Source organism: Elgaria multicarinata, chromosome 6, assembly GCF_023053635.1.
Source record: "Elgaria multicarinata webbii isolate HBS135686 ecotype San Diego chromosome 6, rElgMul1.1.pri, whole genome shotgun sequence".
NCBI classification, from domain to species: Eukaryota; Metazoa; Chordata; class Lepidosauria; order Squamata; family Anguidae; genus Elgaria; species Elgaria multicarinata.
In genome coordinates this window covers 16,638,313-16,704,408 of record NC_086176.1, presented here as the reverse complement: position 1 = coordinate 16,704,408, position 66,096 = coordinate 16,638,313, and the positions used below count along the sequence as shown (strand labels likewise).

The window sequence follows — 66,096 nt, the reverse complement described above, 5'->3', positions numbered from 1 at the left end:
CTAGGTACAGGTGAACCAGGACATAGCGCAATTCAACATGGTTGGTTGCTGATCTCAAATGGCTCTGAATTTTTCACAAGATAGTGACATTATTCTAAGCATGTGTATAGTACAGTCTTGAAGTGCAAATGGGGCAGGGGGAAGGATATTATGTGCTTTCTTGGTTTATCTCAGTTCCATGATGTATTGATCTTCCAATTATGGGGTTGGATTCAAATTTAGCCATGTGCAACTGGGTTGGTGGAAGAAGACTCGCCACCCTCTTTCCCACAGCATCCCCTTGAACTGCATGAAAATGCTCCCAAAAGGGCCAGTTTGCACACCATGGCAGCCCATCGTGAGTTGATTTACCCACAAGAAGCTGTGGCATGTGTTGGCCACCATTACGAATATGTAAACCACAGCCAGGGTTGCTGGGGCTTGCTTTGTCATCTGAATCTCAGTTGTTGTTTGAGGGTTAAATAACTCTGGCATAACCCTAAAACAGACCATGGGTTATGCAAGAGTTGTTTAGCCCTTAAAGAATCTCTGCCATCCAGGTTCAGATGACATGACAAGCTACAGCAATTCCCTGCCAAAACTTCCATATTCATATTGGTGGATGGCATGCCACAATACCCCAAGCGTTAATTAACCCGCGCTCTCTCTCCCTCCCTCCCTCCACCTTCCTGGAGAACCACCCCACCCTCCTCTTTTGTCCACAAGCTGCCTTTCGACAACCCCCCAAGAAGGGATGTTCAGCAACATAGCATGAGGACAGCAATACACAGAGATGGAAGGGCGGTTTAATCCCACGTGGAGAAAAAATACCGCACTTTCCCCGCTCTGGAAAAACACGGAAAATGGAGGGGAAGAGGAGGGATGACTGCAGAACAGGGATGACGTCATGTGACGATCACAGGGCAAAATGGTAAACAAGGCAGTATGAAAGTGCGATAAAATGCTGGTGTGATGGAGCTCTACGACTTGCACCCTAAAGCGCAATCTAGCCAGAATGAAGCACTTTCACATCCCACTGATTTCAATAGAAGAATTAAGGACACGCTTATTTCTCTCCCATTGAAATCAATGCTACTGAAAAGTGTTTTACTTTGGGTGGGTTTTGCTCATTAGTTAGAGTTAATTAAAGCAAGAATGTTTACAATTCCTAAACTCCATCCAAAACCCATCCAAGGTGCTAGGCAATGAAAATATAATATGGCATACACATGGATTTAACATTATGCAGGCAACAAAGATCAATAGAATTGTTTATAGATATTTTACGCATCATTTACACAAGCTACAAATATTGGGTTCAATATTGTATTGGGATTTGAGACATCTATATTAGATCCCATTGACCTGTAACACACTATTGTCAGTTACAAATGTTAATAACATATCCCATTGCAGGAATTAATTTAAAGAAGTAAAGCGAGACCAAGGTACTAATGTTCGCTTCTGTGATCCATTAGCTCCAAAAGAAGCATGGTTCCACCATAAACCAGATAATTAAAGTTATGTGCCATGTTAGAAATATTCATTAACTCTACCCTTTTAACATTCTTGTGCAGTTGCTTCTTGTTCATAACTCCTGCCTGCAGCTGCTCATGCTAATAATATTCACTAATTATACTGTGTTATGATATTCTCTCTGGGCTTTGGTAAGCTGCATGTGTATCTTTAGCATCTGCTATTCCCTTACTCTTCAAGATCCAATTTAGGAAATAATTTTCAAACAACTTTTAAAATGTCTGTATTATACAGTTCTTGAAACAGTTTTTAGACTATGGGGGTGGATAATGAGATAATCATTTAAATAGGATAATCATTTAAATCCATGTGGTGTTGGTTCTTAGTAGAGTTGTCACAGGAATCTGCTTTCCAAAACGTTTATAGCACAGATTGTTATACGAATTAGCCACACTATGCAATTTCTATACATCTTGTGGTTGTATAGAACCATACATGTTATGGTTTTATCCTGGTTGTGCTTTTTATACTGTGTTTTGTATTTGTGTTTTTAGACTATTGGTTGTTTTATTATGGTTTTAATTTTTGTGAACCGCCCAGAGAGCTTCAGCTGTTGGACGGTATAAAAATGTAATAAATAAATAAATAAATATCTTAGAAGATATAAATTCCGGCAACAACTTGTAGCACCTGTTTTATTTTATTGTAGGATTCCTGTGCTATTATTCCACTGGGACTCAAGCATGAATGTATCTGCCTGCCCAAGACCTGAGATCTGTCAGAGGAGCCCTTCTCCATTTATTTATTTATTACATTCATATACCGCCCCATAGCCGAAGCTCTCTGGGCAGTTTACAAAAGTTAAAAACAGTGAACGTTAAAAAGTATACAAAATTTAAAACCATCAAAAGCGCAAAAACAACAATATCCATTTAAAAACAACAGTTCTGGGGTCCGTTAAAAACAAGCAAACTCAGCATATGTTGTTAAATGCTGTTAAATGCCTGGGAGAAGAGAAAAGTCTTGACCTGGCGCTGAAAAGATAACAATGTTGGCGCCAGGCGAGCTTCGTCAGGGAGATCATTCCATAATGATCCCATGAATATATATATATTATATATATCTCCATGCCCCACCAATGTGAGATATACACTATGGTGGGACATGGGAGAGGGCTTTCTCTGTTGTGGCCCCCCGGCTGTGGAATGCTCTCCTTTCGGAGGCTCGACTGGCGCCAGCGCTGGCTTCATTTCGGCGCCAGGTTAACACATGACTTTTTAATAAAGCCATTGATGGCTAAATCTACCAGCCTGCACGCTGTCTTGTTTTAGTTGGCTTTTACTGTTTTAAAATTTTAACATAAATTCCTCCAGGAATTTATCCAAGCCCCTTTTAAAGCCATCCAAATTGGTGGCCATCACTACATCTTGTGCTAGTGAGTTCCATAATTTAACTATGTGCTGTGTGAAGTACTTTCTTTTATTTGTCCAAACAGCCCACCAATCAGCTTCATAGGATGACCACCAGTTTTAGTATTTTGAGAGAGGGAGAAAAATGTCTCCCTGTCCACATTCTCCATACCATGCATAATTTTGTACACCTCTATCATGTCTCCCCTTAGCCTCCTTTTTTCCAAGCTAAACAAGCCCAGTTGTTGTAACCTTCCATCATAGGGGAGATGCTCCAGCCCCTTCATCATTTTATTTGTCCTTTTCTGCCCTTTTCCCAGCTCTATAATATCCTTTTTTAGGTGTGGTGACCAGAACTGTACACAGTATTTGAAGTGTGGTCGCACCATAGATTTGTATAAAGGCAGTATGAAACTGGCAGTTTTATTGTCAATTCCTTTTCTTATAATGCCTAACATGGCGTTTGCTTTCTTTACAGTGGCCATGATCTCGGTTGAGATTTTCATCGAGCTGTCCGCCACAAGGGAAGGCTTCCTGGAACAATGACGTTTTCAGGAGGCGCTGAAAGGAATACAAAGTTGGCGCCTGCCTGACCTCTAGAGCAGTGGCTCTCAACCTTCCTAATGCTGCGACCCTTTAATACAGTTCCTCATGTTGTGGTGACCCCCAACCATAAAATTATTTTCGTTCTTCTCTACACGATCCATTGTCATGGGATGGTTTGCTAATGAAAATAATACATAACAATAGCTTTAATAATACAAAAGATGATACATGACATAGTTCAGTCAATACAGTTTCCTAAGACCATCGGAAATATGTGTTTTCCAATGGTCTTAGGCGACCCCTGTGAAAGGGTCATTCGACCCCCAAAGGGGTTCCGACCCACAGGTTGAGAACCATTGCTCTAGAGGCAGGGAATTCCATAGGAGGGGGGCCACCACGCTGAAGGCTTTTCCCCTGGTGGACTCCAATTGGAGGATGGGTCTATGTGGAACCACCAGGAGCATGCCCACGGATGACCTCAGTGACTGGGCAGTTTGACAGGGGATAAGACGCTCTCTCAGGTATCTTGGTCCCAAGTTGTTTAGGGCTTCAGTGTAATGTGAAGCAGCCTTTAAAAACAACAACCCTGCAAGGGAATAGTAAAATGGAGGATAAAATTTACAAGGATGTTGACTCAATGGGCCTCATGTTCGTTCTGTACTTCTGCAAGGAAGTAATTGAGGAATGAAAACACTGGCAGAGAAGCAAAGGTAGGGAGCTTGTTAACTCCCGGTGTGATGGAGCTTTCAGTCGTGATTCACATGATGCGCTAAGCCATAATGTTTAGCTTAAAATGCTTAGCCACTGTGGCTGAGCATGTCATCTGAACGGGGTCAACGAATCTTGCAGAAAACAGAAGAGCGAATTGACTTTTTTCCACCCTCACAAGAACAAGGGACTTGAAGGGCAGGAGGAGCACCGAGGCAATGTCTACACTACTGTTTTATAACCATTTTGAAGTGCACTGACAACTGTTGGGGTCCATGTCACATTCCATGTACCATTTTCAAACCACATCGAGCGTTAGTTACTGCTTGGTATAAATCTGACCAAGGTGCAGGATGAGGGGCTGTTTGGACAGATAAAAGGAAGGACTTCTTCACACAGCACATAGTTAAATTATGGAACTCACTACCACAAGATGTAGTGACGGCCACCAATCTGGATGGCTTTAAAAGGGGGTTGGATAAATTCCTGGAGGGGAAGGCTGTCAATGGCTACTAGCCCTGATGGTTGTGTGCTACCTCCAGTATTCGAGGCAGTAAACTTGTGTACACCAGTGGCTGGGGAACATGGGTGGGAGGGTGCTGTTGCACCATGTCCTGGTTGTCCAACGTGTGAACAGAGTGCTGGACTAGATGGACCCTCGGTCTAATCCAGCAGGGCACTTCTTATGCTCTTTGTCCCTCAGGCCAATTCACCTGCCAGGACCAACTTTGTGGAAAATGAATAGGGCCACCTTCTACACAACCTCTCCGTCTACATCCTGCACACGCGCACTTCGCTGTGTCTGACGCCATTCCGGCCTTACTGAGGCAGCAGTAGCCGTCCTTTTCCTTTCATAGAGATAGAAAAGTGAAGAGTGATACACTTACTTTCAGTGCACGTCTACACAGAAGTCATCCTTACTGAGTAAAATTGGACTTACTCACAAGTAGGGGATTGCAGCCATAATTACTTTTCCCTATGCACAGTCCCAATTTCCAATGAAAACTGAAAACACCCGTTGGCCATACAGTTAAAGAGGAAATCCAGTTCAATTTTAGACCCGATAGGGGGGTGACTCTACATTTTCTATCTCTACTCCGCCCGCCGCCTTCGCGGCGCAGACGCACTTGCGTCTTGAACAAGCCCCGCCCTGACGTCATGGCGCTTGCGTTATAAACTCGGCGCTCCCAGACTGCCCTAGTTCTGAGCGGCCTTTTACGTCACGTCCGGTTTGGCGCCCCGAGGAGAGGCAAGATGATTCCGCCGGTGGAGGTGTCCCCGCTCATTAAGGTAACGGAGGGGCTGCGCCGGTCGCTTCGGGTCCCTTGGGCCGGAGGGCTGTTTGGTGGGCTCTGCGGTTGGCGCCTGAGGAGCTCGAGTGTTTTTGTTTTGGTGTTCCCCCCCCCCTTTTGCCGGAAGGTGACCGTCAAGGAGGTCAAGGAGAATGGCTGGGGCCACGGAGCTCTGTGGGTGCCGGTGGTCTCTCAGCTGCCGGTCCTGCAACGCTGCGTTGTTGGGTTTTCACTAGCGAAGAATTTATTTATTTATATTGCATTTTTATAAAAAAAAAACCATAGCTGAAGGTCTCTAAGCGGTTCACAAAAATTAAAACCATTCAAAGTATAAAACAAGCAGTATCAAACCATAATATAAAATACAATATAAAAGCACCACCAGGAAGATCTCTCATCTTGCCATACAAATCGACTTTTCTTTTCTTTTCTTTTCTTTTTTTAGTAACCCTACTTGTTATGCTTTAATGTCTCACTAAGGGCGCAATCCGATGCACTTTTAGATAGAAACAAGTCCTACAGCTCCCAGCATCCCCTAGGGAAATGAGTCCTACAGCTTCCAGGGTGAGGGATGCTGGGAGCTGTAGGTCTGACTTTTGCCTAAACATGCACAGGATTGCATCCTTTATTTGCTCATTAAAATGTTTGGATCTTGCCTTTTGACCAAATGTCTCCCAAGATGGTGAACAAAACAAACTGAAAGCAGTCCTGTAAAAACATGCTCAAATCGTTTGAAGTGTACTACACACACTAAAGTAGTGGCATTAATCATAACAACAAAAGTCAGAGGGATCTTACCTGGAAGAGAATTGCCTTGATCTGTTGTCTGAAAGCTAGTATTATAAGTATATTATCTATAATGGGAATCCATTCTAGGTGAGTAGACTTGTTTAAATACTTAAGTACATATTGATCTTGTCCAAGTGATGCTGAGAAGTATTTGGAAACACTTTTTTGATGTGTGGTCAGAATTTTAAAATGGGTGTAAGTTGGTTATACCAACACTCTTAGACTTGGTTATTCACGTACATTGGATAATCCAGCAAAATCCCACTATTTTCATTTTGGACTAGATACAAATGTATGTAATTTGTGCTTTTAGCTTTAAATCTTATCAGCCCATTAAAGTGGGCTGGATTTTGAAGTGGGCTGCTTCACTGGTGTGCTGTGACACACCCACCATGACATTTACCCCTTGTGAGCTTAAGCAAGCAAGACTGCTTGGAAAATGGGATGAGAAAGAGCCATAGCTGCAGACATAAGAAACTTGCTCCAAGCTTTGTAGTCCATAAAGTCTGGGAACTGCAAAGCAAAAGGTTGTGTATTTATGCACTTACGTTATGTTCTATCATTCAAATTTCTGAAATTCATTTTACAGTTCACCAGGTACTCAGCACTGTTACTTGGAATGATCTATGGGAAAAAAAGATATGGTAAGTAGCTCAGGAAAAACAATTGGGTATGGTTTTAATTGAGCTTTTGTCAATTTTCAATTGCTTACACATTGTAATTATGAATAAGATAAGCAGTTCTCCTGAATTAGAAAAAACTTTGTGAATCAGAGTGGATTCTTATATGCAAAAGCCTTTCTCCTTGGTTGCCCTGTAACAAATATTCGCATATGTCTGTCTTCTTAAAAATCTGATGTGAGTTACCTCGGATCATTTTGTGGTGGAAAGAGTGCATTGGGTCACACACATTTTGTTGCACATAGATATTGGCCCATATTACAATCTTTTGTTGGTGAGTCAATGTCAGGAATTCCTACCTTCTGAGGTGATGCATTCTTGGTTATGAATACTTATGAGCACGTTTAAAGTAATTTAAAATCTATTGTAGAAAATACTCCTGGTGAGTATACGTGGATGTACCTGTGTTTATCTCTACAAAGCTTAGTAACAAGCGAAACAAAAGATTTGTATAAGGTGGAGGAAACTATAATACTCCAAAGCATGTACCATCAGGAATTCAAGCTGTAAGTTTACCATTTGTACTTAAGTATGTATGTAAACATAACCTTACATACTTTTTAACATAGTTTTACATACTTTTTTAATTAAAGTGTCAGTTGCTTTGTTGTGATTTATGCAGATAAATGAATATAGCCACTAGTAACTGATCATTCTTTTTGCAAAGTTACTTGATCGCTGGCATAACTACTAGTATTCAAAAACAGAATAAGGCCACAGATCTTGTTCTCCAGAGACCTCACTATCTCTCTGTATACCTTGAAACACTCTATATTTTTAATGAATCAGAGGCAAAGAATTGTGAAACAATAACTAGTACAAGATTCTGTTCACCAAATAGATTATAATGCAAATTGACAGTGATACTGAAAAAAAATGTTCATTTAATGATAGACTACTTAAAACCTGTTGCCGAAGAGGAAAAGAGAATAGAAGCAGAGGAGAAAAAGAAGCGTGAGGAAATGGAACGAATTGCAAAAGCAATTGCAGAAGGTATTTTTTCCTAAATCTTTTCATACTTTTAATTTTCAAATCAAAGTTAAGTACTATCTATCTTAAAGCACAGTGCCTCTAATCTGCCAGGTGATATTATGAGAATGGTAACAGGTAGCATTTTTAAAAAGTCTAGTCATTTTTAAAAAGAGGAGCTATGTTGTGCCTTGTTGGGAACATAACGGCAGAAACTGCTTAATGGATCGCATTTCATTGTTTAGAATTCCCTGATGAATCTTTGCCTTCAAGTGTCTCATTTTGAAGAGGAAGGCTTCTTGTGCAGCAGAACCAATTAAAAAACATTCTTCTGGTGATTTTCTCAAAATCAGGATTTTGGCAGCTCTCACCCTTAGACCAGATAGTCACGGATTCACGGATACTGTCAGCTTTCTTTATTTTGGTTGCTGTATAGTTATGCTAAGAACTAAGTAGCAATAGATATTTCCTTCACAGAATAAATTGATAGACCAGATAGACTCTTGATGAGAGGGGGGCATTTGGAATAACAGGGAGTTCATTTTCTCACTAGCTGTGATATGCCAGGAAGAAATTTATATTTTATAGGTAGGCCCAAAGAAGCTATTTTTAATAGTTAAATGATAACGGGCAAAAACCACATGCAGTTTTGGGCAGTTCACTTCCAGTATTATGGTTATAGAGATGCCATGAAGAAATGTATTAACTAGCATGCTTAACAAACGCCAATTGACTGCTATACATGGCTTTTAAAAAGTGATTTCATTGAGCAGACAACTGTAAAAACTTTGTTGAATAAGCCCTGAGGAAGGACATTTTTTGTCCGAAACGCATAGGCACCTTCATTAAACCCTTTTTTATACAAATAATATTTTGCAAGATTATTCTTGTTTCCGCCCCTGCCTTCGGCTTGTTTTTTCACTCCCTCACTGGGTTTCCCTTCTCTTCCTGCACCTTTTAAAGACAACCATTTATATTTTCTAGTACCATGTAGTGTGACGTCCGTAAGCTTAAAATGAGCCAGTTAAGATTCTGAGGCCGTTTTACTTGTAGAATTAATATGCCTCTATTGAGTAATTCCTAAACTGTTCTGTAAGAAGTAATTAATCAAAGACTCCTGTGAGCCCATAGAAAAGTCAGCATGATTTACTGATCTGGCCTTGCCTCCTTCCAGTCACTGTGCTGAAGGCCTCAGCAATATTTGATTGAACAAATCATTTGGGATTAGAGATGTAAGGCCCGGGGGGGAGGGGGGAACAGTTTTGTTTTGTTTTTAAAAAGGAAAACAACACATTTTCTCCCTATTTCCCCCCCCCCGAGGACAGTTTTTTTTCTGAAATTGGAAAAATTGAACAGCTTTGAATTATGAAATATTTAAGACAAGTATTTATATATTGTTACCCAACCATTAATTCCCCCCAAAATGATTTCTAAAAACCATGTAATAACCCTTTTATAGGCAGGCTAGAGATGTAAAATGTCTGGAAATAATAAAGCCATGGGGGGGGGAATGTTTAAAATCCTCTTTGTAAGATTCCCAGCATAGTTACTTCTTTCTTTCTAAAGTATATTTTACTGATTGATAGACACGTGAATACAGTCACCATTGTGCATTCTTGACAGTAAATGTGCATTTTTGACAGTTTGGGTTTTGTTCTATAGCATCCTGTATTTCAGACGTTGTAGCAGTCTTTCTATTCTAATCTATTCAGACCATCATTACACATTTACTAACTGAGTTTACTTTTGAAATACAATGATAATTTTATGAGCAAACTAAGTTAGATGTAAAATAACTTTAGGAACAGAAAGGCTGCTTTATGTTCCTCATACAGCCTTTCTAACCTGGTGCCCTCCAAATGTTTTGGACTACAGTGCCCAGCATTCCTGATCTTTAGCCATGCTGCCTGAGGCTGATGGGAGCTAGAGGGCACCAGGTTGGAGAAGGCTTCCTTAAAGCCACAAAGTGACATTAGATCTGTAGATACTGCTAAAAATATAAGCATTGCTTATTTTTTCGGTTTCCCCCCAAATTTCCATTTTTTTCTCTGGAAAAAAACAAGGAGGAAAAATGCTTTTTTTGCCATGGCCTCAAGATTTATGGAAATTTTACACCTGTTTGGGATGTAGCAAAATTGCCCACTGTCCGGATCTCAGCTTGTCTTAGTAGGCTTGTCAATATCAATGACTGATACAGGAAAAACAGGGTATGAGCTCCTATGAGAATGGGTAGTTCTTGGGCTCTAAGTCTTTTCAGGCATAAGACTGAATGTGGCTCAAGTTTTATTTCTGAAAACCTCATTTCGCTATCAGAGGTTTTGGAAATGTGGTATCTCACATATTTGGGGGAGAATTAAATAGCTGTGTTCTTGATCGTTGGGTAGCTAAACCATCATCAGTTAATGACCAGGTTTGCATGACTGTGAAGGGAAAGTAAGCCATGGTAGCTTATTATTTTCCCTTCTGCACGTGCCAGTCTTGGGCTGACTAATCAGCATAATTCCCCTTTCTGGGTGTGGGTTATCGAGACATCTGAACCCAATGAGGGTTGGTGACTGGGTTGGTTTAAAAACCACCCTGAAACCCATTACTTCTACTAAGGTTGCTGGGTGCCTTGTAAGCCACCCTAGCCAGCCAGCCTTGCCGGATTTGGACGTCATAACAGCCAACGCTTCGTGGGGATAATTATGTTAATTAGGTGGCTTGTGACCAGTATGCACAGGGAAAGAAAGTAAGCCATCACGGTTTATTTTCCCTCTGTGTGAATTTGCCTGGAGTGAGTTGTAGAAACTGTGCGAAAATTTGTTCTTTTAAATATACTTGAAGGCCAAAATAAAAAGTGTATATGAGGAGCTGGTCAAATTCATGTTAGTAGCTGCAAGACTAGCATTAACAAAGTTCTGGAAAAGTACAGCAGCCTCAACCCTGAAAACGGCCCTCCAAAATGAGTTACATTGCTTTAGCTGAATAAGTTAACTCATCAGTAATAATGTTTAGAGGGCAGTCAAAATGAGATACTTTTTCAGTATGGCACTTTAATTTTTTGTACAGAGAAAGACAATTAACAGTGATTTTGTATCACGTATTTCCCTGCAAAGTACTGAACAGTACAATGTTTATTACGTCTTTGCCAATCCAGATTGTACCTTATATAAATCCTGTAAACAATAAAATAGCAATTGTAAGTTAAATTTGGTTAAATAAAACCTTTTAAAAATTGCAGAAACGCTGCCAACAATACATTTGGCATAGCTTACTTAAGTATACTTGGTAGAAAGGCTTGTGTAATTAGGGTGATCTTAATTGTTTTATTCTTTCCTTTTCAGCCAGCGAAGATACAATACTGAAATAAACCGGCGTGATCCTCCTCTTTACCTTTAATACCCACTGTTTGAAATGTTGAAGTAGATAATCTTCAATGTCAAACACAAACTTATTTACATCAATAAACAGTTCAAAACATTTTTCAGATTTCTTAATGTATGAAGTGCAAAATAAAAAGTAAACAGCATGAAATCAACTCATTCGTATTTATCTAGCAGTAAGTGTGCAGATGTTACTCGTCAAGCAACAATAGTTGTAAAAATGGAATCAGGATCGAATTCTAAGCAGCTGGTGCAAGAGAATACTTTTTCCCCTTGTGTTGCTGATGGAATCTGGTCTTTCTCACAAAATTGGGCCATAGCAAGTCAGCTGCTTAGTAGGGGATACAATCAGTTGAGAGGCAGGCATAGAAAAACACATTAAACCTAATCATTTGTTTTATCCTCAACTAAAGAATTCTAACCTAAATCTGCATGCAAAAGTATTTTATATCACATTTTGATGGTTGACTTTGATTCTTTTGGAAAGGTTTAAGTGACACACAGTAACTTCTAACCAAGAAATAGTAAATAAAACCAAAATTGGCGGCTGCTTGGAAGTGTAATTGTTATGCTTGCTATGTTACTTGGAATTTCTAAAATTGCATTTGAAGATAACACTAAGTTCAGGTGTTCTCTCTGCTCACAGTTTCATATAGTCAATGATAACACAGACAAATTGCAATTGTCGTCATTTATCTGTATGCTAGCAGGTCCGCAACTCAGTTGTGTGTGTAAAGGGCTTTACCAGGAGTGTTCTGAAGTACATACGGCAGGGGTGATACTATGGTGTCATCTTCGGTCCTGAAAGGGCTTTTTTTTTTTTTTTTTTTTACAGTTTGGGCATTCTGCTTTATTTTTGAACCACTCCGGCACACGCTGGAAGTAGAATCTATACCAACAACTGTCCCAAGTACAGGCATGTTGATCATTTAGAGTCTAGAGCTGGATTCTCTGATGCTGCCTGTTTCAACAAGGAATGAAAGGAACTTTCCAGATGTCACAGTCAGGAGTACGGTTGATTCACCCCACCCTATTCAAATGCTCAGCTCGGGAGCTGCTCAAAGTGTCCTACCATGACCCCTTACCTTCCCCTGATGTTCACTTGAGGGGAAGAGGGAAGAAGAGGACGCAGGGAACTGAGCTGCCACCCTCATCCTCACAGGGCCTCAATTTGCCATTTTTTAGTAACAGTATCTGTCACTCGCATGTCCAAAGCAGATGGATCTTGAGGTCTGATCCATCAAGGCACACTTAGCAATAAAACCAGGAATAAAACATCCTGAGACTTCATGTCTTTATTTGATTTTATGTTTACCCCATGTATATAAACAGTTGTTGCTCACCTGTGACTTTAGGTGATACATTTCTGGCTCACTCGCAGCTTTTCTTCCTCCACTTTCTCTTGTCAACAGTTTTGCCAGTTCCTGGTGATTTATTTATACAGCCTTTCACTCACTGCTATAGGCTGGGTTCACACAAGCCAGTTGTTGTATTGTTCAATCCTGGTTGCTCTAATAAGCCAGGGAGCAAAATAACCCAGGAGGCAAAATCCAATGGGACACTTGCTCCCCAGCTGGTTCTATTGCATCCTGTCAATTTCTGTTTGTAAGTGGCACCTGCCACTTGCAAAATGAACTCCGAGCACTTCCAAGGGCAACTGAAATGTGCAAAAAATGCTTATTTCAAGAAACAAGCGTTTCTGCTCATTTCTGTGCTTCCTTTGGGAACTGCTAAATCTCAGTTGTGCAAGCAGTGGGACTTGCTTGTGCAACCGAATTTGCAGGGTGCAAAATTGCTGGGGTGGAAGCACCCCTGTTGGATTCTGCCCATGCCACAAACAACCCATGGTTAAACCACAGGTATGTGTGAAGCAAACTCAAGTTCTTGGGGGGGGGGGGGGAATTGAGCTCTACATGTTTTGGAGATGTCTCCTTTAGGAGCTGTATACAGCTATTCAATTTCTTGATTCCAAGACAAGCAATTCCTTTTTTTTCTGAGGTACTTGTATACAGTGCTTTCAAAGCATATAGCTCTCATGGAATGGCTATAAGACTATATATACAGCTCTTGAAGAAAAAGACATCTCTGAAACACGTAGAGCACAATTATTTTTCTTTTTTTGACCTTCCCTTTTGTTTTCAGTTCACAGTGCTTTTTCCCTCTCCATCCCTATCATTATAAGCTCCATCAGATGAACGTTTTGTTGTACACTCTTTACTGGGCCTCGGATTTTCGTGGGTTGTTCTCCTGTGCGCCTCCTCCCCCTTCTAGCCTTATTCATGTGACAAAAAAACAACACCCCAGAGTGTCATCACATAGGGGGAAATCACATTTCCTTACCGTCACTTCTCCACCCATGTTTGTCCCTCATTACTTCCTCTTTCGAAAGCGGAAGTAAACAATGAGCACATGGCCCATTTGGATTGTGCTGCTTCTGCACCCGGCAGGAGATAGCAAGTACCGTCTTAAAAAATAAGTTGGACTTACTGAGGTGCTTTTTTGTCGTGTGAAGAAGACTAGAAGGGGCGGGAGGAAGACGACGTCATGAGAGGAACCCACAAAAATCCGTGAGTGCCCAGCAGCGAGTGTGCAATAAAACACTTGTCTGATGGAGCTCCCAGTAAGTCCGACTTATTTTTTGAGACGGAACTTTCTATCTCCTGCTGTGTGCAGGAGAAGCAGCGTGATCAAACCAGACCACTGAATGGGCCACGTGCATATTGTTTACTTCCTCTTTCCTCTCTCTTGAGAATGAGGAAGTAATCGGGACAAAGCGCAGGTAGAGAAGCGATGGTAAGGAAACGCGATTCCTCCCCCCCCCCCCCCCCGGTGAGATGACGACCTATATGTGAACCAAATACTAGTTGCTCTGCATGCCAGTACTACCAAGACATTTGGGACACACAGAGGAAATGAGTGCAAGAGAAGGAAAAAAACTTCACAGTTTAGAACACAAACTGGTTTGTTCAATTATCTGCCCTCAAACCCTAGGTAGGGTAATAAACCTTGGGTTAAATAAACCGTGGGTTAGCATTACATGAGAATCATCATTGTGTAGAAAGATGACCCTTATAGGTGTCTGCAAGCTGCAAAGGTGCTTGGCGATGGCAACTAGTCTCCTGCCCTCGATGTGGTGATTGTGATGCAACCTGTGAGGATTCTACTATGATGCCCTCATTGTTCTCTCAGGGATGGGTCAAGCTCAGCAGTTAACAGCCAGTGAGGCAGAAGATGAGGAAGGAGCTCATAGGAGCAGCTTGATTTTCCTCCAGTAGATGGAAAGATGGGGAAAGCAAAATAGGAAATAACAAAAGATAAATAAGACAACGAGTACAACATTTGGTAAGATAAAACGCACTGATGTTTAAGTCAAGATTTCAAAACTTCAGCAGTCCAGGTGAGGTCTTTAGTTTTCCCTTTTATTTATTTGATTATCTGGTATTAGGAACACTGAAAGATAAGAATGGTCAAAGCTTGATCAGGACTGCTGCTTATACGTCCACAGGATGGTGGATAAATGATTTGAAGGATACAGGGATAATCAAAGAAGTTGTGCTCCTTTTAAAGTACGCAGAATAATGGTAAGTCTGCCAGGTGAGAAATGTTTTTCACTTCCAGACCTGGAAGTTTCATATTCTGAAGGAGACAAACCAAACCAGAAGCCGAGGTGAGTATTTCAGAATTGCCAAAGCCTAACTTTTCCCATCTGAATATTCTTTGGTTGAGACTTGATTACAGAAGGGAAATTATACTTCTCCGGTCGATAATATCTTCAGCCTGCAAACACACACTGGTACAGGAAAGGAAACTATAGACGAATTACAGCAATAAATTGACCTTCATTTCAGGAACTGGATTAAAAAACTATGTATGTTTTTAGTTTCTGATACGCTGAAGAAAAAAGAAAAAAAACATATCCCAAAAAATCGGATACAAGTCCTTAAGAGGTACATACTTTTTTTTTCTTGCTGGCTGGCCTGCTCAGCCCAATCTCTGGAAACAGCTATGATGCATAAACATGTATTTGATCATTTGGTGCCATCTTTGCAGATTTGAAAGGGATTTTCTGAGTTTAAAAAAAAACTATAATCCAGCAATTTGCTAAAAAGCAACTGATAAGAATGGTCAAAACTTCAACAATGCTGCAGCTCATATGTCCAGTCAAATGATGAAGGCTAAATGATTTGAAGGATACAGGGATAATTAAAGAAGTTGTGCGCCTTTGAAAATACACAGAACAATGGCCAGGCTGCCAGGTGAGAGGTAAGGAACATTTTCCAGTTCTAGAACAAAAAGATGAGCATTTCAGAATTCTCCGATGCGCACGCCTATCACTTTCTTTGTCTGTTTCGCTAATCTTTGTTGAGTCTTGATTACAAGGATGAAACAATTTTTTTAGAAAAGAGAATACCTTCAGCATGCAAACACAATTCCTCAGGAAATGGAAGACAACTATACACTCCTTATTGACTTGAAAAGGAAAGGAAGTCATGGTTTTCAATGGGATGAAGAAAAATAAATTAATAACAATGGGTTTGATGTAATGTAAGGAGCATAACAACCTATTGCTTCACAGGTGAGTATCACCAACATGGTGGTGAGCCATTAAGAGGTAGGTTCCATATTGGAAAGAGAGCAGATTCTCAGCTATTTTTCCTTGCAGGCTGGCCTGTTCCAAGCATTGATAATATAGCTGATCGTGTAACTTTTATCAGACAATTTCTGTGATTTCCTCACAGATTTGATATGGAATTATCCAAGTTAAATGTGTATATATTCATGGTTTTCAACAGAATTAAAGAAACAAAGACATATCAAGATGTCTGGTCTGAGGTATGTAGTCCTCCATTTCCAATGTAGTTCTCCATTACGAAAAGAAGAAAGTATAAATAAAATATTACAGATGAACACCAGCATCTTGGAAGCTGGTCTTTATTGCTAAAGAAAGTGGATAGTGGTAACTTTTTCTGGTTGTTAGGCTTTTCAAATCAATCACTGAAAACACTGGTGAAGTTTAAACCATTATTTATTAATTTATGTGATCTTTTAAAGTTTGAAACGAATTTTCCAAGTGAAACGGAGCTATATTATCACTTTGAGTGGTTGCACTTTATCTAATAAACATCTGAGCAGGACATATATTTTACAATCTTAAATACAATCTGTAAAATCAGATCCAGCTTTTCTATGAAGCCAGGTGTTAGATGTCTCTTTCAGAATGTCAACCGCACAGGTACTTCCATTATATAGATTATACAGAGGAAAAGGAACTGAGGACAGCAGAAAGTAAATAATTAACTCCATTAAATCAAATTAATTGCTGCAGAGTCTAAATCTGTGCATTCTGATCAATTACAGCACCAGGTGTGTGAGACGGAAAGAAATAAAAAAACTTTCATTGATAAAAGTTAATACCGTGTGTAAAAATAATACAAAAGAATAAAATGACAACCCATTTTCCCAACAATATTTCAAAAATGCAGCTTGCCAGGTGAGCTTTCCAGACTTCTCATTTATTTGATATTAGGGACCCTGAAAAATAAGAATAGTCAACGCCTTATATGTGACACCTGTAAAACCATGGAAGCTAAATGCTTTGAAGAACATATGGAATAGTGAAATAAGTTGTGCTCCTTGGAAAGGCTGCCAGGTGAGAGGTATGAAACACCTTTCAGTTCTAGAACATGTCATTGTGTATTCCGAAGGAGACTGGAACAAAGGAATCCAGCAGATGAGGTCAGTATTTTAGAATCTCAATTTGCCAAAGTCTGTCCTTTGCTTTTCCTGACTCCCTAAACAATCTTTGTCAAGGCTTGGTTAGAAGGGTGAAAAGAAAATACGTCCAGCCTGCAATCGCACACCGGTACAAGGAACTGCAGGCAAACTGACAGCAGTACACCATTGCCTTGGCTGGAAAAGGATAAAGAAATTTAGTAGTTTTCAAATGGAAGAAGAAAGCAAGGTACAGACCATAACTGGTTGCATTCCTTCAGGAACATGGATATACAAAACATCAGAGGATCATCAACTTTCAGGTAGGCCCCTAAAATGTCTCTATTGCCGAAACAGCAGGTGAGTCATTTTTCCTGACTAACTGGTCTTTTTAAACTATGAAAACATTAATGATGTTTTTTTAATTATTTTTTCATGTCTGTGTCTTTTTTGCAGACGGAAAGGGCATTTTCAAAATTAAAAGGTGCATTATACCCACTCTCTGAATTTGTTACCACTTTCATTACTCTGCATCTAATGAATGCCTCAGAGGGAAATATATTTTAAAATCTTTCATACAATCCATGTAATGAATCCAGCTTTGTTAAAAAAAAAATGAAGCCAGCGAACTGGTAGATGCATCTTCAGGAATGTAAACAGCAAGGTAAGTTCATTACACAGCTCATCCAGAGAGAGTGGAACTGCAGAGAACTGAGAGGTTGGTAATGACTCTCTCTCCAATTAGTTATTGCTGCAGAGACTAAATTTGTGGGTTCTGATCATAATAGTGCAATGTGTGAGGCAGAAGAAGGAAAGATTCAAGCAATCACTGAGACACATTCGGTGAACTTTCTGGCAAAAGCAGTGGACTGATTTACAGTTAGTTTATTTATTTAAAAGATTTATAGACTACTGTTTAGGGAAATACTCCCAACACATGATTAAAACCATAAAGCATAATAAAGCAATGATAAAACTATAAAATGAATATTGAAACGTTAACAATTTAAAACAGCTGGCTACACCCCCTCATTTTTACCCAATAAAGTAGCTCAATTATAGGCCAAGGTGAAAAGGTAAGTCTTCAGGGCCCACTTGAAGACTTATAGATGTGACTTGGTGGAAGTCAATAGGAACAGACTTTGCCAAGCATGGGGTGTGGTGGGGTGTTCTACAGAAAAGGCCTGATCCTTCGTACCTGAAAATCAAACTGTTGTTACAGGTGGACACCCAAGCAGGGCCTTTGATATTGATCTAAGACTGCAGGTTGACTTGGAATGGGTGAATCAAAACATACTGGTATGGAGTGCTTCAAAACATTTTTAATTCAACCAAAAAATACAACTATTTTGCATAGTTCTGCCGGAATGACCCTGAAATTATTCACGTTCCTTCCTTTTCATCAACAGACTAAAGGTTGTTGAAGGATAAAATTGCTGGATCCTTTGGAATCTATGCTCAGGCCTGCTCACCAGGGAATCAGTTCAGTCCAGAGCTGCATGAAGATGAAGAAAGAATATCCTCATTGTCCTGTGTTCCATCCAGGATGGCTTCCTATGGACGACAGCCACAGAACTTGCAAGATATCATTGAGACACTGGGGAAGGAGGAAGCACATGCAGTTTTCTTGTTCATGGCCTTCCCCTAATGCCCAGGGTAGAGCTGACCGCCATATTTGGGGTCGGGAAGGAATTTTCCTTCAGGGCACATTGTCCGGAACTCCTGGAGGTTTTTCGCCTTCCTCTGGGCATTGAGCAGGGGTCACCTGCTAGGTTAATTGACTTGGTCATGTAAATAAAAATATCTTTTCAAAGAACCGAATAAAAATAATCAAGATAAACTCATATGTTTAAAAAAGAGTTATGGAAAATAAATACATTGATAGAAAATCAGTTTTTGCTTCCTTTGGCTTTTTCAGTAAGTTCAATGATCTGCTTTGGCCTGGATTCTGTGACAACACAGCTTTCTGTGCAGCCAATTAGCTGGAATTTATTCAGCTGAAAACCCTTACAGGCTGTTTTATATAAGGCCAGTAGTATCAGCACATGGCCGTCCCTCCATGGAGGCTCACAATCTATGAAAAGGGGTAGGGGGTGAGATGGCAAGAGCTAAAAACTTCAGGCCCAGCAACGTTCTTAACAATGACCAGCTTGAATAGAAACAGTTCAGGAGAGGAGGAGCCAAACGGAACTGGTATTCTAAAGGAAGCCAAGGACTGGGTTCTGCTTTCTGTTTCTCCCTGTGCTGTAACCTGTGGGAATGGCTGCTGCCAGATGACAGTTGAGGGGGGTCTCTCAACAGAGGGGACTGAATGGCCCTGCAATCCCATCTCTCTTCCTGCTGCAGTCAGGTGGAGTGGCCAATATGTTAGGGTGACCATATGGAAAGGAGGACAGGGCTCTCAGATCTTTAACAGTTGCATAGAAAAGGGGATTTCAGCAGGAGTCATTTGTATCCAGCCTCGTGTGGTGCAGAGTGGTAAAGCAGCAGTTTTCTGCAGCTGAAACTCTCCCCACGGCCTGAGTTCGATCCCAGCGGAAGCTGGTTTCAGGCAGCTGGCTCGGGTCGACTCAGCCTTCCATCCTCCTGAGGTCGGTAAAATGAGTACCCAACTAGCTGGGGGAAAGGTAATAACGGCTGGGGAAGGCAATGGCAAACCACCCCGCTATAAGGCCTGCCAAGAAAACGTCAGCAAAAGCTGGTGTCCCTCCAAGAGTCAGTAATGACTCAGTGCTTGCACGAGAGGTTCCTTTCCTTTCCATTTGTATCCATGCAGCACTTGGTGAAATTCCCTCATCATCACAACAGTTGAAGCTGCAGGAGCCCTGCCCTCTTTTGTAGAGTTACCAGATTCAAAAGGGGACAGTCTCAGGTTGTCCTGGTGGGTACGGCGATAAACCCTGTGCCATTTCAGAGATCATGGGTGAGCAGAACTTGCAGGAATTTGTACAGCAGATACCCCCTGTCACCTCCCCTCGAGAAGAGCTGGAAGAAGCGCTTTGTACTCCTACACAAACGCGCATGCACACACATCCATTTTAGGGCTGGTTAAAAAACAAACATTTGCTGAATTGTGCTAGTGTTGTGGCCCAAACATTACAAAGATGCTTCTTATGGTTCAACACACTTTTATTGATAGAAAGGAATTCACATTGCAATGGAGAGAAGACGTACCTCTGCCAAGGAGCACCCTTCTCTGAGGCTTGCTGGGTTTTTCAGCTGTTTTATTAGCCAGTTCGGCAGAAGCAACTAGAGCATGAACAGAAAGCTTGTTTACCAAAATGGAAATTCTAGCTGACCATAACTTTCCTGCAGACTTGTTACCAAGGCGACTAGGGAAAGGGGGATCTTGCTCGGCTAGGGAAAAAGGGAAAGTGTAGCTTTCCTGCTGTCCCTCGGTTTGCATAAGCGAGATACAGGTGGATGTGTGGGGGTCTTGTGAAACGCAGACGGTTTCTAAAAGATGCTGCTCAGCTATTTAACAATGCCCAAGGTCTGACCTTTCCATTAGATTGATCAAACATGGCTTCTCTCATGTCAAGATGAAGCCCAAGATATGGCTGTGGCTGCAACACTAGGGATGGGCTTCAGAAGCTATGAGCCAGGAGTGGGGGGCACAGAGAAGGAATTTCTAGGGTGATTATTAAGTTAACAGGTTTTAACTTCCACGTTAAATGTGTCTTAACATTAGATTTTAACCAGGTTTATTTGGAAAGCAAGTCACATGGATTTCAATGGGGTTTTACTTCCAAATAAGTGTGGTCAGGATTGCATTGTTAGACCATCATTTTAGACATGCACTTACCTGAGAGTAAGTTCCATTGAACCTGATGAGGCTTATTTCTGAGTAGTCATGTACGGGGCTTACAATATAGGCTTCAATTTCATACAGGGTTACTCTGATGTAAGCACTAATGAAATTAATTACCCAATATAAGTGGATAGGTTATATTTATATCCATTGTGGGGCAGGCTTGGGTCATGCTGGATCAGACCAAAAGCATATCTAGGCCAGGCTCTGCTTCCCACAGTCAGAAGCCATTCCTACTGAGTTAATAGTATGCCAGGCCTGGATTCTCCATACTCTTCTGGAGAAGGCCTACACCAGCAGCTGATTGTGTAAACAACGTTTGCTTCTTTTGCTCCAAACATGTGGTTTCTTTTGCTCCTGCAAATCTCACAATTTATTTATTTATTGCATTTTTATACCGCTCAATAGCCAAAGCTCTCTGGGCGGTTCACAAAAGTTACAAGATCTGTGCCCTCCATAAATACCAAGATAAAACTCAGATTGTGTGATAGAAGTTTGCATAAACATCCTTAAGCTTGATTCACGTCAATTTCGCTTCAGATGATCTCTGATGGTAATGTCCATGCCTGCAACAGCCAAGCCCAAGCTCCCCTGGGCCATGGTCAAGCCCATCCCCATGCTTCAGGCTGCTCTAATTCTTAGGCCTCCCTTCCTCTGTCCCCAAGCAGAGATTAGGACTGCAACCATCCATTCATTTTATCTCCACTTTAAAGACCAATGGATAGTGTTGGAAAGCCTGAGGGCTGCTGTCCACCTTCCTCTCTTTCACACACCTCTCTTCAGTAGCAGCTCACTCTCAGCAGAGGCTCTCTAGCTTTGCAGTTTGTTTTAGTGGTGGGCTGGCTGCTGTGATCTGGGCTACATGAGAAGGCTTTTGGGGTGGGGAGTCAGAGACCTGCCACTAATAATTAGCTGTTAGACACCTGCTGCAGGGAAGAAAAGGAGAATGCAGGAGCAATTGGCCCATTGGCCGTGGAACAGGACGGGCCCATGAGACAGAGGGCAATGTGATCGGCTAGCTGCAGGGCTGTACTGAACGGTTGCTGAAGGTGGAAGGGAAATTGAATGCGCAGGTGAGAGAGGGAGTGTGGACCTGTGCTGGGAGATTTTGCTGCCGTGAATACAGCAGAGCACTCTCAGTGATGAGAAAAAGATACATCCCAATCCTAAGACCATGGGCTTGTTTATACAGCTTGTTTACCCTAACCTAAACGCGCATATTCACGTTTCAGGACACATGACGCAGCTGTCCATTCGCCGTAGTGCTGGGTTTTTTACACGATAATCCGCATATTCGCATTTGCGATTTACAGTGACTTTTCGATCACGTCCGAGTTTGCACCACGTTATGGTTATGTGTCTTTGGGGGAGTTAAATCGCATTTTGACATGTGGGCAAAGCTTTGAGGGTAGGACAACATGATTGGCCGATTTCCCACCTATCAGCTGCCTCGTTCCTTCGTGCCGTTTTTAGTTTGACTTCTCTGATTCTCCTGCCTCGTTCCCCCCCCCCCCACTCCCAGTTTGTCTGTTATATGAATCTGCGGAGTTCTGCATATAAAATTTATAGCTTCCATCAACTTTACTCTGTAGCATCTAATCTGCGTATATGCGCATTTATAACTGCACTATAAAAAAAATTCAGGGAATAAATTGCTGCTGCTGCTGCACTGTGACGTTCTTTACCTAGATTCAAATCAACGAAAATTCGGGTTTATATTTAATGAGGAGCAATCCCATTGTCGCATATATGGGGGCCCTGTGAGCTTGTCAGAATTTGCTTTTCTGCTAACTGACCGATGGTGAGGCCTTGCTCAGATGTAGTACAGGCGGATGGATGGAGGTCCGAAAAGGCCTCCAGTCAGGCCTGGTACAAAGCATCTCTGCTTGACTGGCAAATGGGGGAAGAGGAGAGGATGCCCATGGCCCAGGAAAGCCCTCCAAGTGGCCCTCAGTGCTGGTGCCTGGATCTAGAGTGGTTCCAGTTTGTAAAATAATGAAGACCACTGTGCTAAGATGTGAGGGGGCAGGGGGAGAAGAAGGGAGGAAGATGTTGGAGATTGCGTTCAAGCTGGTGGGCTTCAAGCAGAGCGGATGAGATCAGAGCAGTCAACCTTTCAGTTAGGGCAGGGTGCAGGCAATATAGATGGAGAAATGGAAGGGGCAGGAAACGTGGCAGATGGAATAGCAGGTTCTCATCATATAGCAAAATGAATAAAATTCGGTGACTAAAAAAAGGTGCACTTTTTATTATTTCAATAGGGTCTTAAAGCAATTAAACATGTTTTCTCTTTTAAAAACAACTTGTTGCAAATTAAATCGGTAAATGTGCATGTAAAATCTATATTTGTACTTCTTAAAAATGAATCATATGCTCCGTTACGAGATACATTGGCACTAGTCCAGCTAATATTATTTGTGATATCAGATCCATTGAAACCAATGGGGCAATTTAGTTAAGGTTCATGTAATTCCATTTCTTTCGATGGGATTTAGGACTCTTTCAGTTGAAGGCTTCTGGTGCCACCAATCATTGGACTTCCACTGTAAAGCACAAGCTGAATTTCCATGTACTAACGAAATTGCTCCTACATGTCCATGTCGCCCTGATTCGGATCAGGACCATGGTGTTCCAGGAGCTGTGTGAGTTTGGGTGAGGGGAGGTTTATCCTCTTGTTCTAGAATGCCATAGTCCCAATTAGGGCTGTGCACGGACAACCGGTTTCGTTTCGGAGCCCATTTTGGACCTTCCGAAACAGGCCCGTTTCGTTTCGGGGGACACCCCCCCCCATTTCGTATCCGAATCCGAAGAAAAATTCAGACCTCCGAAACGCTATTCGGACGCCATTTTCTCCATTGACATGCATTGTCTGAAAGAAATGCCTGTAACTACTTCATTTTAATGATAGAACAATGACATTTGGTGAGCTTACAGATACCTTGGAGATGCTTATGTGTGTCCAATTTTAGACAGATCTTTCCATCGGTTTTCTTGCAATGATTTTTTAAAATCATTGCAATGTACAATGTACCATGTACATTGATGGTGCTATATAAATAAATAAATAATAATAAATAATAATAATAATAATAATAATAATAATGTGAGTACCAGTCATTTCAAAGTGCTATAACTTCCTCATTTTTCCAGAAACACACATGTAACTTTGCATCATCATAGAATGTAAGCAGGGCTTGATGCATGGCAATTTTGAAGCACATTCACTGATTTTTAGGATTATTTTGAAGATTTTACCCTCAAACCATCCCCCCATTCACAAAAAGCAAAGGAACACAGGCAATAATTAGGACAGCCTGTACTTCCTCCTGCCAATTTAGGTAAGAACTTGTCAATCACGGCTGCCAATACGCACAGAGCTTTCTGAACTTGGCTAAAACCCTTAAAATCACTAAAAGTCAGCGGATGGACCTATGTGCTTCAAAATTGCCATGCATCAAGCCCTTCTGAAGATCTACTATGGTGCTAATTTTCAGGTCTGTATCTGTACTTTCATTTCTTTTTTGAGGGGGAAACTACCTCTCAAGATACTAGTTTCAGGTTGTTTTGGACCTCAGCTGAATTGTTTTGGATCCGAAACACCCCTATTCATTTCGGATTCAGGGTTCTTTATTTTGTTGCTAAAACAGGATGGAGGATGTATGGGGGATGAAGGGAAGAGCAACGAGGGGAGATGTGACCAGCTTCCTTGGCGGGGGAGAAATGCAGCTCTCTGGCCAGCCTGAAGCCATGAAAACAGCGCCCCCAGCGGTATCACCTTCAACATCACACAGCTACACCTCCACAAAATGCCACAAGCTTCCAAAACCAGGCAGCCACGCCACTGTTTTATTTATTGTTGTTGTTGTTGTTGTTGATGTTATTATTGGATTTATATACCACCCCATAGCCGAAGCTCTCTAAACTGGTTCATATAATTGTTCCACACCAGAAAATAATCAACAGATTTTCCTCAGTGTGAGAAAATATGTGAGAAGCAGGGAGCAAACATGGCATAACACGGGACAACTGCAGGAGACGAATAACATAGTGTGGACAATCCTAAAAATCCCACTTAGAAGGCAAGCTGATAGCACCTTAAAATCTCCATCTGGAAGAGCCCTTCCTCATGACTAAATATTGCAGGATCAACGCCAGACTGCTTTTCTATGTCAACGAAGAACCAATTTGCTCAGTTCTGAAATTACGGGGTTTCTTTGCCCTTTATAACGACTTGGATATTTCATCTCATGTGAATGAGCTGCTTTGACCAATAACTACCCGCTCTTCCTTTGGGACAGTTCTAGGTCCTCAGTTGTCTGTTAACAGAAAGGCGTATTGTAGGGGTACATACCGAAAACACACACACACACACACACACACACACGGGAATGGGCTTTGGTGCTCAGATAGTGGAGTGATTTACTTCAGTCCATGGCATTTTGGACCCAAGGAGGAGGCTTGCTTCAGTTTTCTGACGCTTTGGATGTCTCCCCATTGACTGATTATATGACAACTGCCACTGTCAATGTGGGAAGGAACTGCTCTGAAGGTGTGTATTGGGACAGTTGTCAAAGCCCTCGTATTGGCCTTCAGAGTAGGCCTTCCTCACACTGACCGGAGCAGTTGTCGTATAATCATTCAATAATGGGGAGGCTGGACCTGAAAATGGCTGGTAGGGAGAAGTCCACCCAAATTGAGGAAACAGGGGCTTTGCTTGGGCTTACCCCTTCCCCAGCCATTTTCAGGGGTGCGGCCTATTCCCCCCTTTGACAGCTTCCCCCTCAGAGCATAACTAGGCTTGGAGCGGCATCATGCCTGAAACAGTCTGTTTGGGGCTTAAATAATGCAGCAAGTTGTAGATGAGGGACCACTTTCTCCATTGCAATTCGTCATTGATCCTGTGGGAAGAAAGAAGAGTTGTTATTCGGGTGCAAGGATTTGTGGGTGTCGTTTGAAAAAGCCAAGCAGCTATGAAGCACAGCCTGCTTAATCTCTGCTTGACAGGCTGCTGTTGTAATTGCAACAGCGGGGTCAGAAGAAAGCGTGGCAATGCTGGCTGAGAGAGATGATTTTGGCAGGGATGAGGCGGATTTGGGATGTAGTGGAGGACAAGAATTTTTTGTTGCCTGAGGAAGGATGTCTGAAGTTTATGGAGATGACTGCTGGATTGAGGACAGCTGGGCTGTATTGGTCTTAGAATATTGCTAGTAGTCCATTTGTGCTTGAAAGATTAATAAACCTATCTCAAGTAGGATGTCTTGGGGGCTGCCTATACATTGTCTTTGCCCCAGTGTGGCTCCGAATCCGGGCTGCATCAGTTATATGATGCAGCCACGGATTCAGAGCCACCCCAGGGCAAAGAGCCGAAAATTCGCAGCTGAAAAGTTGGGGATTTACCCCAACTTTTCCTGTCCGAGTGAGGTCAGCACGGCTCTTCCGCCATCTGTCCTCACTTCAGTTCTGCACTGGGGGCATTCCCAGGTGGAAGGTGATCTCCTATTGGTTGCTGGAAGCTGCAGGAGGGGGCAGGCTCAGCAAGGCTAATGGCCACCAGAAAGCCCACACTGTGTCCCCCAGTGGGGATTATTCGCTGCCACCTCACAGCAGGGATACCACAGGGTCTGGTGGTGGAGTAGCACCAACTCAGCACCGTTGAGGCAGCCTCTTAGGCCCTTTCTACACCTAAGGATTATCCCAGGAAAATGGAGGGATTGTCTCTGCCTGCTCCCGGGATCCCCTGTGTGTCGTTTGCATGCACAGGGGTGATCCCGGGACAATCCCGGAGGAAAAGGCAGATGTAGAAATGGCCTTAGTTTCAAGTACTTTTGTTTCATTCAAAATGTGAAGTGCATCTTTGTTAATTTGAGAGAGGGTTATCGAAGGGAGAAGACCATTCCAAAATGCAGCAACGTGTTGTTTCTTTTCTAACCTTTAGTGGCAACCATTTTCTCTGCTTCTTTCTTTTGCTCGTCCTCCAAGACTTTCATTTTTGCATCATATGCATCTGCCAGGGCTTTCCACTCTTTTCTGTTGTTCAGCAATCTTTCATACATTGGCTGGATTTCTGCATGGAAGCGTGAAAATTCCTGAAGCAAACGAAAGAAAAGCAGGCAGAAACTCAGAAACAGAACTATTGTCCATAGTGGGAGGACCTGAGTCCCCTACACAGTGCCCAGTCTTTCTCACTGGCCACAAGAACCTGTTCTGCTCCCTTCTTCATTTTTATAAGCCTTCAACTCCATTTCTGCACCCCTTCCCTTCCCTCAAAAATCTAAATAGTTGGAGCAACATAAACCAAGAAATTTTGGTGCAAATTTTTGTCATCTGGGTAAAAATATCATCTGGGTTGTCCATAAAAAGTGACTGAACAAAGGATGGTAAATGGCTATTGCAGAAGCAACTTGGTTTCCTAAATTATGCCATGATTTTGCCTGCCAGCATCCTTTGAGCAAATAGAGATGTGTTGATGTTGAAAATCATTACTTCTGATTAAAGATTCTTTCCCTAAACTATCTGAAGTGTAGCTAGTTGTGGTTCTCATGGATCGTGTGTGCTAACTAGGGCTGTGCATCACTTCGGATCTGAATCCCGAATCCAAGGCGAATCAGGGTGATTGGAGGGTTTTGAAACAGATCTGAATTGAACCAGGTCCGAATCAGTCCAAAGCAAATCGACATGATCCGAATCCATTTGGATTGAGTCTGACATTTTTCAAGCACAGATAGATATGAAAATTGGCACCATGATAGGACTTCAGTAGGGCTTCGTACCTGCCAAGTTTGAAGCACATCGGTTCATCCCCTGATTTTTTTTAAATTTTGGGTTTTAAATTTATTTATTTTAAAATATGCTGTCATTTTAAAGATAAAGAGATGAAACTTAGTATCATGATAGCTCCTAAGTAGGGCTTTAGGCATGCCAAGGCTGAAGCATATCAGTTCAGGGGGGGAAATGAAATTACAGATACATGAATATTAGACCGTGGTAGGTCTTCAGTAGGGCTTTAGCCATGCCAAGTTTGAAGCAGATCGGTTCAACCCTTGTTTTCTGATGGAATTTATAAATATGTGCTTTATGATTGTGTACTGCTTGTGCACAACACACAGCACACACACACACACACACACACACAAAGCAAAAGACACTGAGAGACTAAACAACATAGAACTCACAGATTATTATTATTATTATTGGCTGTGCTGCTTATAGTGCAATAAGATGGACCCTGAAACAATCCTCCTTCTAGCCTCCTATTAAGGGGATGCCAAAGCATCTCTCACTGTCTATGTTTTGAACCACTGTGCCCGTCTTGCAGGGCCAGTTTATTTGTTTTCTGCTGGCCTCTCCGTGCCCACCCGCATAGCTGCTTCTCTGCCTGCCTGCCTGCCTGAGCACCTGCACACTTCTCCAATATGATCTGTCTGGTCCTGCCTTGCAGGGCTGGTTTGTGTTTCTGGCTTTGCTTTGGCTCAATTTCTGTGGCACATTGCTCCCAGCCAGGTAATGTGTGTATTGCAGGCAGTGTACTTTCCCTATTTCTCTCTGGATGGGAAGAGCCTGGGGATGTGTCAGCTTCAGAACAAACAAAAAGTAGGGGAGATTTGCACTTGAAGGGATAGTGTGAGCTTGAATGAATACACACCTCCTCAAATAGCTCTTTGCTTTGAGTGGCTGCTTTAATTGTTTCCTTGAAAAATCACATTCCTAGCAGTGGATTATAGAAATTCCACTGCACAGATGTGTCTGAGATTTAGCACATATGAGTAACTCCAAGGCATCTGTAAGGTCACCAACTTTCAAGTTTCTATCTTGAAAAATAAAAATGTTATAGGCGTTTATCATTTCCAATGCAAGTCTACGGGAAAATAAAAAATCTGAATAATTCGGACATCTGAATCGCGATTCAGATCTGAGGTGAGGCGGACTGGGTCTGAATCGATCCAACGTGAATTGGGCTCAATTCAGAAGGTCCAAATTGGGATTCAAAGTGAATGGGGGGTGGGTGGGTCTGTGCACAGCCCTAGTGCTAACTGCTTACCTTATATACAAATGTGCACACAAAGTCAATGAAACCGACTTGAAGTTTTGGAAGCTCCGCAGCTTTCTTTCTGTCCATCATAGGCTAGGAGAAAACAGCAATAACTTTTTAAACTATAATTCTTCCTGAGTTCTGTCCCTTTCCTATACTCTACTGTGGCTAAGAAGCCCAAGCCAGAGTGATGCTATGTATGCAGATAACAGCACACTCTGTTCTCAGTGGCACCCCATAAGTTCTGTGGGACAAAGTACATGGGCTGCTGCTGCAATCAGCAAGACTTTTGGAGAACAGGAAAATCTGGGACTCATAAAACCTGAGGTCCTCTGGCTCAGGTTTAGCCCCCCACCTCAGTGATGTTCCCAAATGTACCCCTTTATTATCTCCTGGATAAGTGAGTGGCTGCCATTTCCTCCTGTTGGCAAAAGGATACCATGCAGTGGAGGCCAAGTCTCCTCACTGTCCCTGAAATTGGTTGACCTGGCTTCCATAAGACGACCCCACAGTCAGGAGCACAACGTGTCCTTGTAATACATAGACCAATTCTTCCACTCAGCCCGTTCCTCTTCCCGTCATAATGATGAACATGTTGCTATTCAGCAAGAGAAGCTTGAACACAAGATAGCCTTGGACTTCTTAGAATTGGAAGCAAAGCCTTGGAGGCAAGTTGGTGGGAGAATGAGGACAGGGAACGACTCAATGAACATCTCCTTTTTGTGGTCCACTTACAATAGGCTGTTGCTGAAGGACAGATATTTCCATGTCTCCCTGTTCCCAGAATTCAGCTGCTACAAGTAGCGCCACCTGCAGCCAAGAAGAACAAACACCTCAACTTTGGGGCATCTCCATTTTAGCAGCGGCCATACTCGATCAGAAACCCTCTTATCACGATCAGTGCTCACTTTTAGAAGCAGCGTAGAAGCATGCTTCAATGGCCATTTCTTTATTTCTTTATTTATTTATTTAGAGTATTTTTATCCCGCACCTCAGCCAAAAGGCTCTCGGAGCGGCTTACAATGTATCAATAAAGAAGACAGTCCCTACTCTCAGGCTTACATTCTAAAAAAAAAAAGACACGACTCACAAGGAAAAGTGGATGGGGAGGGAAGAGGGAGAAAATAAAAAGAAATTAAGGAGACTGCTTAGGCTGGTGAGAAGGCCCTGCTCCGTCCTCTCATCTCCCAATGGAGGGGCAAACCAACAGCTCCTTCTTCCCCACAAGGTGAAGATGTTAGCCCTGGGGGGGGGGGGGGTCCAACTGAAGCAGGCCCCGATACTGAAGCAGGCCCCATTTCTTTGCCAGCAGACTTTTTGTTTCCAGCTTTTATAGAACTGTACTCTGAACACTTTTTTCATATTAAAACAGAGTTGCTAGTCAATTCTTTTAGGCTGCCTTGCTTTTAAATGTTATTGATAGTATATGAGGACTACCAGTGAGTGGGTGGAAACAAGTTATGTAAACTGCCCAGAGAGCTTCGGCTATACAAATGCAATAAATAATAATAAAAAATGCAATAAATAATGAGCAATAATATTGATGATGATTATGATAGTGATAATAATGTATTATTATCGCCCCAATTTCCCAACTGTTAGAGTTCAGATTATTGGGGCAGGCACCTGTCTCCTGTTTATGTCATTTTGTAAAGCACCTTATACACAGACGGAGCTGTTAGATAATAAGTTAATCAATTAAATGATCGTGAAACCTAGGATTATGCAAATTGTTGTTTAGTGTTAAAGAGTAGGCTTGACTTATCAGGCACCTGACCTTACTCTGTACTTCCCAGGGCTTTGCGATAGCAGATAAGTCACAGGCAGTCATCATCATAGCCCTGTGGGAAAGAAACATTAAGCAAAGAAACGGACAGGAAATCAGCATAGTTGCTTTAAGACTGGCAAGATAAGTACTATTCACCCTGTCACAGGGTGCTTCCAGACAGGGTTTTTCTAGCACCATTGCCCTTCCTCATTCACAGAACATTAAGGGGGAGGGGGTTTCCAGTGCATCTTAGAATCGAAGACATAGGGTAGGCACTATATGTTATCGCCTGCTTTTGTTCCACATTCGTTATGGTTTGATCCAAGGGGTAAATCTGTGTTAGGTACTCAGCAGCAAGTCTCACAGAAGGAATGGGATTCACTCTGTGTCAAGGTGTGCACAACGGGCGTGTGGATCAGTGGGTACATAGGGTTGTATCCAATGTTAGTCTAAAGTCCCATTCATTTCAATGGGTCTGTTCTAAGTAGGATTAACACGGAATGCAATGTCATAAGAACATAAGACGTGCCCTGATGCTGGATCAGACCGAGGGTCCATCTAGTCCAGCACTCGGTTCACACAGTGGCCAACCAGCCCTCGGCCAGGGAACAACAAAGCAGGACATGGTGCAACAGCACCCTCCCACCCATGTTCCCCAGCAACTGGGGCACACAGGCTTATTGCCTCAAATACTGGAGATAGCACACAACCATCAGGGCTAGAAGCCATTGATAGCCTTCGCCTCCAGAAATTTACCACCCCCTTTTAAAGCCATCCAAATTGGTGGCCATCACTACATCTTGTGGTAGTGAGTTCCATATTTTAGCTATGCGCTGTGTGAAGAAGTGCTTCCTTTCATTTGTCCTGGATCTCCCACCAATCAGTTTCATGGGATGACCCCGGGTTCTAGTATTTTGAGAGAGGGAGAAAAATGTCTCCCTGTCCACCTTCTCCACACCATGCATAATTCTGCACACCTCTATCATGTCTCCCTTTAACCTCCTTTTTTCCAAGCTAAACAATTCCAGTTTCTTTCTTACTGCAGAAAGAAAAGGCAGAGAGAGAAAAAGATGGAGTTGCTGCGCAATGCTTCCTGACTGGTAGCATTACGAGCCCTGGGTGTGGAAAGACACACACACACACCCGCAGTCAGCAATCTAGGCTCTGTATATTTTGCGCTAAATAAAGCTGACAAGTAGGCTTCAAAGAACACATCATCAAGAAGGCATCCATATGGGCTGGCAAAATAAAAACAAACAGAAATATGGAAGAGAGACCTGCCTGGCAGGGAGAAACAGTAGAACTTTGGGGGATTTAAACCTGGCTATAGAAAGGTTGGAGATATCAGTGTAGTATGCCCTGGGGCTGTTGCACAACAGAATTCTGAATCAAGTTATTCTGAACCAGCTCATACTGATGCCTACTTGTATCGTTTTACTTTGATTTCTTTTCTTTAAATTTCAGTTGGCGTTGGAGGAGGCAATCTATCATGTGACTGGATAAAAGGGTCGTCTCTTTTGACCTTGAACTGAAATCTCCTTAATCCTGGGCTTATAGTTCTTAGCAAAGACTTAGTAGCAGTGTGAGCTGTCATGCCTATCCTTAAATGTATATAGGATGCACCACGGAATGCTGACTAATCTATTGCAAAGTATTGCTTTCGTTCCTAAGACAGAAGCCTGCAATGAGTTATTGATTGCAACTCTTTCAATGTTGGGAGGCGAGGAGGTTGCTAGTGCAGCCCCTGGCATTGCCCAGGTCCTTCAAGGTTCATTTTGAATCCTCTGCTCCAACTTGGCTCCCGAAGGCTGCAGCTAAAATGATTCATCCAACCCAATTGGCTTAAATGGCTGAGAGGCTCGCTCTGCTCTGAGTGTGACCTTTCCTGGGAGGAAACCATTAAAGCTACTTAAATCACAGAGTGGAGTGAGATTGGGGGCTGTCTAAAGGTCGTCTTCGCCCCGTGGTGGCTGCGATTCGGTGCTGCGTTGGTTATATGACACAGTCAGCGATTCGCGGCCACCGCGGGGCAAATGGACCAAGCTGAGCACTTACCCGACTTTTCCCGCTGAAGCGAGGTCAGCACGGCTCTTCTGCCGTTGGACCTCACTCTGGCGTCGCACCGGGGGCATTTCCAGGCAGAAGGTGACCTCTAATTGGTCGCCGGAAGCTGGCCAAGGGGCAGGGGGCAGGCCCAGTGAGCCAAACGGCCACTGGAAATCCTTCATTTGGATTATCTGCTGCTACCCCACAGCAGTGAAACTGAAGGGTTTGGTGGCCGCGCAGTGCTGAAGCGTCACCATGAAGGCAGGCTCTGGGTGTGGTTCCTGGCTCCCAATTACCCTTTACCAATTGCTGCAGAGTGTGCCCCGACCCCCATCATGTGGGGTTAGGGTCTCTCAATGGCTACACCTGCCTCCCGAGCACATTACTGAACAGCTTGTCGCAGTACAAATATTTACTTAGACGAAGTAGCACACCGTTTATGCTCTTTAATCACTGTGATTCATGGATTCAGGCAAATGTTTTTTTTAAGCTCACTTACATGACAATCTCTTTTCTCGTTGCCTCCAGAGATAAATATTCAACCCACTCTTTTTCATTGTCATAGGCTTTGGCTTCATCAACAATTTTCTGAAACATTGTTCTCTTCCTTTAGAAAAAAAAAAGATTGTAGATAAAAAACAAAAGAAGTCTGAACCCATTTCTGTAGATAAGTTTCATAGAAATTCATATCAGCAGCCCAATGCTAAGAGCAAAAGTCGTTGATAATTCCCCACACACACACACTATCCAGGTTCTCTAATTTCATACACCATCACTGTATGAAATTAGATTTTGATTGCCTTGGATCAGCCCTACCATAAGGCTGAGATTGGGCTTCTCTAAAGAAGCGATTTATTGCATGCTCACGATTGGCCATTCATGGTCGTTTGCGGATCATGGTAGTTTGCTATCCGCTGGAAATCTTCCTATTAAAAGAACCATTTTTAATGTGGCAGTATCTGGAAAAAAGCAGGATCTTCCACCACCAGACGGTGCTGTCTCAATTGAAGTGAATGGAGGGGAAGTATTCAATTCAAACCTTGTGGATGCCTCTCTCTGCCCCTGTAATGCAGCCCAGAACAATTGTGCTAAAGAAGCAGGAAGCACAAAGCCCTGGGTAAGCAATAAAATTTCCCGTTAATGTAGAGACAGTTAGTGGGGCACCTGTTCCAAGCAGCACAATTTGGGAACTGTTAGAAGGCAGCAAGTTAGGCAACAGAGTTGGGAAGGGATATGGAAACAACGAGTGTTGAGAAATATGTCTGTGAGGATAAAAGAAAATTATTATAAGATTGTATGGAGGTGGTACCTAACCCCGGTAAGATTAAATAAAATAAATAAGATGAATTCAGCAAGCTGCTGGAGAGGTTGTCAAGAGAAAGGAACGTATTTACATATGAGGTGGGAATGTGAATTTGTACTAAAATTATGGAAAATGGTGTTTAATGAGATAAAAGAAATTTTAGGAATGGAGATTGAAGAGACACCTATAGTGGCATTGTTATCATTATATGGAGAATTGAGTTGTAATAAAGAGACAAAAGAATTGATAACGAATTTGTTAACAGCAGCAAGATTAATGATATCTAGGAACTGGAAGGTTCAAGGGGATTATCATATAGAAGATTGGTATAAAGAAATATGGGATATCGCTATTAATGATAAATTAACATGTAATATAAAAGTTAGAAGAGGAATGATAAAAATGAATGACTTTGAGGGAATATGGAAACAGTTTCTAGAATTTGAATTATTAAAGGGGAGAGGGAAAACACTTCCAGAAGAAGCAATGAGATTTTGGAAACATGAATAAGATCCCGTGGTTGGGGGGGGGAGCACTTTTATGTTAAGTATGATTATGTTAAGAGAATTAAGTTAGAATATATGTTTATCAAATGTTTATTTCATTTTATTGTGTATTATGTAGTATTGTTTTATTTGTATTGATGTATTGTTTGATGAATTAAATTTTAAAAAAATTTAAAAAAGAAGGCAGCAAGTTACTCTCTCTTTTTTCTGCATTAGGTACCAAATTGTATTGTGCCAGCTCTGAAATAAAAAGATCCATGTGGAGCAACCCAGGGAATTTTCTTAAGACTCGCAGCCTTACAGCTCCATCCTATCCTTGGCTTTAGCATGCCCCACCATGGTTAAACCATGTTCCAGACAAGGAACTGTGTGTTTTCTGCTTGTTTGCCTCTAAAATCATCCCTCTCCAACTCTTTTTTGTGTATTTTGTTTGCCTGTGGGAGCAGGGAGGCGATTGCCTCTGAAAGAAAAAGGTCAACAGCAGTCTATTTCCTAAGCAGACTGTGAGGGCCCTGAGATACATTGTCTGGACGGATACAAAACAAAACCCTCTCCTTTTTATTTACTTCACTCCTCCACAGGAAAGCACAGACATGGTTTAAAGAAAGATATCAACCATTCTCAATTTCTGTAGCAAATAGCTGAATACTTACTTGAAGTACAATGCTAAGTCAGTAGCTATAATGGCAATATCCATCAAGTGATTCACGTGTTCAAACTGCCTCCGGTTGAGATTCTGGTAAATGTTCAGGGACTGAAGGAGAGAGATGCACAGATCAGAGAGGAAAGTTAGTAGTACTCATCTGTCATGCGTCACCTTGGATATCTCTACCTCCCTGCCCCTAATACTTTACCTTAATGCCAGATATAATTTATTAATGCTGTGTCATATGGGCAAAACCTGAAGTAAATATCTATTTTTATTTATTTAAAAGATTTTATATTTCTCTTCCTCATAGACTAGGGTGACCATATGAAAAGGAGGACGGGCCCCCTATATCTTTAACAATTGTAATAGAGAAGGGAAGTTCAGCAGGTGTCATTTGTATGCATGCAGCACCTGGTGAAATTCCCTCTTCATCACAACAATTAAAGCTGCAGGTGCCCTGCCCTCTTTTGTAGCTGGTCACTCTACTATAGCTCCTACAACTTTAACTGTTGTGATGAAGAGGGAATTTCACCAGGTTCCCCATATATTCAGATTACACCTGCTGGAATTCCCTTTCAATACAACTGTTGTTAAGGATACAGGAGCCCTGTTCACCTTTTCATATGGTCACCCTATCATAGACCCCTGTTGAAGTACATAATTTATCTTAGTCTGAACCCAATCCCTTCGTGTTTCTTGAAGAAAAGTTCTTCTGTAAACCCCAAATTTGAAAAAAGAAAGCAGTTACAAATGCATTGAGTTCTTTTCTAGTTTTAGTGCTGTGCAGATTTGTAAATCAGTACTTACTCTGATAAAGCTGCAGAACTTTGGTTGGTATCTATTGGAAACTCTAATCTAATATTGCAGATTGGAGTTTCCCAGAAATCAATCTGACACAGCTTAAACCAACCTTAACGTTAAACATGTGACCACAAACCTCTTCCGAGAGCAGAAATTTGCCAAATTCCAAGTGGTGCCTCTCTAGAATTGAGGAGCCATGAAGTTTTGCTAAGGGATGTTGCGATCTATGAGCAAATATTTTAGATAAACAAAATAAACCGGGAATAATTAGAGCAATGGCAAATAAAATTTTAAGAAGCTAAGGGTGAAACCCTATGCATGTTTAGACAGATAAGCGAATTATAGCACACTCCTGACTGACCACTCACGAGAGTTTGCGGCTCATTTTGACAACATTGTGAGCCTCCTGCGCATCTCCCTCTCCTTTCCCCAGGTAATCCGTTTAAAAATAAACCTAGGTAAACCCGATTCTTCTGAAAGTTGAGCAATACAATGTCCACTAGAGGATGCTGTTCCCATTCAACTGTATGAACTGGGTGGTTTTAAATTACAGGCCATGTGGTCACTGCTCTCTTCTCATGTAATTCAGCTCGTTTCAAATGCGGAAGAAAAGTAGGAAGCAGAGCAACGGTAAGGAAATGTGATTTCTCCCCTGTCTGAAAGCACTCAAAGTCCTAAAACTCTTAGCATTCGGAGTTGTAGGACGTTTTTTTTTGTCTAAGCATGCATAGGATTCCTCCTTAAGTAAACTGTTATATTAGGACCAGAACAACAAAAACAACAGTGAGACATTCCCCTCCTTTTTTCTTTTCTTTTTTCTTTTTCTTTTTCTTCTTTTCTTTTTTGAAACCTGAAAATCCGAGGTCTTACTGCAAATAACTTGACCGTGAACGCTATGTACAAAATGATTGTGTCTTTCAGCAATGATATACGTGACCAGGACAGTTTACAGCAATTTAAAACAACAAAATACAGAACATTGCTGAAATTAAACAAGAATAAAATCTGAGTTAAAGCTGCAGACAGCAAAGAATTCACCCAGGTATTTAAAATAGAAAACTTCTTGGAAGGCATAGGCTAGGAGCGCAGAACTGCAGATTCAGGGGCCAAATCTTGTACTCCAGGGATCTCAATCCAGCCCTTCAGGGTTCGCCAGAAGGCCCCGCCCTCTTGCTTTGGCCCCACCCACTTCCCAGCTTTTGTGCATTGTGTCCCTAATTCTAAAAAGTTGAAATACCTCTCCAAAGGCTTAGTTACTGGTAGTAAAGAGTTTTAAGCTAAATTAGGTTGGTAAATTAGGCATTTTTGGAGGAAGTAATATTGGGTGTACCATGTGTTTCAGACTGCAGTTTCTTAATCTTGCAGGGTGGGGTGGGGTGGGGTGGGGAATGGATCTTAGAAAGAATGGAGTCCAACAAGGAAACACAATGGCTGCCTGGTTTGAAAGTAATTTCCTTCCATTCAATTCCTCTTGTATGGAAGGAAATTATTTAAAGCTGTAGAGACAGTCTACAGAATTTGGTAGGAGCTCCGCTCCAGTTCACCACATGACAATATACGTAAATCGTATCGCCACGAGTAGAGAACTACCTACTTCATCTGATAAAGATTGTTGGTTCCTCGATGGTCGATATCATGGCACAAAGCTGCAGTTACCATGGCGAGTGCTTCAAGATCCGTGTAGTACTGCTTCAGCTTGCCTGTCTACAAAGGGCAAAATTACTAATTAGCTAGTCTGCTAATTACCAGTACTCAAGAATGCTAGGCATTCTTGAGTACTGGTAATACTCATATACTTAATAGATTAAGACATATAGCAGAAAGTATGTTAGGAGTGGGAGATTTAAGTTGGTTAGAGGATAGAAAAGGAATGGAAAAAGAGTGGAAATTGGAAAATTTATAAGAGTAGTGACAACTATTGGGACCTTGGACACACTCCGTATACAGTTTTCAAACCATTTTCAAAGTGTCATATCCTGCTTGGTGTAGAGTTACTAGCAGTCAAGAATGTACTCTGCTGGGGATATTTTAGAAAAGCCTAAAAGGTTGAGCTTGTTGCACATTGCATTTAGTGTTAACAGGTTAAGACTTTCCTTTTATCCCGGGCATTCAACAACATATGTTGAGTTTTAACTGACCCCAAAACTAACTTTGGCCTGACTGAGTGTTTAAAATTTGTTTTCAATGTTAGCTGTTATGTTTTTAAATTTTGCATATTGATTTTTAATGTTTAGTCTTCTTAATCTAATCTTTTTAACTTTTGTAAACGGCCCAGAGAGCTTCAGTTATGGGGCGGTATATAAATGCAATAAATAAATAAAACAAATGAAATAAAACATGAGGTGAATGGGAGAGCATTTTCAAGTCGGAATCTGCCATGAAAAATTCCCTTCGTATAGAAAAGTAGTATGTCAGGCAAGAGGATTCTAGTCTAGCCTTCATCTTGACGTATTTGTTTTCTGTGTGCACAAGTTGGGGGAGCATTCAAATGTGAAATCCACATTCATGCAGCCTAAAATAATGTAGTCCAGGAAAATTTTTACTATTTTATTAGAATGTAAGCCTATGCGGCAGGCTCTTGCTATTTTATTGTTTTACTCTGTACAGCACCATGTACATTGATGGCGCTAAATAAATAAATAAATAATAATAATAATAATAATAATATTCCATGGGCTGTATAAACTGGCCCCCAGTCTTTTGCGGATTGATGGGAAGACCTGAATCTAAAACCTAGGCTCTTCATAGATGGGATAATAAATCCAGGAAATCTTACTTAGAAGCTGTTACAAAGACATGTATCTTTTATGCAAACCATTAGAAAAGACGAATTTATTTATTTATTTATTTATTGCATTTCTATATGGCCCAATAGCCGGAGCTCTCTGGGCAGGTCACAAAAATTAAAACCATTCAAAGTATAAAACAACAGTATAAAACCATAATCTAAAATACAATATAAAAGCTCAACCAGATAAAATCAGCAGCAATGAAGAACTGTATTCATTAATTAAGACTTATTCTTTGTATGAGCCAACCTTCGGTTTTGTATTTAAGGACAAATACTCTAACTCAAACAGATAGAAGGGTGAGAGTTGTGTAAGGAAGTGCCAGTTGCTCTGAACCGAGACAGGATTTTGGGAGAGAGGAGTGTCTGTAAAGAGATACCATAAGAAGTGTGAACATGGTTTGTGCAACGTTGAAGCCGTGGCGCCAGTTGTGATAAGTCACCCTTCTGTAACCCTTGCTGACAGAATAAATGAATCTCACCAGCACCTGTGAAAATAGAAGGGTCATGAGCAGAGGTTTTGACAGCTTTGCGGAGGGAAAACAGACCGTTTTCATGAAATCAGACAAGAACTCTCTCTCCTTCCCCCACCTCTCTCTCTCCCTCTCTCTCTCTCTCTCTGTGTGTATCTGGTGATGTTTTGTGGTCATGGGGGATTTAGTGGACTGCCTCAAATGGCTTTTCCCCCTTTTCAAGGCAGCCCCACACTTATTTAATTTATGTATGTATTTATTTGTACGATTAATAACTCCACCTATTACCTGAAGTTCTTAAAGTGGCTTATGATATATTTAAAATACAATAAAATAGGTAAGAATTACAAAGGAGGGGCAAAAATGTTCCTCTCAGTCCTCAGATGTATCAACTGCCACTCTACTAAAGATCCACAATCCCATGCCCCCACATCCCCCCCCCAGGGCATAAGGGACACACTGGCAAGATTAAAAATACTAACAGATATTCTCTCCACAGGAGCCATTGTGGGTTTTCTACTATAGGGTGAGCCCTTCTCTGCCCACACACACACCTTGGGGTTTTCCATATGAAGCTTTTAATCTGCACCTTTATCGAAGCTTCTGCTTCCAGATTCTTTGTAAGATTAAGATCGACTCTTTTCTATGTGTTTTTCTTTCTCTGCCATTTATATGTTTCATTACACAACCAGTAGATGGCACTGTGGAATAGCGGAATTGCACAAATACACATAAGCCTCATCCCACCATTTCTAAATAATATAATATTTTCCTCGATCTAAAAAATGCTGGGGAAATGGTTGCTAAGAGCAGGAGAGGCCCAGGAGGATAACAACATTGTGTAAGGACCCACAAACTACTGTGAGTGAGCAATCAATAAAAGCCTCAAGACGAAACTCTCTCTTACTCCTCTGATGACATATAAACCTGGCTCCAAATTGAGCATGGACTTCTGCCCCTCCCCTATGCCTGAAGCAAGTTTTTGGCTTTTGTTTTATTTCAGGGAGCCAGCTTGTCATTTGGTGCTTTCAGAAAAAGCTTAGCCTGTTTGTTTAAAGCTTGAATTCTGCTCAAGGTAGTAGTGAGGAAAGATTTCATTATTGTCAATTGGGACAACCAATCAGCACTCTGCCCAGCTAGCTTCCTGTGGAAACAGGAAGACCTGGTTGCTTCTGAGATTGAATCAGTTTGGAAGTTTGTCCGTCTGCTTGAAAACAGCCTCCCCATTCATGAGATAAACTTCCTGATATGGACGACTGGGGAAACTGGTTAAAGTTGTCACTCACCTCCTGTGGAATCTGGAATTTTTTCACCACTCCAAGTTCGTAGTACATCTGAATGCCACATTTCACGAGGTCTAGTTCAGTCCTTTCCAGATCAGAAAAGTGAAAGTCGTAGATTTCAAACTGTGCAGGATCTGGAAGCTCTGTTTGCTGGTGGGGGAAAAATGACATCTGTTGCCCATCTGGTATCGGTTCAACTGTTGAAGCAACAAGCATTTCTCAAAGGTCTTCTGAATTGTGGGTGCAGTGCTGCTCCAGATACGACTGACATAAAAACTGGGGCCATGGTAGCATGCAATGCTAAACCATACTTGTGCACATGATCCGGAATGAGCCTGAACAAAGCCATGGAGGGAATCCGCACGTCGTTCTGAGATCGCTTCTAAGCGACCCCAGAGCGGCGTGAAAGCAAGCGTGTAACTGGCCTTTGGAAGAGCCGACGAAGAGACGTCCTTTGCGCCGCCGCCGCCCAACTCCCTCCTCGCCGGCTGGGACGGAGCGCTCGGGGGAAGAAGGTGGGGTGGAGAGCTTCTTCCGCTCTCAACCCCGCCTTCTTCAGCCGAGCTCTCCTTGCCACTCGGCAAGGAGGTCTGCGGGTGGCGGCGGCGGCGGGAAGGACGTCTCTTCGTTGGCTCTTCAAAAGGCAAGTTACACGCTCACTTTCACGCCGCTCTGGGGTCGCTTGGAAGTGATCTCGGAACGACGTGCGGATTCCCCCATGGGCTCATGTGTTTCGCTCTCCCCACTCCTCCTCCTCCTGTGCAGCCAGGAGAAAGACTTCCCCTGTGTTTAGTTTCACTTTCTCCTAATCTTGGTTTGCCCTCTTATAGAAATCAGGGATCATGGTTTATCACAAACTCTTGGCTGAATAAATAATCTATCTTCATAACCCATGGTGAGGATCTTCCATGTTTTAATCCTTGTTAACCACCCAGAGAGCTTTGGCTATGGGACGGTATATAAATGTAATAAATAAATAAATAATGCTTAGCCAAGAAGAAACATTAAGGTGTAGTGCAATAGATCTGTCTCTTTCAATTTTTGAAAACAATGTTCTTTTCTTTTGAGTCAAAGCTGTGGGTAAATATATGCCTCCCCTTGACTAAAATCTGGAAGACCACTGACATGAGGGTTGGGAGATAAAATCATTTCTGCCACCTTTGGTCCCTCCCTAAATTTATATATTTATTGCATTTCTATATCGCCCAATAGCCAAAGTTCTCCGGGCAGTTCACAAAAATTAAAACCATTCAAAATATAAAACAACAGTATAAACCCATAATATAAAATACAATACAAAAGCACAACCAGGATAAAATCAGTAGCAGTGCAGAAATACAAATTTAAAATACAAATTTAAAACAATGAAGTTGAAATTAATTTATAGACTGTTAAAATACTGAGAGAATAAAAAGGTCTTCACCTGGCGTCTAAAAAAATATAGTGTAGGTGCCAGGCGAACCTCCTTCGGGAGCTCATTCCACAGCTGGGGTGCCACAGCAGAGAAGGCCCTCCTCCTGGTAGCCACCTGTCTCACTTCCTTCGGCAGGGGCTCATGGAGACGGAGCCCTGAGGATGACCTCAGGGTCTGGGCAGGTACACATGGGAGGAGGCGTTCCTTCAGATAGCCTGGTCCCAAGCCATTTACAGTAGGGCTTTAAATGTTAATATCAGCATTTTGAATCGGGCCCAGACCTGGACTGGTAGCCAATGAAGCTGGAAAACAACTGGCGTGATGTGATCTCATTGGCCAGTCCCTGTTAGTAACTGTGCTACCCTGTTTTGTACCAGTTGAAGTTTCCGGACCGTTTTCAAAAGCAGCCCCACGTATTACATATAACTGTATAGCAATCTCAGTCATAATGCACGACAGTATAGGAAGTTCCCCAATTTGAACTTATGGACTTTTAAGAGAAGGATATGTTGACCCCGTGATGAGCCACATGGACACTTACTAGAACTGCTGTCAGCTCTTCCTCATCACATTCAGCCACCTCTTTGCCAAGCTTCTCTCGAGTTGGCTGTGGAAACAAATGCACATGATTGTTATGACTCTTCGCACTCAGTGATGGACCAAGACACTTTGGTGCACAAGGCAGAAAATCCAAAGGTCCACTCACACCAATACAGTAACAATAATGTTGAAAATTGCTGCCCTTTCATGATAGCCTTGAAATGTTTAGCTTAGAAAGGAGGCGGGTAAAGGGAGACACGATAGAGTTGCACAAAATTATGCATGGTGTGCTGAAAGTGGATCGGGGGATATTTTTCTCCCTCTCTCATGATGCTAAAACCCAGGGTCATCCCATGAAGCTCATTGGTGGGAGATTCAAGACAAATAAAAGGAAGCACTTCTTCACATGAATCATAGTTAAAGTATGGAGTTCACTTCCACAAGATGTCGTGATGGCCAAAAGTTTGGATGGCTTTAAAAGGCAACCGGACACATTCATGGAATATAAAGTTATTGGTGGCTATTAGTCCTGATGGCTATATGCTACCTCCAGTATCAGAGGCAGTATGCCTACGTACACCAGTTGTTGGGGAACATGGGTGGGAGGGTGCTGTTGCACCATGTCCTGCATTGTTGGTCCCTGGCCGATGGCTGTTTGGCCACTGTGTGAACAGAGTGCTGGACTAGATGGATCTTTGGTTTGATCCAGCAGGGCTCTTCTTATGTTCTTAAATCTTCCACTTGAGGCCCTCTTGCCTAAGGCTATGGCCGGCCTTTGTAGCACTCAGTTTTTCAATACTTCCAGATCCTTCAGCAGTTGAAATAGTAAAACTTTATCAATGAATGAGAAAGAAAATACACTTGAAAAGCCATACCAGGATTGCTTGGATTTCGTTCTTGTCACATTGCACATGGTAGAGCACCATATCCTGGGCAATATCCTTTCGATTCTCCAGTTTATTCATCTTATCGTAAGTATCAGTAGTGAGCACAGACCAGCCAAGGAACTGTGTCAGAGACTTCAGAAATAAAACAGACATCAGTGGAATAGTTGAGGAGGAGTTACCCCTTCTCTAAGGCCTTAGCTAGACCAGGCTTTATCCTGGGGCAAATCCCAGGATCAGGGAGGGATCATCCCTCCCTTGCCCTGGGATAGAGCCCTCCCCTTTGGGCTCGATTTTTCCATGGTCTCGGGCTGAGCCCGAGACCGTGGAACATGTGGCCCATTGCCGCGGTTTGACTCAGCTCCGCGCACGGGGCACAGTGCTCCTCAGCAGCACTGCGCCCATCAGGGGTAGGGCGGGAGGGGGGCAGGGAAATGATTTTTTTTAAAAAAAGCACCTACCTTTAGCACACGAGCGTTCATGCGCTCCTCTTCCTTTAAAAATAATTTTAAAATGGCGGGCGCGACGCCTTTCTTCCTGAGGTCGTCGCACCTCGCGTGTAAACGGAGGAGGGATCTCGCGTTAATCGCAATGCGAGATCTTCCCTCCTCCGTCGTGGACTATCAGGTAGGTCTAGCTAAGGCCTAAGTCTCCTTCTCTAACTCCTAGATCTCAATTATTAATAATCTGAAACAGTACAGGTGATATGTAAATGTTTTTTCAAGTTCAGGATGGCTAACTTCATATATTGAAAAGAGCAATAACATGTGTTTTTTTAAAAAAAAAACATACAGCAAAATTCAGTAAAACATAGGAGAAAATAAAATAAAAACGACAAAGGAATTTCTGGAGGGAATAATATATACTCATACGCAGAGAAAAAGAAAAAAAAAAGAGAGTTGCAGATCTGCTTGCAGGCTTACAACCTAAGAAGAAAGAGGAGAGTTTTCCAAGATAATGGGGGACAGAGGAAGATGCAAGCAAGGGCATTTCAATGAGAAGGAGCAGCTAAGGGAAATGCCTGTAAATCCTGGGCTTGGGACTAGTGACAGATGATCAAAGACAGCCATGATGCAGAGAAAGCAAAAGAAAAGAAGCGAGGCAAGGAGAATGAGAGACTGGAGACTAGTGCAAGGTTTAACTGAACATAATAGAACAGAGACAGCCAGCTCAAGTATGGTGTAAAGGAGTGAGACAATCAAATCGGGCACAGATGCAAATGGCAAAAAATAAAACGTGGCGAGACTAACCATTTCAGAAGGGGTGGGCAACTCACAGCCCCCTCCACCTCCCATTTTTAATTTAATTTAATTGTTTGGCACGTGGGTAGGTGTGGCCCATAGGGGTTTTTGAAAATGCCCCCTGGACATCTGCAGTTGCCCCAGATTTAAGAAATGCAGTTGCCCTATTCATCACATCATCTCAAGTAACAGTTTTGCTGCCTACTGCATGATGGAGGAACCCAAGGCAAGTACAAGAGTAGGACTCTGCTGAATTGGCTGGGGGGCTGCCTATACATGGGGAAAGTGGCTGCAGATCTGTGCTACATCAGTTATATGACGCAGGCGCAGCTTTGCAGCCATCACGGGCTTTTCCATGAAGCTGCGGATTGAAAAAGTTGGGGATGTCAGATTGCTCTCTGGGAATCTGACGTTGCTCTGGGGCGGTCCCTGATGGAAGGTGGCTGACGATTGGTCACCTTCCACCAGGAAGAGGTTGGGGGGCTGCTCCAGTACCTGGATGGCTGCATGAAACCCCGCGGGAGAGGGAAACCGGGGGGGGGGGGGGTTTGGAGGGAGGCAGCGCCAACCTGGTGCCATGAAGACAGCCCCTGGGTTACTCTTTGTATTGGCAGTGAACATGACATTAACACATTACAGAGTCGTGTGAACATTCAGTAATCAACTATCTTTTAGAAAATACAGAATATGTTATCAGCTGCAGTGAAGCGGCCTACCTCCATTAGGGTTTCATCCTGTTCGTCAAAGGGCTTTCCATCTTTTCTGTTGTAAAATGTAGCAACCCCTACAATTTCTTCTTTTTTGTTAACTATTGGCATGGAGAGAACGTTTTTGATGATCCATCCTGATTCATCAATAGGACCTTCCTTAAAACAGCAACATGTGAGCATGAAACATATCAAATGCTATACTGCATGTTGTCTCGATACAAATAGTAACGCTGTATTTACATTCTGTACATCTTTAATTAAAGAGGATATTGCATGGACAGAATCATATTTAATTTACAACTTTGGGCATATTTACATTACAAACTTAAATGGCTTTCAGTCATTCCCTCTTTCCAGGGAATGCAAACGGCGACCCTCGTGAACAGCTGGATTCACACTCTTATCGTACCTGAAATGTGAACATTTCATCCGAAGCTGCGTTCATAACGTTGCAAATCTAGAAAATTGCAGAGATGTTTTGTTAATGTGCACACAAGAGTATGCTTAGCATTTTGATAATTAACTCTTACATAGAACGATTTAATGCTGTGGTTGAAACATTATGGCCGTGATCCAAAGAGCTACTTTGTGCATCCAAGGGTTTGTACAGAGCTACAAACCTTTTTCTTTGAACAAAAGACCACTCCCATGCCATATTTCAAACTGCTTTTGAAACTTCTTGTATTTTAAGTGCAGCTTACCATGCGCTGCTATTTGAGGGAAAGTAAGTCCACAGTTCTCTGGGCTGTGTGTGGAACTCAGCGCATGGCTCTTTACCTCTTGAGCATAATTGTCTTGATGGGTTGTGGAAACCTACAAATATAAATACTTACAAAACCAGTTTCTGCAACATATGTTGGGAGCCCACTAACCAGGGACCAATGGTCTTCCTTAGGATTTCTAAACGGAAAGGAAAATACATAAAAACTCTGATCAAATGAGGTTTGGTTACCAAGGGAACAGACTGAAGTTAGCCATGAAACTTAAACATTTAGCTATTCATTCTTTTTGATTTTCCAGAGTAAACTTTATGCTATTTAAATAATGAGTGGGAAGAAGCAACTTAGTAAAGAAGCACAGTAACATTTTCAACATGCCAAGGATAACGCATAATGTCTTACAAATATTTGGGGGGGGGGGAGTGAAAATGGTAAGATCTAAGAGGGTGCAAAAGATGAGCCTTTCATTTTTAATGTGGCAATTCTAATTCTGCAGACAAAGAAAGCTGAGCTGAGGGGAGGTAAAACACGAGAAGGAATGATCAGGGCTTGTATGAAACACTGAATGACTCCCCGGTGAACACACAGTATGTCTCAGACGCTGTTGCATTGCCTTTGGTGGTTTACTTGTTCTTTGCGGACCGTCATTATTAGAAACCACGTAAAATACTTCAGTGCTGTGCCTGGATATTTAAGGTTTCAGCAATCCATTTGCACAGCTAAGGCTAGTGTGACCATTTCTAAGATGTCGGATCTGGACGCAGTCATGCATGCCTGCGTTACAACCCCGCCTCAATGCAGAGGAAGAGGCGGGTAATAAATAAATAAATAAATTATTATTATTATTATTATTTAGGGTGACCATATGAAAAGGAGGACAGGGTTCCTGCATCTTTAACAGCTGTATTGAAAAGGAAATTTCAGCAGGTGTCATTGGTATATATGGGGAACCTGGTGAAATTTCCTCTTCGTCACAACAGTTAAAGCTGCAGGCACCCTGTCCTCTTTTAAATTTGGTTACTCTAGTATAGCTCCTGCAGCTTTATTTATTATTATTTATTTATTTATCATACTTATACCCCGCTCTTCAGCCAAAAAAGGCTCTCGGAGCGGCTTACACTTAGCAAAAAAGACAGTCCCTGCCCTCAGGCTTACAATCTAATAAAGACATGACACACAAGGAAAAGGAGTCAAGCAGGGAGGGAGGGAGGAGAGAGAAAGAAAGAGAGAGAGAGAGAGAGAGAGAGTCCAGCAGGAGCAGGCCCCGATGTTACTTCTGCCTGCTCCTGTCCCCTCGGTCCTTCTTCTTCCCCACAGGGCCAAGATGGCAGTTTGCCCTGTGGGGGGGGGAAGAGTAACTGATTATTATTATTACTATTATTATTATTATTATTAATAATAATAATAATAATAATAATAATAATAATAATAATATAATGTGCATTATGTGGGGCGGCCTTTGAAAAGTATTCAGAAACTTCAGCTAGTCCAGAATACTGCAGCCAGACTGTTGACTGGGGCTTGGTCCAGGCAGCACATGGCTCCCTTGTTACAACAGCTTTACTGGCTACTGTGGACCATCTACACGGTGCTGCATTCACTGCTGATTCCACCACCACCACCACCGCCAAACCCACAGCATTGCAGTTGCGAAGTGACAACTACCGCGATACATGGGCAAGATTGAACATGGAATATCTTGCCGTGAAACTTTGCACCATTGGTTACACAGCTGTGACGTGCAGCAAATAGTGACTAACAATGAGGCTCTCAAAGTAATTTTTCCCTTCTGTAACGCTGTGCAATTCCGTAGCAGCAAATGGATGCCTCCGTGCACCTATGAAGCTACAGGCTTTTGAGTCTTGGCATTTAACGGAATTATCTGCCTTACTTTGGTTCGCCAACAGTTTCCTTACTGTTGTCATGCCTACCATTTGTAGACGCTTGCCTGGGTCCCGCCCCAACCCTGCACTGTCACAAGGCTTCACACATGCGAAGGGGTGTGCCCAGATGAGATGTACTTGTTCAGACATCATGCCAAAATGGATCACTCTGTACCGCATTTACCAATGAACACATGCACAGAGAACCATGGTGACAGTGGAGCAAAATTAAAATATGCGGTAAAACGACACTGCGAAAATGCAGAATCATGACGTGGATGTGAATTGGTGGCTGCGTCATATAAACAAAGGTGCACAAATCACAGCCACGCGGAGTAAGTACCCTGTGCAGACATGCCCCTGGTCTGTTTCCAGACACATTTCATAGTGCTGGTTATGACTTATAAAGCTCTATACAGCTCGGGACCAGGCTACCTAAAAGACTGACTCCTTCTATAAGTGCCTGCAAGGTTTTTAAGATCTCTGGGGGAGGCCCTTCACTTGGTACTGCTGACTTCAGAGGCACGTTTGGTGGGAATGTGAGAGAGGACTCACCATGGCTTCTTTTCCTTGCCCTGTGTGTGTTGTATGTGAACCACCATTTCCCGAATTACCCTCACCGTGATGTGGGTTTCCAGGTCATCTGAATCCAGCAAGGAGCAGAATAGTCATGGCTTTCAAACCACCTCGCAAACCCCTACAACAAGCCAGCCTAAATCTCACTGGCAGGGCTGGTGCTACCATAGAGGCCACTCAGGCAGCTGCCTAGAGCACTAAGTTAAGAGAGGCGCGGGGCGCAGCGCAGCACTCACGTGCGTTGGCTGTAAGCTGGCCCAGACCGAGGATTCAGCTGGGCCTGGGCGGGCGAGATGGCGCCCCGCGCCTGCCCAGCCGAAGTGAAGCCAGGGACGCTGGGGTGGGGTGGGGCGGCTCCACGTTCGGACTTTCGGAACGCGCCCGGAAGAGAGAGAGAGAGAATGTATGGGTGAATGGGGTGCATGGGGTCTTTGAGTGAATGCATGCGTTTGTTTGGAGTGAGTGATGCTGAGTGTGTGTGTGCGCATGCGTGTGAGTTAGGGGGGATGATTTGGAGGTGATATTCCTATTAAATAATGCATTTTAGACCCATAGACGTTCCTTTCCAATTTGTTTGCTATAATTGGCATGGCGTATTTCTTGCACTTTAAAATAAATTTAGCAGTTTCAAGTTTTGTGCTTCTTATTTTTTCCAGGAAACATATGTTCTTAAAAATCAAAGTTGGCATTTTTTTGGGGGGGGAGGGGGTGAAAGTAGTTCACCTTGCCTAGGGCGCAAAATAGCCTGGCACCGGCCCTGCTCACTGGCTCATTGTCATTTCTAGTGACGTGCTTTTTTAGACCTGGAGGATTTCCCTCTATGCTATAGCCAGCTTCTGTATATAAAAACAATGCCCATGAGGTTATTTCACTTTACTTACGGGATAACTTTAATTTCTTCCTTTCCATGCAAGATATAATCAATGACTTTGTAAAAGACGATCTCCTATAAATAGAAGAGAAATAGAAGTTGGCATTTAAAACAAGTGAGCAAATAGGGAAAGAGGATCTATCTTAGCTGTTCAATGACTTACTCTACCATCTGGAGTCTGAGGTCCTGAATAAGGTGGAACTTCACCCATTAGAACTGGCCACAAGTTAAAGAATTCCTGGAAAGGTGGACAAATAGTATCATTTTAATCCATTGAGCTTTACAGGTTGAAAGTCTTTTTGGTAATATAATTTGTATTGATTTATCCTTTGCAATTCACAAACTCCAACAATAAACATGTAAACATCATCAACGGCATTTCCTTTCCTTAACTTGTATTTAAATGTAGGGTTATTAGTCTGGTGCTGCCAGCTTATTTTACAGAGCCCCATTATTATTATTATTATTATTATTATTATTATTATTATTATTATTATATTTATTTGTATACCGCCTTTTGCCCAATGCTGGGCCTCAAGGCGGCCTTACAAAGTTTAAAATATACATGGGGGGGGGGAGGGAAACAAAACCATAAACAATTAAAAAATACACAACAAAATTATAAAACATTAACATAGATGGAGGCCTGGATTATTCTCCAAAGGCCTGCTTGAACAAAAAACTTTTAGCCTTTTTTTATTGCAGTCCATTAATTAATCAGGTCTTTCCAAAATGATTTTCGATGTTTCAATGGTTTCTAATTCGGAAGTCTTTCTTTATAAAAGAACCACAAATGGATACCAAATGGCAAAGAATTGATCTTGCTTCGATGTCCCCCATACTACTCTTCTGTGGTGATTTAGATGCTCAGAGAGAGCAATCTCCCATATTTTGGGAAGGAAAGGAAAGGAACCTCTCGTGCAAGCACTGAGTCGTTACTGACTCTTGGAGGGACGCCAGCTTTCGCTGACGTTTTCTTGGTAGGCCTTATAGCAGGGTGGTTTGCCGTTGCCTTCCCCAGCTAACTGGGTACTCATTTTACCAACCTCGGGAGGATGGAAGGCTGAGTCGACCCGAGCCGGCTGCCTGAAACCAGCTTCCGCTGGGATCAAACTCAGGCCGTGGGGAGAGTTTCAGCTGCAGAAACTGCTGCTTTACCGCTCTTGAATTGTAAATTCTGGTTGGGTTTTCCAAAGCTGTATTCCTTCTAATCGAGCTACTATTAACCTGAAGCTGATTACATCCTTAGGAAGAAGATGATCACACACATGATCTGATATTGACAGTAGTGCAAATGATTTCTTTAGAATCTCACTTTTTAAAAGTGCCTTATATTGAGATAGACCATTGGTCAATTTACCTCAGGGGTTGGCCTGGGAACTTTTCATATGCAAAGCAGGTACTCTACCATTGTCACTTGGCAGCAGCAGCAAGCCATAATATACCTAGAAACCTCACTTACCTTTTGCTTGTTCATATCCAGAAGGCCTACTGAATACCTGTCACAGTTCAAATATGCTCTCACTGTGTAAAACGCTTTGTGGAATTGTCTCTCAATGTCAGTCAGTTCTTCAAATACCTTATTGGCAGACCACAGCAAAACCTGTATAATAGCAAACCAAAATGTAAGTTCCCCAGACAAACTAGCAGGTTCAGAAGGACCGTTTCTGATTCCGGGGTGGGGGTAGAGGAAAGGTTTTAGATGTTTTTATAATGTTTTTAGGATGTTTGAACAATGTATATTATGTTTTAATTCAGTTTTATGTATTTTATACTTACTGTTGTTCCCCACCTTGATCAAAATGGAGGTAAGAAATAAATTATTACTATTATTATTATTATTATTATTATTATTATTATTAAAGTTTTAACTTCCAAAATTGGCCCTCAGAGTAGTAGCAGGACAAGCAGAGCTAGGAAATAACAAGAGAAACCATGGATTGAGATGGTGTAGAACTTGGGCCATAGCTAGACAGGGCTTTATCCTGGGGCGAACCCCGGGATCGTCCCTGTGCGTCCACATGATGCACAGGGGATCCCGGGATCAGGGAGGGATCATCCCTCCCTTGCCCCGGGATAGAGCCCTCCCCTTTGGCCCCGGTTTTTCCACGATCCCGGGCTGAGCCCAAGACCACGGAATGTGTGGCCAGGTGCCGCGGAGCCAGGAGCTGCGCCCATCGATGGTAGGGTGGGGGAAGTGGGGAAAATAATTTAAATTTAAAAAAATACTCACCTTTTGCGCACGAGCTTTCATGCACTGCTGGCCCATTAAGAAAAAAATGGCGGGCGCGACGCCTCTCCTTCTGAGGTCATCGTGCGTTGTGTGTAAACAGAGGAGGGATCTCGCGTTAAACACAACGTGAGATCTTCCCTCCTCCATCGCGGGATAACAGGTGGGTCTAGCTAAGGCCTAGGTATGCTAGTAATGGAGCTGGAACAGTCTGATGTGGGTATGAAGCAGAGCAAAGGCAGAATATGGGTGGATACATAGAAAGTAAGAGGTTAAAGTGACATCAGCGGAGACTGGTGGCCCCAATGTCAGTGGGGTGGTGAATGCACTCCAGGTTTCAGTCAGGACTCTACAGTAGGGTGACCATATTTTGGAAACCAAAACGGAGGACAACATGGCTGGCCCCCAAGGGGGCGTGTCCAGCACCAAAGGGGCATGCCCACCCGAACATAGTCTTGGTCACATGTCTGATTTTACAGCACACATTTAAGACAAATCTGTTCTACATAACATCTTAATGTTAAAATCACTGAAATAAAGAACAAGTGTCATTTGTTCTTTATTTGTTCAATGTCATTTTGATTTGTGGATGCCTTGCCTCTGCTGAGCTCCAGGTACCCGACTGCCCACCAAATCTGCAACAGGAAAGGTGCCCTGCTTGCCCAAGGCTTCTTACCTAAAGACTGGAGATCCCCTTAACACCAAGGGCTGAAACTGCTCAATGTGCAACACCCCAAAGAGGAGGTTTGACAATCTGAATTTGAAGGATATGGCTCCAGCAGTTTTAAAACACAATAATTTTAAAACTTTGAACTTTTAAAAAAATCCTAAAAAAACAATGGATGAATAGATCTGATTCAAATTTGGAATGGCTAAATATCTCCTTAAGAGCTATCACGGTGCCAACTTTCTGCCCTTTATCTTTAAAAATGTTATTAAAAAATAATAATTTTAAAACCTCAAACTTTTTTTAAAAATCCTAAAACTCAATGGATGGACAGATCTGTTTCAAACTTGGCATAGCTAAAGTCCTTGTTAAGAGCAATCATGGTGCCAAGTTTCATCTCTTTATCTTTAAAAATAACATATATATTTTTTAAAAAATTAAATCCTCAAATTTTTAAAAAAATCCTAAAAATCAATGGATGAACAGATCTGTTTCAAATTTGGTATGGTTAAAGCTCTACCTTAAATCTATCATGGTGCCAGCTTTCAGCTCTTTATCTTTAAAAATGATGGTTTAAAATTTAATAATTTAAAAACTTCAATTTAAAAAAAATCCTAAAAAATCAATGGATGAACGGATCTGTTTCAAATTTGGTGTGGCTAAAGCTCTACCTAAATCCTATCATGGTGCAAAGTTTCATCTCTTTATCTTTAAAAATGACGATTTTAAAAGTAATAATTTTAAAACCTCAATTTTTAAAAAGTTCCTAAAAAATCAATGGATGAATGGATCCGTTTCAAATTTGGTATGACTAAAGCCCTTCCTAAGAGCTACCATTGTGCCAAGTTTCATGTCTTTATCTTAAAAACTGACGGAGTTATAAGCATTTTTGTTAAGTTCCATTAGAGCTGCTCTTTGGAAAATCCGGATTTCCCCTTCCCTCCCGGATTTGTCAGGCAAATCCGGGCAAATCCGGTCATATGGTCACCCTACAGAAGCTATCAAAAGGTGGAAGCACCTTGGATAGCTCCTTTAGAGTTCTGACTGAAACCTGGAGTGGATTCACTGCTCCACTAACAACAGAGCCTCCTGGCTTCACTAAGTGACCCCTCCCTGTGGATGGACCCCAGCATAACCTTATGGGTGGATCCAACAGAATTTAGTGGATTATGGGCAAAGCCTGACAGACTTGTGAGTTGACTGATCCAGGTACGGGTTTTCTGCCAGACTAGTAAATTACTGGATGATTATCAGCTCTAGATAGGGACATTCAGGAAGGTCCAAAGTTCTATTCTTGAATTCATTCACAGATAAACTGCAAAACAACAAGACCGCCTGTGTATTTTAAGAGCATCTGACTATTATGTTTTCAACGCCCTGGTAACTACTACTGCAATGTTATAAGCAGAGTTCCCATAGTTATCCTTCTATTTATTTTAAAATAAGGGGGAATTATGTCTCTAGCATTGTTCTAGTGGAATAATCAGAGGTGTTTTAAGCAGTGTGTGAGAGTGAGAGAAAGGGTGTGTGTGTTATTTCTAGTCCAGGGGTGGGAAACCTCATGCCTGGGAGCTAAATCCAGCCCTCTGAATTTTCCCAAATGACTCCACCCCCTCTTCCCTGACCATAGGTCATTTGGTGATTTCCTGGCTTTTGTGCAGTTTTTTCCGCATCCTAAAAGGTTGAACTGGATCTCCCATGACTTAATTACTGGCAATAAGAGCTTTACGTTAAAGTACGTTGGTGTTGGGGTTATTTTTGACCCTGTTCCATTTGCCCCACCTTCTTTGCCTACAGCCCCGCCCACCAGTGGCACACAGCCCCGAGGGCTTCTCAAAAATGGAATCTGGCCTTCTGGCTGAAAGAGGTTCCTCACCCTTGTTGCGGGCAGAGGGCTCCTAGCACTAATAAGCCAGAAGGCATTGTGAAGCAGAGGGAATACCATCCCTGAGTGGATTTAGAATTAATAGGGTGGGGGGAGAAGACAGATGTAGCATTCTTGCATGGGACCAACGGTCACAGCAAGTTCTTCACCTGAAGAATGTACTTAGCTTTATCAGCAAGTTGAACATTAAGCTTGCCCCTTCCCCTTCTCACTCCCATGCTTTGGTGGGCTGCCTGCCTTTAAATGTTGTGTTTGTTTATATGCATGTGGTCTTTGCTTTACCCTGCCTCCCTCTTGGCCCAAACATAAATAAGGGGAGATGTGTTGATGATGTTTTAAGTGTTAGCCATTAGTTGCTCACTAGCATGTTCCTGGTTCAAAATGATCTTTCAGAATAACAGGTTTCTTTTTTAGAGTTTACCCTAAGACAAAAAAAAGAAAAGAAAAAAAGGAATATTTTGAACACAGTGAAGTGGTTCTCAAAATATTTGTGTTACTCTTAAAATGTTACATCTGTCTTCACCCTCATTTGAAAGGACTAATATTACAGTAGGCGTCGATTTAGCTGGGGACTAAATCCCAAGCAAACAAAAAACAGAACCGATTTCCTCACCTGACCTCTTCGAGTTTCACAGTTGTGAAGATAGCTCAGGTGATAAATTTTCAGGTTCAAAGAGGCAAAATTGAGATACTTCAGGAAAAGCTGAGAACACAAGAAAACTCTGTTCAGTTCAACCAGGTGTGGCGATGCTGCAACCCAGGGTTTATGGATAGAGATCCTCCCATAAGTGGTTTTCCTAGAACTTACACTTTCATCCGCGCTGCTGAAAAATGGACCTCCGACCTTATTCACTGCCATGATCACAGCAACCACATCTTTGCCATTCATGATTGGGGTTGCAAGGATGTTCCTTGTAGTGTATTCCGTGAGTTCATCAACAAAAGTACTAAAATGCTGGCACTGGCATAAAATAAATAAATTAAGCAGGGTATAACTTTTAAGTTCGTTTGAACCAGCCCAAGAGATGGCAAAGATAATCTAGCTTTTCTTCTCTCCACTCAACACAGAATATAGAAGTTATATAGAAATAATATTGGTTGGTTGGTTTTCTTGGTTCCATTAAAAAAAAGTGTGATAAATCATGCTCTCCTGTTACTCAGATTCTCCCCTTAAGGTTGGCAATGGTCTGATCATTGATAAGGAACCACAGAATGTAGGTCGCATCCTCCAGCTGCCAGCAGGTGTGCATGTGTTGGGTGAAGCTTAGGCAAGTTTTGTCTGAATACAAAATTTAGGTAAAACTGAGTTGAACTGGCAGCATTTGGAGTTGGCTGGCAGGATGGCTAAGATATTCCTGGGGAGCATCTTTTCCTGGGGTCAGACTTAGCTGTTTGGATGCTTTGGTTATTGTTATGTTTCTGGAGCTGCCTTTCTGTATTCTTGTACCCTCCTTTATTCTGCTGCCTATATACTTGTAAATAAAGTCTAACAGGCCACCATAGGCCTGCACTGCTCTCTTCCAAAGACAATTCCAGAGTAAAATCTGACCAGAATGCTCCACCACTCGGGGGGAAAGGGGACCTCAAAACTACTCTGGTTAGATGGTTTTAGTTATTTGTGGGATAAATTATTTGTTTCTCCTCTCTACCGATCTGTGATGAGCAAATGGCCTAGTTATTGAAAGAGGATTTAACAGTGTTATAATCCTAGACAGCATGTGTGGATTTTGTAAGGATTTCTGTGGATTGCAGTGTGCAGGCTTGGAAGGACACAATCTAGATTTTAAATACTGGCAAGAAGGTGTTCAATGTTTTATGCCATAACACATTCCTTGCTTTGAGAAGGGGATGTTTTGAGAACAGTGCCATTTATTTATTTTTATTCATTACATTTAAATCCCGCCGTTTTTCCTTCTTAAGGAACCCAAGGCGGCGTACATAATCCTCCTCCTCTCCATTTTATCTTCACAACAACAACCCTGTGAGGTAGGTTGGGCTGAGAGTCTGTGACCGGCCCAAAGTCACCCAGTGGGTTTCCATGGCCGAATGGGGACTAGAACCTGGATCTCCCGACTCCCAGGCTAGCACTCTAACCACTACACCACATTAGCACTCCATTGCATTTCCATTCACTTAGAATGGACATTACATACATCTGTGTGTGTATGTAAACAGGTGCAGTCACACTTATACCTTCTTCTCACACCGTACCCTTAAAATATTATTTTGATCAGCTGATGCCAGTAAATAACACATGTAGTCCAGAGGGATTTACCTGTTAATCCTTTGCCTGCCCTTGTCAGTGCTTATTAAATTTTGTGTTGAGAGCCGCTGTTAACACCACCAGTAGCAGTAGTGCCAGTTCCAGGTTTCTGAGGGAACTTAGGCAACAAACCTTCAGTATGCCCCCTCCCTCAGTGAGTCTCCCTTCTCACCATCATTGGGCCCATTCAGAAGACACCTTAAACCATGGCTTTAACCACAGTGAATAAGGCTTTTTGCTTTATTCACTGTGGTTAAAGCCATGGTTTAAGGTGTCTTCTGAACACAGCCCAGCTTTCTGGCTTAGCCACTGTGGTTAAAGCCATGGTTTAACGTGCCTTCTGAATGGGGCCATTGTCACCTGGCTGCTCTTGCTTCTCCTCCTCTTTCTCATCATTGGACCCACTTGCTTGTCAGGCAGAGAGTCAGGAAGCAGGCAGGCTCTTCCTTTTCACCCCCACCTCTGTTTTCTGGGACAGAGCGAGAGGCAGGTGAACAAACAGGTTGCTACTGTGGCATAGGGACTGGAGAGCTAGGGATTCTTGCGTTCTAGTTTGCAACTTGTTTTTCTTTCCGTTCAGATGGGGAAGCATGCATTTCAAATGGGGAAAGCGTGCCTTTTCATGCACATTGATCAAAAGTGCACACTCCCCACCCCCATTGGCGAAAGCATGAAAATAGTGCAACTTTTAACTAGCACATTTCTCAAGATATATTTTTTTTTAACACCGGAGCTAACAGACGGAAGGTATGAGTTGAAAAGGACTGATGAATGAAGAGTTTGGGAGGGAGAAGAGCGATGTGCAATACTGAAAGCTTCATCCCACGTACCCATTTCCCTCGAATTATCCCCATAGAGTAAAGCAGTAATTGTTGTTGTTAGCTAAATCACACTCCAGGCGGTGGCTCTCCTAAGATCCTTTGCATACCAGGAAATGGGTTTACGGGGGAGAAATGTTAAAAAAAAAATCATTAAAAAATCAATGGATGACCCAATCCGATTCAAATTTGGTTTGCTGAAAGCCCTCCTTATTCTCTATTACTGTGCCAATTTTGATGTCTTTATCTTTAAAACTTACACAGATGTAAGTATTTGTTTAATTTTTAGTTTGAGCACATCAAATCCTCCTCCTGCGCCCCCAGCAGCCGCTTGGAGAACGACAAAAGATTCGCTCTTAAAGGGGTACTAAAATATGACGGTTCTTTTGGCCAAGAAGCACAATTAAAGCAGGATGCCTGGGAGTGCTTCACAGTCAAAACAGATTATAAGCTGGAAAACTTCGGAGTCCTTTGCACGCAATTCGCAGTGATTGCACAGTATAACGCTGGTGTGATGAAGCTATGAGACCACGGAGAAACTTAGATAAGAGAAGTTTAACCAGTATAGAAGAGAGAGAGAGAGAGAGCACCAATGCAGAGAAACATACTAAGACAAAAGAAAATAGCAAGAGAGAGAGAGAAAATAAATGAGCAGAATAGAAAAATTGGGAGCTTCCTTATATTGAATCAGACCATTGATCCATCCAACTCAGTGTTGTCTAACCTGATTGACAACAGTTCTCCATTTCTAGAAATCAGCTGTTAGATTGGATGGGCACTATTTTGGTTTTTCCTTGTTCTTTACAGGCATCCAAACAGGTTTCTTACATTACATACAGACCATCCTGTTAGAGACGGTTGAAACGCTTCTGATTTAGAATTCAGCCTGTGCCCTTGTCCTCTCTTGCTGTGATTCACAAAGCTGTACGCACCCAGGGAAGAGAACCGTACACAGAGACAGGCAGGGTTTTCTTTGACGTTTCCACAGCAGCTGCTTGTGCTGTTGAAAAGGCAAGCTGGTTTTTAGTTTAGATTGTACACTGTGAACGAAAAAGTAGCTTGCCTCTTCAGCATGTGGCAGAAGTGTCGAATAAACCTTCATCTCCTAACCACGTTCAAATAAACTTCAGTCTCCTTATCACTTTCCTCTGTTACTTAATTGCAGTGTCAGGGGATCACTTGCTCTGGGGACCACCATTAAGGAGCCCACCACCCTTTTGAAACATAAATAGTACAATCTTATTCTTTGGCACTGACCGGCAACAAATCTGGTAGCCTTACCTCTTCAACATTTTGGATGTTTGCAGTCTTCTTGCTCTGAGCAACATGACCCACCACACCCATGTCCAAAGGGAAAACTATTTCGCAGTCAGGTGGCACCAGGCATTCTTCCATTGTGCTCTCCTTATGAACGTTGAACAGCCGAGTAGCCAGCTCCGGTGTGCCATTTCGCTGCCTGTACATGAAGAGGCTGCAGCGGTCAGCACGGATCAGAGCACTGATTCTTCTCAGGGTCTTGAAGACCACCGTCTCCATGTTGATGCTTTCTTGCATGTCTTGTATCAGCTCCAATAGTGTTTCACTCTCCTCCTGGCCCAACCCTCCAAACCCCACGAAATCTTCTGAGTGTTGACTGGAGCACGCTACTGCAGACGAGGTCCTGTCCAGCCATTTCCTCTCGAAATATCGCTTAGCAAAATCCGGATGGTTCTCCAGAAACGTTTCTACTTCATCTTCATTAATACTCATGGTCAGTGATTCTGGAGACTATTCTGTTTAGAAAAATGAGGATCCAAGAATATTGTCTCAGGGTAGAAGAGGGAGACAATGATCCATGAGACCATTATCCATCAGCAAGCAAATGTCCAGGCTGAGTATGTGGGAGGATCTTCTCAAGAAAAGGGATTAGATCACCTGTTCCAAAGCTGTAAATAATTCCCACCTCCCTCTTCTCAGATGTGGCTCCACCTATTGTAATTTCATATTTAGAATCAGTTTCCTTCAATACGCTGCCCGCATTCTATTTTTCATTTTCAAAGTGGTGTGTGTATGTGTGTGGTTGTGATTCCCCCCCTCCCCCTGGGAGTGGTCCTTAAGAGTGATATAAGCTCCCTGAAGCCTAATTAAACACACACTGCTCAGTCCTAATCCTGAGCTAACCAGGTGAATATCTTATTATTTCTGCTCTCAGAAGGAAGATGTATCAAAGCTGAAATAAAATGGACTAAATACATTCTGTAAAGGGGCTGGTACAGACTGCCTATAAGAGGTTGCATGTACCCTAGCCAAGGGTCAGGCCTACCATTAAATCGGAGAAAGTGGGTTTCCATATTTGGGGAATAATAATTCTAAGGAAGCAAATTGCTACTTAGGGTGCAATATTAAGGGATGCACCCCTTGTAAGTCCCCAAAGTTGCACTTCCTGCTCTGCATTTTAGCTAAATGGGTGATTTTGCCCATCTAGCGAAGGCTTCAGGGAGGTGTAGGCCATGATACACCCCTTTTCCCTTCCATCTTGTCCTTCTTTTTGTGTCCCAGCTTCTTTTACAGAAACATGAAGGCCATCGGTTGTGTAGCAGTAACTGTACAGGTGCTCAGCATGGCTGCCTCCATAGCCATGTCGCCAAGGAGAGCCCAATATGTCAGGCATTTGTGTTGGCCCATATCAGCAAACCAATTCTAGCAGATTTCACATCCACCAAAACCAGGTCTTTTATAAAACTAATGGGCCCATTCAAGACCAAGCCATCCCTAAATACTTTGCATTACCACAAGGAACACAATATTGTTGTTGGGGAAATTATCCCTCCCTGCTCCCCCAGCTACTGTGAGGATTGCAGCTAAGCTCAGAGGGAACAGGGAATTCTGAAGGGGGTGGCAGATGATGTCAGCATTCCTGCTTATAGAATAGTGCTGGTAATGCGTCCCTGCAAACTCTGGCTCCACTACAACACTGAAGGCAATAGGAGAGAGTCATTGCTGCTCTCAGTACACATATCCAGAATTTTTTGGCCTAGTCAAACAGATTTTGCAGGTTTGAGAAGTACTAAAAAAAACCTAAACTCCTCCTGCGATCAGAGCCCATGGAAGGGCAGAAGAAGGGACAAGAATGATTTCATCTAAAAGTTGGTATGTCTGTTGCTCATTGGGACAAAAGAAGAATGGAAGGGCAATTGTATTTATTTATTACATTTCTATGCCGCCCAATAGCTGAAGCTCTCTGAGCGGCAATACAGCAGGTAAGGGATCGCACAAAGGTGTGTGTGTGTGTGTGTAGCAATTAATTAATCAATTGGTCCAAGAGCTAGATAGGTACAAAGCTTGGATCAGATGCAGCAGTCCATTAGGTCCAGTTGGGAGGGAGATGCATCCCAGTTCAAAAAGGAAAAGTACGAATCAGACCTGACTTTCTACATGCGAGGTTTACTTTATTTTTTGCAGCTCCCACATCTATGCTGCAACTGTAAGATCTACATCGGCCAGCATGGCCAGTCCATTTTAAAATGACCTCCTCTGTTGTCCATGTTGACATACAGACAAGAACCTCAACGACTCATGTACAAAACCCGCTCGCTTAGGGACGTGTCTTGCGTCACAGTGTTTCGCTTCTTGATCAGACCTTTAGGTGGCACTGGAGCACAATGGTCGCAATTCAAAAAGCTGAACTATGGAAATCTGCTTGCTGCACAAGCAACTGCTCTCCCGTGCAGCGGGGATGGGGCACTAGGTTGTGAAATCTAGATTGTGAAATCCATGGAACTGCCGAAACCTATTGATCAGGTCAGATTAGCCCTCTGCTTTTCACAAGTGTTCATATTAATTGGATAGGGCAAAATCACATATACACCCCACTGCTTACTCAGACATTAACCATCCATCCCTCCATCCCCCCCCATCCACACACTCTCCCCCAACTCAAACACCTCCACTTCCCCCCACAATGCTGGATCCAGATTTTGGCGTACCCTTGGGCAAGACACCCTCAACGCCTTTGTCTCCATCTGTTCTTGCTGCTCCTCCTTTTCCTCATCATTGCTACCATTTGTCTGCAGAGAGCCAGTGAGCAAGGAGGCTGTGGCATCTCCTCCTCTTCCTCCTCCTCTTCCTCCTCCTCTTCCTCCTCCTCCTCACCCACCCCATTGTCTGGGCCAGAGCAAGAGGCAGGTGAACAAGCAAGTTGCCATGGGGAAGAGAAGGAGCAACCCCAGGGACTCTTGGCAGTTGGCCCCTGCTAGGGTGTGGGCGACCACTGATGCCCGCCCTGCATGCCCCATTCATATTCATCCCTCCATCCCCACAGTCCCCTTCACACACATCCATATACATACCCCGCTCATACGCATCCCTACAGCCACGCACACCAAGTTCATGCGTCCTTGTTGCATGCTGAGAGGGAGCTCCTAGCACCCCCAATCAAAAGGCACTGTGCAGCAATTCCGGCTTCCCCCCGCCCAATAATAATAATAATAATAATAATAATAATAATAATAATAATTTTATTTCTTACCCGCCTCTCCATTTTGATCAAGGCGGGGAACAACAGTAAATATAACATACATAAAACTGAATTAAAACATAATATACATTGTTAAACCATCCTAAAAACATCCTAAAATTCCACTGGGTAGGCCTGCTAGAAGAGGTCAGTCTTTATAGCTTTCTTGAATGCTAAAAGACTGTTAAGTTGATGAGTCTCCTCCTGCAGGCCATTCCACCGTCTGGGAGCAGCAGAAGAGAAGATCCTCTGGGTAATACCTTTCAGCCGAACTTTGACTGACTGAAGTAGATTCTTCCCAGAGGACCTGAGTGTGCAGGGCGATTTGTACGGGAGAAGGCGATCCCACAGGTAGCCTGGACCCAAACTATGTAGGGCGCTAAAGGTGATAACCAACACTTTATACTTCGCCCGGAAACTAATTGGCAGCCAGTGAAGAGATTTTAAAACATGTTTTATGGGTTTTCTGCAGTAAGGAAAAAGACTGAAGATTGAAGAAGTAGTGGGGAAACGTGGAAAGGTTACAAGTAAAAGATGATGCCATCTGGAATTCTGCAAATGGGGTGATGAAAGAGCCCTTGGAGTCAAGAATGACAGAGCTGGAAGGGAACCTGAATCTCTTTGCAGTCAGAGGCATGGGGCTGTAAGGTACTTCTGAAAGGTCATTCCAGCTAACCCCCAAGCCCATCACAGAAATAGACCAGAAATATACACTGAATAGCAATGAATGAAGATATTTCTCCTTGAACTAAGGATACAAAATGCAGTTTGAATCCGACATGTATATACTAATATCTAGTGGCGTCCTCAAAATCTCTCCCAAGGGCAAAACAGGAACAGGTACCAGAAAATAGGGACCGTACCTGGAAAATCAGGGCGACAGGAGCCTTCGTCCCTGCACACTGTATGAGGAACATTAATCGTTATTCTTGTACTAGAAAGATAAACGTTTGGTTTGTCCTAATTGGTGATCTAATTATCTTGCCCTAAATTATGCATATACAAGGGCCAAGTTGCCGAATACACCAGGAGACCCTTTAAAACAAACAAACAAACACACCTTAAATGCAGCAAGTAAGATGGGCCACGTCTATACGGCTGCTTTACAGCGGTGTTATTGCGCATATTCACGCAATTGGTTAGACGATGCAGCTGTCCATTCGCCACAGCAGTGGCTTTTCCCGTGATTATGCGCATATTAGCAAGGATAAAAGATGTTTAACCCTTCACCTCCCCCTGTATCATTTCCCACTCTAAATCACACCCATACAGCTATTGATGGTGGGGAGGGGAGAACGCAGGCACACTAATAGAGCTGGCACCAGGTTTCACAGGGCTCTGGATCTTCTCATCATACCCACAGCTCTCCTCTCCCTCAAAACAGACGAGGGGGTGGATAGGGGTGAGGGACAAGTGGTGGTGCTGAAAGCAGCACAGCTCCAGCTGCATGGTTCTCCTCTAGCATGGTGCTGCAAAGTGCTAGGTGAGGCAGCTAGAGCTGCCACCGCCACCAGCATCTTCCTCATCAGTTCTACACTTAGGAAAAAGAAACCAAATGCCCAGTTACAAGATGGGGGATACTTGGCTCAGCAATACTACAAGCAAGAAGGGTCTTGGAATTATTGTAGATCACAAGCTGAATACGAGCCAACAGTTTGATGTGGCTGCAAAAAAAGCAAATGCTATTTTGGGCTGCATTAATAGAAGTATAGCTTCCAAATTATGCGAGGTACAGGTAAGGCCTCATCTTGAGTATTGTGTCCAGTTCTGGGCTCCACACTTCAAAAAGGACGCAGACAAGCTGGAGGGAGTTCAGAGGAGGGCAGTGAGGATGATCAGGGGTGTGGAAACAAAGCCCTATGAAGAGAGACTGAAAGAACTGGGCATGTTTAGCCTGGAGAAGAGAAGATTGAGGGGAGACATGAGAGCACTCTTCAAATACTTAAAAGGTTGTCACACAGAGGAGGGCCAGGATCTCTTCTCTATCCTCCCAGAGTGCAGGACATGGAATAATGGGCTCAAGTTACAGGAAGCCAGATTCTGTCTGGACATCAGGAAAAACTTCCTGATTGTTAGAGCAGTACGACAATGGAACCAGTTACCTAGGGAGGTTGTGGGCTCTTCCACACTAGAGGCAGTCAAGAGGCAGCTGAACAGCCATCTGTCAGGGATGCTTAAAGGTAGATTCCTGCAATGAGCAGAGGGTTGGACTCAATGGCCTTATAGGCCCTTTCCAACACTATGATTATATGATCCCCAATGTATCTGGCCCCAGCCCCAATGTGTACTTTGGAGCAGGACCCAAAGGCACCGGGGTTAAAGAATAGAGCAGCGACCGCAGTGTTAGTCTTTAATATGAGCACAGGGCCGTTATGTTCTTTTAAGGGGTGGCTGATACCAGCTGTTGTGGGTCCTGGCATTTGCCCTACTGTGCCAGGTGCTGAAGCCAGGCCTACATGCTAAGGCCGAAGGAGTCTGTATTTCACACCTCCCCTCCTATGGGCCAAAAGGCAGTGTGTGGTGGGGCGGCAGTGATTTAAACACATACACGCACCGTAGCTGCAACTAGGGGGGGATCCGCACGTCGCTCCCAGAGCGCTTCTAAACACCTCTGGACAGTCTGACTTCCCTGTAAAAGAAACGAGGAAGAGCCATCCATGCCGCCGCTGCCGCCGCCGCCACCGCCACCGCTGCCGACAACGAGGAGAGCTCTCTGTCGGCGAGGAGAGCTTGGCAAAAGAAGGCGGGGTGAAGAGCGGAAGAAGCTCTCTACCCCGCCTTCTTTTGCCGAGCTATCCTCACCGGCAGTGGCGGTGGCGGCATGGACGGCTCTTCCTCGTTTCTTTTACAGGGAAGTCAGACTATTGTTTTCGGGGTGCTCTGGGGTCGCATAGAAGCGCTCTGGGAGCGACGTGCGGATCCCCCCTAGTAAGCAAATGATTTAAAAATGGGCCGATCAGTCACACACCTCTTGATGTAAAGTCGTTTGACCCCAAGTTATAATGGAAAGGGCATTTCCGACCTTCTCTACGATGACCAGTTCTATACGATGGCTTTGCCGTTAAACATGTCACTTCGAAATGCGTTTGGCCTGTGGTTGCCTCGTAAGGTTTTCTAGCCTAGATTATAAACTGTGCCTGTCTTTCTCTACCAAAGTGGCATTAATTAAAGCAAAGTGATGTCTGACCAAGGGCAGTTGCTCTCTGGGTGCACGTGCAGGGTATGGAATTCTTTGGCCTTTGACAATTGGACTCCTTAGCTTTTTAAATCCAATAGCAAGAGAAGCCGGTGACACTTAGCTTATCCATAAGTGAGCGGGCCAATAGCTCATAGCCCTGTGCAAAGGATTGAGACGCATGACCTATAAGGTGCTGTTATGCACCAAATTGGCAGACTCAAGGCATGCTTACTGGACTGAATGAGTACATTCAACTGTGCTCCAACATCTTTCTTTGACCTTGAAAATAAAGGAGCTGGCTCCTTACATTTTATAAATAGATAGGACTGTATTAAGCAGTGCTGGCTCTCTTGGACAAGATGCCCCCAGTCTCTCCCCGCTTCCTTCATCACTGTCACTGCTTCCCATTCACTCCTCCTCTCTCTGGGGCCAGGACATGACACTTTGAAAGCCATTTGAAAATGGTATGTAGAATAGGGTGACCCTATGAAAAGGAGGACAGGGCTCCTGTACCTTTAACAGTTGTATTGAAAAGGGAATTTCAGTAGGTGTCATTTGTATATATGGAGAACCAGGTGAAATTTCCTCTTCATCATACCTGTTAAAGCTGCAGGTGCCCTGCCCTCTTTTAAATCTGGTGACTCTAGTATAGCTCCTGCACTTTATTATTATTATTATTTATTATTATTATTTATTTATATAGCACCATCAATGTACATGGTGCTGTACAGAGTAAAACAGTAAATAGCAAGACCCTGCCGCATAGGCTTACAATCTAATAAAATCATAGTAAAACAATAAGGAGGGGAAGAGAATGCAAACAGGTACAGGGTAGGGTAAGCAGGCACAGGGTAGGGTAAAACTAACAGTAGAAAGTAACAGTAGAAGTCTGCACAACATCAAGTGTTAAAAGCTTTAGGAAAAAGAAAAGTTTTTAGTTGAGCTTTAAAAGCTGCGGTTGAACTTGTAGTTCTCAAATGTTCTGGAAGAGCGTTCCAGGTGTAAGGGGCAGCAGAAGAAAATGGAGCCGAGCAAGGGAAGTAGAGGCCTTTGGGCAGGCGAGAAACATGGCATCAGAGGAGCGAAGAGCACGAGCGGGGCAATAGTGTGAGATGAGAGAGATGAGAGAGGAGAGATAGGAAGGAGCTAGACCGTGAAAAGCTTTGAAGGTTAACAGGAGAAGTTTATATTGGATTCTGAAGTGAATTGGAAGCCAATGAAGAGATTTCAGAAGCGGAGTAACATGGTCGGAGCGGCGAGCCAAGAAGATGATCTTTGCGGCAGAGTGGTGAACAGAAACCAACGGACTGATGTGAGAAGAAGGAAGGCCAGAGAGAAGA

The 66,096-nt window shown here is 42.7% G+C and overlaps 2 protein-coding genes across 2 annotated transcripts; one reads left to right on the top strand and one right to left on the bottom strand.

The window, feature by feature from the left end:
• Window positions 1-5,321: 5,321 nt before the first annotated feature.
• Window positions 5,322-11,312, top strand: ATP5ME (ATP synthase membrane subunit e). Its single transcript, XM_063128507.1, has 4 exons — window positions 5,322-5,408; window positions 6,789-6,843; window positions 7,774-7,872; window positions 11,175-11,312. The coding sequence occupies exons 1-4, from the start codon at window positions 5,373-5,375 to the stop codon at window positions 11,198-11,200; spliced, it is 216 nt and encodes a 71-aa protein (XP_062984577.1). The 5' UTR covers window positions 5,322-5,372; the 3' UTR covers window positions 11,201-11,312.
• Window positions 11,313-18,814: 7,502 nt separating this feature from the next.
• On the bottom strand, window positions 18,815-58,832 carry PDE6B (phosphodiesterase 6B). The gene is made up of 23 exons (XM_063128454.1): window positions 58,365-58,832; window positions 54,811-54,963; window positions 54,616-54,705; window positions 50,683-50,823; window positions 49,384-49,458; window positions 49,231-49,295; window positions 46,005-46,071; window positions 45,581-45,628; window positions 45,178-45,327; window positions 43,212-43,355; window positions 42,338-42,403; window positions 40,386-40,532; window positions 39,007-39,114; window positions 37,433-37,542; window positions 35,975-36,062; window positions 35,042-35,142; window positions 33,079-33,186; window positions 30,543-30,606; window positions 29,501-29,575; window positions 28,775-28,858; window positions 26,666-26,822; window positions 20,100-20,174; window positions 18,815-18,999 (listed from the first exon to the last, which is right to left on the bottom strand). Exons 1-23 carry the CDS (start codon window positions 58,830-58,832, stop codon window positions 18,815-18,817), a joined length of 2,769 nt encoding a protein of 922 aa, XP_062984524.1.
• Between the last annotated feature and the right edge of the window lie 7,264 nt (window positions 58,833-66,096).

Excerpts from the sequence above, each read along its gene's own strand:
- ATP5ME (XM_063128507.1), top strand. The coding sequence starts at position 5,373 with ATGATTCCGCCGGTGGAGGTGTCCCCGCTCATTAAG. Across the intron at positions 6,844-7,773 it reads CTATGGGAAAAAAAGATATG|ACTACTTAAAACCTGTTGCC; the intron begins GTAAGTAGCTCA and ends ATTTAATGATAG. Across the intron at positions 7,873-11,174 it reads TGCAAAAGCAATTGCAGAAG|CCAGCGAAGATACAATACTG; the intron begins GTATTTTTTCCT and ends TTTCCTTTTCAG.
- PDE6B (XM_063128454.1), bottom strand. The coding sequence starts at position 58,832 with ATGAGTATTAATGAAGATGAAGTAGAAACGTTTCTGGAGAACCATCCG. Across the intron at positions 30,607-33,078 it reads ACGAGAAAAGAGATTGTCAT|GGCTATGATGATGACTGCCT; the intron begins GTAAGTGAGCTT and ends TCTTTCCCACAG. Across the intron at positions 26,823-28,774 it reads TGTGCACATTTGTATATAAG|GAATTTTCACGCTTCCATGC; the intron begins GTAAGCAGTTAG and ends CGTTTGCTTCAG.